The sequence below is a fragment of the Lipophrys pholis genome (genome assembly GCF_963383615.2).
Source record: "Lipophrys pholis genome assembly, chromosome: 2".
Taxonomy (NCBI): domain Eukaryota; kingdom Metazoa; phylum Chordata; class Actinopteri; order Blenniiformes; family Blenniidae; genus Lipophrys; species Lipophrys pholis.
Window position 1 is genome coordinate 30,743,598 of NC_137636.1, and position 72,089 is coordinate 30,815,686.

Below are 72,089 nucleotides of genomic sequence, written 5' to 3' on the forward strand. Positions count from 1 at the left end.
TTGGCCCTTATGACTGCCAGAGACAGGAGCAAATCATTAAAAGTTTGAGCACTAAGTTGGTTTCAATCGTATTTATCAGGGAGATTCCACTTTGTTCATAATGACTCTTCAGCTCAGATTAAAGTTAACCATGGAGTTCCACAGGGCTTCGTTTCAGGACCCATTCTTTGCTCACTCAAGTGGAATTATTGGGTTTTTCCCTGTGAAAATTGCCTTGAGATGACTGTGTTTGTATTTACTGATCTATAAGTAAAATTTCAATATATTTTAACTGTCATAGCTGTTACTCTTATGGTTATTCATTGTTTTCATTATAATTTGAGTTGGTTATGTTTGTTTCACACCAAATTGTAAAAAAAAAATGCGTCTAGAAAGTTTGAGAACCCGTTTTCTTCTTTTTAAAAAACATTTTCTTGTAAGAAAAAAAAAAGAAAAAAGTTGTGCTGAGATAAGAAACGTACTCATCCCGCGACTCCGGCTTCTTTAAAAACACGGTCAATATATGCTATCATGATGTATGAGGAGTTAGAAACACAAAGAGCCACCAGCTCGCTGTGTTTGTTATGACACGTTTTCTGCACAATAGAGTCTCAGATTATATTTGGAACGATGGAGGAGAAAAAAAACTCAAGGCAAACCTCTTTTTTTTGCATGTAATTTTCTTTTCCCTTCAACACTTGGAATAAGAAAAAGAATCATACGGAATAAGCTTCAAAGTTTTGCACGCCTTTATTTTGAATAAATTCCTCACTTCCTCACTGCTCATCCACTTTCTAATCTGTCTTCACGAAACTTTGAAGGTTTCAGAAAAATAGTGAATTATCTTGAAAGTGCGCCTTCATTTTATTGAGACTCGTTTTCTTATTTTGTTACATTATTTTTTTTTATTATTCATTTTAATCATCCAACGGCTATAAAAAATGGAATCACATGCAGTAACACACTGCTTTTCTACTGATATATTTCAATATGTGTTGTTTTGTTGTTGTTTTGCAGCATGCCACTCTGTGATCACTGCATCCTGTTAACTTCCTCAGTTCATGTCAGCCTGTAAATTAAACACCTCTTCTTTAGCTGTGGTGTGCATAGTTTGTCTACAGGTGAAGGCAACGGTAATACACCTGAGCATGACGGGAGTCCGAGCCTGATTTTGACGGTATATAAAATGAAACAAGATATAAGCTTCAGTGACAAACATCTGACATCACTTTCTTAAGGTGTCACCCCAGCTGTAACAATCACACACTTAAAAATGGGGGGGGGGGGGGTTGCATTAAATGGCAATTATTAGGTTAATTAATTATTTTGTATGTATTACTCTTTTGTAACTGCATATAATTACCACGTACCGCTTTAATTGATTCTGAGCAGGAGCCAGCAGTAGATAATTTGTTTTCACGTAACCAAATAGTTCCAGTGTTGAGAGGAAATGACATCTAGTGGAAAAGCATAATTCATCTGGCTGAGACACTGATACCCAGCCTTCAGAAAGGAAATTAATTCCTTTTAATTCCTAAACTCACTGGCTGCACAGCCAAACAACATTAAAGACAAGAATAAATAACAACAGGCTGAATGGGGAGTATAGTGGGGCTTGCTTATCTGATACTGTGTGTGTGTGTGTGTGTGTGTGTGTGTGTGTGTGTGTGTGTGTGTGTGTGTGTGTGTGTGTGTGTGTGTGTGTGTGTGTGTGTGTGTGTGTGTGTGTGTGTGTGTGTGTGTGTGTGTGTGTGTACGTGCGTGTACGTGCGTGCGTGGGAGACGGCGTGTTTTTTTTTCCTCCCCTATGTGTCTGTATGTGCTGGAGTGAATGAGATTTGATTGGTGGGCGTATCAGTGTGTGTCGTATGCGACGGCATTACTTTGTTATGCATGCAAGAGCCACTATCAAACGAGAACATGATGAAAAAACGGTTTGCATATGCATCAATGTGTCCATAATTACAAAGTAGATTTCCTGGCGACTATCATGGATTGTTGACCATCTCTAAGCAAGCGCTGGAGAGCGTTCAAATGAGGATTATCTCCTCCAGCACAGCACAGCAGAGTTTAGCGCTGTATGTCATTGATTAGGCTTGCATATACTGCATGCCAACACACATCCCACTTGCATGGTGTTTTCCTCTGTCTTATAACAAGTGCTTAAAAAGGGCCCTATCCAGGAAAAAATAAATAAATGTAACGTATTTGAATATGTAAAGAGACGCTGCATGATTTATTCTATGTAAAGATTCTAAGCGTACTTTATTGACAACAATATGTTCATATATGAGTAAAATTATTTGGCAAATAAATGCGGAAAAGACATAAAACATAATGGCAACACAAGAAGTGACCTATATTATATTATATTATATTATATTATATTATATTATATTATATTATATTATATAACTGTAGACTACATTTCAGCACTTCATTTTAATGCAACTGAGGGGGAAAAACACTCTCTCGGTCCAAAGTAGACATTCAAAAGTACGTAAAGAAAGTCTGACAAATCTTGACAAACATGACATAACAGCAGAACTCGACTTGTATTCTCATGGCCGGTAGCATTGATTTTCATGTTTATTCTGGCCTCTTCTTTCGACTCTGAAGAGCTGACTGTGACAGGTGAGTGAAAAGACGTTTCTTATGCGCTCAGTGCAAGCAGGGGTGAAGCAAGAAGCAAACCTTTGTGTTTTGTTTTTTTTCTTTCTTTTTTATTCCTGTCTCTGCGTGTGGAAATTATGGCTGCTGACAGTTTCTAAATTGATATGACAGTTTGTTTGAGAAAATTCTTCAACACATCTTCGCGTCGGCACAACAAACAAAGTCGATTTCCAAAACCGTGTATTTAAAGCGCCCGGGGCAGGAGCTTAAGAACTCCTCAGTAGGTTCATAGATTATGTTTTTTGTCTTTGTCACAGGAATACACCTGTTTTTTGGTTTTTTTTGTGTGTGTGTTGCTGTTGTAGTTTAGTGAGATTACCACATTACTCTTTCACTGCACTCCCTCTGCTATTCTAATACAAACTTGACATCAGGGTGGGTTTGTGGTGATTTCAGTGTTTAAGACAACTGCTCCGGGTAGATGGTGAATGTAATTTAATCACATGTAAAATGGGTTTCTTTGAAAGGTCATGTTAACTGCAGTGTTTTTTGTTGTGCATAATTGAAGTGAATAAATTGAGTAACAACGTTTGCGTTCATTTATTCACATAAAGATTGGGGGAACGTTTACTGAGACCTTCTGAGGACCCATAAGCAACAAAACCTTGAGAGCAAAACAGAAATGTCACACATTGGATTGGGATGGGGATCAAACTCAGGTCTCCGTCGAACTCCTCGTGTACCAGAATGGCTCTGTACAACCTCTGTCTTTAGAACCACCTTGAAAGTAAATACATTGGGTCCTTTTTTAGGAATTCTTCAGAATACATATATACACCTTGGATGGGCATTGAACTTCATAAGGCACTTTTTTTTTTTTTTGGTCCATTTACTTTAATTGAGTGTACAGGCTACAAGTAAACCTGATCATACACTTATACTCACATACCTGTTTAGATCCACACCTATTCTCCTCTAACACAGTTGAATGGAAACAGCTTTTTCCAGCGGGACGTTAATTAAATGCGACTCTGGCATTATCTTCTCCTGCCTCCGACTCAGAACTTGGTAGGTTCTGCTGAGGCAATACACAGACTGCAGGTACACAAGAGGATACAGAACTGTATGATGTGGATTTGGATACACCAGTACATAGTGGTACTTCTATAGTCAACATCATATGGTTTCATGTTTGAGCATGGTCATAAGTATGTTTGGGATGGAAAACAAAAGTGTATGTCAGTGATTTCCTGCCTTTTGTTCCTGGATCTCCCCCGAGTGTCTCTTAGGCTACGTTCACACTGCAGGCAAATGTGATCCAATTCAGTACCGCTCACCAGTGACCCAAATCTGATCTGTTTCGTAACAATGTGAACGTTGCATTTCCAATTTTTGCACACGAGACCCGGGCCTTGATCATATGTGGTACAAAGAAAAAATCGTATCTAGGCAATAAATCAGAACTGAGCATCAAGACAGTGTGAATGTAACCCTAATAAGGCTGCTGAGCAGCTCCACGGACTGGGAATTAGCAGAGTACTCTATTACAGTGAAGCCATTACCTGCTGGACAAACACACTGTACCTATGAACATAGGTGCAGGAAGAAATCTTCAGTTTCGCAAGTCGGATTTATATTGTAGAAAGTGTCTTTTTTTTTTGGTTTTATTTAACATGTAATAATGAAATCCTCTCTGGTGCCACCCTGAAGAGAGTCCTGAGCAGCAGTTTGGGAAGCACCTTTGCAAGTTCCAAGTGAGGGTCAAAATAATCTTTCTTTCTGATTCTTACTTGCAATCTGATTACCTTTCCCACTCAAACCAACCTGAACTCATAAATAAACAGGAGGCAATGGGGATGTTGATTTGATCTATTTGGTCCAATCTGAGAGAACGACAGAAAGAAATCTCATTTAAATAATATAACTTCACCTTCACCGCATGTTGTAAATCAAGTCTTTCTGTTTGACTGGAATCAATGAAACATTATCAACACTAGAATTCTAAGTCAATTTCGATCTCGAGTCTTCATGATGTAAGGTCTAAAATAAGGATTGATATCACAAAATGGTCTGAAACAGAAATTACAGCGAGGATAACAAAAACAGACACACCTGTTTCCTTTGTGGCTTCTCTGCAGTGCTGCCACCTCAACCCCATCCATTAGCTGCAGTATTTTCCTCCACATTCATAATTGCCACATTGCCTGTTGTTATTGCATTTCACCATGTTGTTGTGTTTTGTTTTTTTTCAATGTGTTGTCATAAACACGACTGTTGCCATGGCACACCTTTGAAATGTTGTCTTGTTTGTGGCTGTTGATCTGTTAATTACTTACTTTCTAATTAACGTATGATTGTAAGCAAATCTGAGGAGGTGAAGGAGAGCACATCTGAGCCGTTACAACGTGGTGCCACAGAAGAAAAGTGAAAGAGCAAATGCGGCGCGTATTAAAGCAAGGCGCAGTAAAATGGCTGACAGGGTGAAGTTTAACATTAATCTTTGATTAAAATAACAACAGCAAGCAATCAGCAAATTGCTCAAGGCCAAATCATAAAAACAAAGACACCTGAGAGGAATGAAGCTACTGAGCATAAAGGGGAAGTAAAGCAGTGATAGAAAAGCTCTGAAAAGGTTGCGTTTAATAAAGACGGGGCAGATGCATGGAGTCGGACAATTACATTTTTTTCCCCAAACAAATAAATAAAAATGTTATTCAACCTACAAATAAATATTATCTGACCTTTGTTTCTTTTTCTTTTTTCCCGTCAGCGATCCTGTCGTAACAATGAATAAAAGCCCTACTTTGAACGGATGACAATACCTTTTCATCAAGCCCCACTAGTCAACCACAAAATCCCAAAACTTGATCTTTTCTCAGAGAACTGCAGCCATTATTAACGCCATCATGTCTGGACTAGAGAGAAAGTCACCACCGTTCCTTTAAGAGTTTAAAACCAGTCATATCTCTCACTGATTCTGGGTGGACGCTCACTTGTCAGTCCCATAATACACATGTTTTTTTTGTGGTTCAGGTGGTCGAGCCTGGTGCTTCTACTACACCACGATCAGCAGTTCAATCCCCGGCTCGGCTTAACCATGTGTCGAAGTGTCATTGGGCAAGACACTGAACCCCAAATTGCTCCCAGTGGAGACGGCATGCCTTGCATGGCAGCAGCCGTCATCATTAGTGTGTGTGTGTGTGTGTGTCTGTGTGTGAGAATGGTGAAATGTACAGTGCACCGGAAAGTGCTTTGAGAGAGTTGAAGCGGGTAAAACACGCTATAGACATTCACCCCATTTACCTGACAAGGAGGAGTGTAACAGAAGGAGCTTCTGACACACTTCATAGCGACTGGCAGCTGTCGATCAGCATGTCGGCGTCTAGAAGGCACAAAACCTAAACCGGGATCATTACAATATTTGACCTTCCTGTGATTCCAAGTGCATTGTCCACGGCATTGAGGCGATGAGTTATTTGAGCGAGCTAATATTTATTATAGAAACATCCAGGCTATTTGTTGACAGCAGGTCGAAGGATCAAAACTGTCTCTGAATTGACGGATAGTCAGCTCCATCAAAAACTATGTGAATTGAGTGTAACTGTATTTTATGTATTGTTCTGTCATTGTTCATTGCAACCAAAGCCACACAAATTATATAAAAAACAACAACAACATTTCATTTATAACGTAAGCTCTGGCAAACTGTCTAAAGCATAAATCAAATCCATTCCTAGAAACATACTATCAGTGCATGGATACATACAGGTACATCCTTGCATGCATATTTTGAAAGCTATGCAACAAATATTTCAGATTTCACCTGTTATCCAGTGTAGAATAAATACATTATCATCCTCTCATGAGAAAGTAATACACATCTAGTGTTTGTAACACAGCAAATCAGTCTCAAAACAAGTCATAACGATTTCACTGGTGCATGGCCTTGTGACAGGCAAACTTGAATTGACACAGAAAATCAAGAGAAACGTTGGGACACCTGCTTTGTTTGACGGTAACCTTTACAAAGCAGCTGTTTACTGGAGCTGAACACCTCTGACACACTTTCAGGGATCCCTCCACACTCCGACAGTGGGAGCTATTATTTACTGGGTTGGGAATAGTGGCCACTGGACCAAACCACTGTGAGGCACAAGGGGGAGAGACATGGGTTTCATTATTTCATTGTTTAAAAAAGCATTGCTTTGCATCTACAATTACAATTCATTTAAATGCTTCAAAGGAAGGGCTCATTTAGCTTTTTCTGTGAAAATAATCCTGAAGCCATAATCAGTATTTATGACAAATTAACTACAATGTAACACATTATGGGGAACCTACTTGATTAATGTCATAAAAAACAACAAATAGGAAGACAGTTACAAAGGTTGATGCCACACTTAGTGAACAACAAGAGATTAGTGTTTCTCTGTGATACACGTTCGCTGTTTATGTTGTTGTTAATCCGTAACATGGTCAAACATGCCGTTCTCTGTGGAACACCTGAATCCATCATTGGTTTCATAAGTCATGAATAGAGGAAAGTCATTTTAACCATATGTTAACCTAATTTCAACTGCAATGCGTAAATTGCAATTGAAATGATCCAAATCACTATTTGATCCTCTCAGGACGTGTGTGGTCATCGCACTGAGAAACTTCCTCCAACGAAGTGATGAAACTTACACCCGCCACAGTGCTGACCGTTTTTCTAAAAGCGATAATACGACACAGCTATGTGCACATTATTAGGACGCGTCTAATTGAGGCTGACAATTCCTCGGAGGTTATGTAACGCCTTATGTAACTAATACAGTAACTCCACTACTCTCTGAAAAATTAACTCATAATAGTAACAACTATTTTGATTGAACTGAATATATCAGTGCATTCATGTGGGACATGTGTCTGAATACTGTCCAACCAGGAGTTGGCAAAGTAGAAAAACATGGCCACAGTTGTAAATAAAAAGATTTTCTAATAATAAATCACAAACATTTTGGTTTAGAACAGCCAGACTTCATTAGACGAGCATAATTAGTTTGCTTGTTAGTAAAAAACTGCAGTATTTTCACTTGTCAATAAAAAAAAGTCTATAGATCAGGAGGTGTCAGAAATGTGGACAGCTCACCACACGGTTCATTCTGGGTCCATTATATAAGTGTAGAAAGCTACAATGAAAAAACACTTTAATTTTCACCTCGAAATAATCACACACAGCGGAGATCCTCGCAAATTAGCACGAGGCTCAAAACGTTACCTTGAGGGTGAATTTGTGAACAAATGCATGCTGAAGGCTGCAAACCACCGCAAGTGAAGGGTCTTCACCAAGGAGCATGTAAAAAAAATAAACAATTTTATATTGAGACTGCAATTTGTTCAACATGTCAAAATGCTAACTTTGCCCAAAATGTACTTTTACTCCTTTGCACTGACGGGAAAGAGAAACGTTGGGTTGTCAAAAAGATTATATTTCATGCATGTGTGTGGAACCTGGATCAAAATCAGTCTGACACTGCTGCTTCCAATGATATTGACTTTTCAAGCATAATTTCAACTTTATGTGGGCTTGTGGGGCCAACTTACTGTTTTGTTGTTCTTTGATCAACCAAGATGAAAATGGAATTTAACAAATTCCCAGAAGCAGAGAAGTTTAAATATGTGTACAAAAAAACCCAACTTAAAACAAAGTTATGTTCAGCTACAACCTGGTTAAGATTAGTAGTTAAACGAGAGGTTGGTTTGTAAATATGATGAATTCAAACATTAAAATGAGCCCATACATGTACAGAGCGACGTTTTCTGTGTAATTAATGAGCGTATGGCTGCTTGTCACACGGACTTAAATGCAGTGTTTTCATGGGAGTGGCTTGGTGTGTTTGGGGAGTGGCTGGCTTGTTCACACATTTCGCCTTGTTCATCATCACAGGACGGGCTGAGGCTGAGCCGAGGGCTGAGCTGGAGCGTAAGAGGAGCGGAGACGTCTCATCCACTAATTGCACCATCTGTGGAGCGCAGCGCACTTTCTGCTCCTTCTGCAAACGCCGCGTTCAAGCAGACGGACTCAGGCGTGCAAGTTACTTTACTTTCCCTACCCTGCAAACCGCTCCTACCAGACTCGTTCACTAAGTTGGAGAAATAAACTTCTGCGGAGGATACCGACGTACTGCGTCCCAGGTTATTGCGCACGGACTTTCTTTTTTTTTTTTTTTTTTTTTAACTTTGCTTTTTTTTTTTTTTTTTTTTTTTTTTTAATCAGAGTTTTTATCTTTCTTTTTAACCCCTGCGTTTGAAAGGAAGGAGGAGGAGGAGGGAAAAGGAGGTGGACCCAGGCTCAGTCGCCGGTCTCGTGGCTTCTTTGTATACAGCAGCAGCTGTGTGTAAATGCGTCTGCTGCGCTTTGAGGGACAGCTTCTTGGGCTCGGTCCAAGCTTAGTGTGGGCTTCCTCAGACATGAAGCGGCCGAATCAGGTGTGAGAAGAGGGATACTCAAAACTTTACCTGCTCTGCCCCCCGGCCCCCCCCCTCCCCTCACCTCGTTTCCTTTATTGAAGCGTAAGTGTGTTCGTTTCTCCAAACAAAGCTCGGGTCAGCTCCACCACCTCTCCTCTCCTGCGCGCCTGGATTGTAAACGGCAGAAACAAACAGAGCTCCGTGCCGAGCCGCGCGCCTCCACTCCGCACCATGGATGTAAGATTTTATCCGACAGCCGGTGGGAATTCTATTCCAGGGGATCCACCAAACCTGGATTTTGCCCACTGTTTGGGCTACTACAACTTCAACAAGGTGAGCAAAGCCCCACCGCGCGTTGCTGTGTTGTTGCGACCGCGTCGCCCTGTAATGAGTGAAACTCAAATTAAATCCAAACCGCCTCCTCTCACTTCCTCCCTGCTTGATCCATCGCTGTCCCTGTGGACTGAATTAACACTTTCCTCCGTTTTGCCGCAAACTTTGTATGGAAACAGCAGCAGACACTGGAGCAAGTGTAAGGTTACTTTTTCTTTTTTTTCCCCCTCCCTCGTTGCACTGCTAAACTCTCGCCAGAGTGACGTGATCCACAGTCATGGGCGCTGTTGCCTTTACGGTTTCATGTTCCTCAACATCAGTGGTGGATCGTGGCACCAGCACCCCGACGTTACACTGAGATTGCGAGGAAAATTAGATCCCGTGTATCGAGTGTCTCGTGAACCGCTGCTCTTCATCTCCCTCCACATGATGCAGTCGAATAACATGCGTGGGAAATAAAGTGGCTGCCCTTTGATATTTAACTTTACGCATAAGCTATTCTGAATGTTGCTTTAAATATCACTTGCTCAAAGCGACACATCTGCTTATCAAATTTACACCTGGGCAGACGAAATCAGCAGAACTCTCACCTCACAGCGTCATCTGTTCGGTGCGGACGCGGTCCTCGTCAGCACTGAACTGTGTTGTGCTCTGATCTCACACATGGCCACAGTTCTATCCTCACACCGTGGCATATTCTCCACATTGTTTACAAGTGGTGTTCGTCACTTCCCCGCGTCTGTGTCCGAGCTGCTCTCTCATCTGAGCTGTGAACAGGAGCCGTGACAAGTTTATTAACTCTCAGACGCCAGGCACAGCTCGTGGAAAAGGACAGTTGTGATAATGTGTCTGTGATGTAACACTTGAACTATTAGGCTCCGAGAACCATCAGCAGCTTGACTCCCATCCTCCCCCCCAGGAAAAGGGAACATCATTATGACTGAAGGGGGGGGTCATGTCACTGGTGCTTGTGTTTTTGATAAAGTTTAAATTTATGGTGCGTCCTGCAACCCCACCACCTCCCCTCCTCCAACACACACACACACACACACACACACACACACACACACACACACACACACACACACACACACACACACACACACACACACACACACACACACATGCATGACCCCCCCCCCCCCCCTATATTATTCAGCCCTATAGCCCTGCTCTGTTTGCAATCTGATGCTGCCTCAAAAACAGTTACCAGGTTTGTCTCACTGTTTCATCAGCTTTTTGTCATGTGGCCAAGTTGTCATATGTGCCCAATTTCATCATGTCTTCATCAGCCTCCAGAAACTTTAACTACATTGCTTTGAATTGGTGTAAGAGTCGAAGCGCGATTTTATATTCCTGCTCATAAATTCCCCAGGTCAAGTGAAATTTTCCATCTGTAACAGTAATTGGCTACAATGCAAAAGGAGGCGGAGGGAGCGAGGGAGAGGGGAGGGTGGTGAGAAGGTGCTTATCCCGTATCTCTACCAGTTATGTTGGAGAGAGCGAGAAGGAGAGGGAGGGAGAGTACAAAGCATGAATTTCATGCTAATTACATTGCCCTTCCACGGTGAACAAATAGGCTCTTTTGCATGCATCTTTTTTAAAAAAAGGCTCCAATTTATTTGAATCATCTTGGTGAAAGGTGGCACAATACGGAGCGGTTAGTCATCCAAAGATGTAGCACGCTGACAAGTCACACAGAACTGAAGCATTTTCTTCTTTAATCTATGTATAAGCTGTCATAGCACTTTTTTTTTTTTTTTTTTTTTGCAAACAGCAAAAAAAAACAAAAAACAAACTGACTCGATTCCGTTTTTGATTTTAACACAGGCAATACCCTCTCAAATCACTGGCACAGGAAATGTTCAATTTTAATGGCAACAGAGACAGAGGGGCCCAGAGGCACTTTGAAACATCAGAGATTCTTTTAAATTTACAGAAAAATCCAAACGAGTGGCACAAACTTAATTAGGTGCTGCAGTCATGACTAATGAAGCTGCCTGTTTTTTTTGGCATGGAGATGAAGCAGAAGCAGAGGTGCTGAAGAGAAACATGACACAACTTTACACACACACACACACACACACACACACACACACACACACACACACACACACACACACACACACACACACACACACACACACACACACACACACACACACACGCGTACACACAGCTGAATGATGCACATAAAAATCTATTTAGCAGCACAAATCCCTCGCTGTAATCTGGCAGGATCAAACGCAGTTTCTCGATCAAAACTCGGGGAATAAAGGTTTATCTCTGCAGATTGGAAACATTAGCTGCAAACTGTTTGGGTGGGAGATGGAGCTGTCACAGCAGGGCCCGTTTCACTTAAACTACCTTGACTCGTGGTTGAACACGGATCAGCTATGCTTAAAGGCAAACCCAACAAGGCTCCTACTTTTACTGATTGGTTGTTACTTTAGGTTGCGTTGTTTTCAATTTATCTGCTAATGACTCTTTTTTTTTTCTCCCCCCTTCCTTTCTGGTTTCTGCTGAGAACACCTGGTTTCAGTCAGGCAAATTTATGAAAGCTGCCTTTTAAAGTTTGGAAAACCTTAAAATGAATAGGCGGGATTACGTGCATCCATGTAGTGCTCATTTGTCTATTTCTTATTTTTAGAGATGCCACTGATGCGAGACAGTTAAAGTAATGTGGTTTTTCTGGGCAGGCTCCCCAGTTATCCACGAGCATCAACCAAAGACTGGGAGCAGTTTGGATTTGACTGGTTTTGGTATTTGTAAAAGTCAAATGTGATCAACTTTAATGGTTTCATGAAAATGAACCAGTGTTATACCCATATTTATGACCATCTGGTCCTGTTTTTTTCCCTCTCAAGGTTTAATAATGTTTCAGATACAGTATCCCATTTAGTGTGGGCTTTCATTACCTCCAGGCGCCAAGAAATCACCAACAGATGTTAATACAAACTCTTCACCTGCACTGCTGCTAACACATGAGGTTTATTTGCAAAACTAATTCCAGCACCAGTGAGACATAATAATTCTTTGCACTTGGGAATCTCAGTTATATTTGAGAGTTTTTCCTTTGCAGCATCATAAAGATACTGACAAATAGCTTTGGAGCATGCTTGTCGATGTGAATGTAAAAATGTTGTGTAGTGTTACAAGGAGAAGTCTTGTGCTTTGGAACTCATTTGTTAAGGAATATCTGGATTGTTACCAATGTTTGTGACTTGTGCGTTATAGTGACGTTAACAAAAAAATGAAAAATGAAGTTTTCATCAACAGTCTACCGCGGCGTAGTGACCAGCTTATTACTGACTGATCTCAGCATTAAAAGATCAAAAGTCAGGACTGGTGGTGATTTAATCAACCAGTAATATACAGATAAGAATTGAAGCATCAAGGTATCAAGAACTCCAGTGCACCATGGGAAACACAAACGGGCAGATCAAGGCTACTTCCTGATTGCTCTTCAGCTTTAGACGAGTGTTCAGCGAATGAGATATTTTCCCCAACCTCCATCAAGCCATTGCTGATGTGTTTAGAGATTGCTATTCAGGCCGTTGCACTTCACCTCTTTTATTCCCCATGTGGATTGTTTACCTTCGTGAAATGTGACCGCACCACAATCCCACCAAAGTCTTGTCCCATTCCCAGAGTCTGTATTCATATGCAGATTTCTGTTGGTAGACATTCAATACTACACATTAACTGTCTTTTCAAAAAAATAAAAAAAAATAGTCTTTATCCCTAATTATCTTCAGCAACAGATGCTGTACTGTTTTGCTTTTCTAACCAAACCGATAAAACACAGCGGGTGATTTATTTAGCATGCCATCCACTTTGTATTTTATCATCCACGCATCAATAATATGAAAAGCTAACTGTGCTGTGAAACTGCTGATGAGAAAGTAGTTGAAAATCCGACATGATGGTGTAGCTGCAATTATAAGAGCATTTTTATGGGTGTGTAAAAAGCGCTGTAGGTGAAACAGAAGCCCGGTTATGGTTCACGTGGGCCTGACTGACATATGCATAAACTGTAGAAGGAAACCAAAAACAACCAGAATGAAGTACCCGGGGAGGTGGGGGTCTCGGTGAATTACTGTACTCGCACAGCAGGGAAATTCACGGGCAATAACCTCTTATTGTGTCCAAACCATAGAGTGGCAGCACTCCTTTGTCTTTCCTGTCTCTTCTGCTTGACTGGGAGCGAAAGAGTTAACTCGCAGCTCAACCAGGGGGCCTTGTGCATCTCTCCAGTGTACACAGCTGGTGCCATTTCTTCACACACATTCTAAACATATCCAAACACAACTTTAAATTTGTGTGTGTGTATGTGGAGGAGGGGTGTGTAAGTGTGTGTGTCTATGTGTAACCTTAGAGGCTGTCTGCTTTGTCAAACTCAACAGTTGAATGATGTGACTCCAAGGTGCATGCTAAATGTTTAAATGTCGAAGAAGTGAATAGCTGATGTGTTTTGCCGAGTCTTTTAATTGTGGCTTGTCAGGAGATGTAGTTCAGCAGATTTATTAAACACCTAATTTTCCCACCGAGACCAGCGAGTGTTATTTTTAGTCCGCCCGTGCTGGAAGACACACTGTACTTGGAGTCACTGCCTCTAAGAATGACTGCTCTGTACGACGGACCGCGCTATATGGACGTTCTATACGCAGTGCAGATGTCCACGTTTCCTTAAAGCACGGGTCGTCACTTCCTACATTGTTGTTTCTTCTGTTGCTGATTGATGATCTTTTTGCTGCAAGAACACTGCAGCAATAGAAAAAAGAAAAAAAAAAAAATATATATATATATATATATATATATATATATATATATATATATACACGAGACTTTAGGTCTCTTATCAAACCATGAGCCTGATAGTTTCTGATTTCTGTGGCACCGCATTATCACAGCTGTCACTCTCTCCACTTTGTTGATCACGTTAAGATGTTGACATACAGCACGCAAACGTCAGCTAAGTCCCCCCGAATTTGTTTCAGTTCATTTCAGCCTGCTACACCAGAATAATCTCGACGAGCCGAGCCAACAGTCTGAACCTGGGGGAAACATAAGACCAGGTTGTCTGCTTTTGTTTATGAGGTGGATGTGACAAAGGCTCTGAAATCTTAGACAGACATAGACCATTACCCAGATCAGCACTCGTAAAGACCTTCTGTAATCCTGCCATCGCTGCTCATAAATCCACTTCATTACGTCTCCTTATGCATTACTCTGCGTGCCTCATTTAGACAGACCCCACACTCCAGAGTTGTTTCTCAGCTGGCAGCTGGAGGAGCCACAGAACCATATGGACAGCGCCAACAATTAATATCTTCATGAGCAATAAGTTGATTTCAGAAATTAGATTGACTTAAAAGACAACATTTCTGTGAAAACGGCTTTACTGCTCTCAATATTTTTTTGCCGACTGATGACCTACTGTATCGCTTTGGGTTTTTGATTGCTATACATTTAAATCTCAGTCTCTGAGAAACTATTTGCAATGAATCACCATCTTGAAGACCAAACAACTAACTGAATTACCGAGAAAATAAAATAAACAGCCTTGACTTTCCGACCTGGCCAGTAGACTCATACTATCTTGGTGCACTGGTTTTCCATCAGCATGTGATCTAATGACCAGTAACGAATGAGGACTCCACTGTAAAAACCAGTGTGAGAATCCATGCTGCACGTTGGATGTCATTATCGTGTACCATGTGATACACTATATTATATTTTCCCCTTCGGGATTAACCCTGGCGGTGTTTGTCTGCGCTCAACTAAAACAGCATTTTCTTTTTAAAGCTATTTGTAGCGACACGGCTGTTTAAAAAACAAAAAACAAAAACAAAACCATCTCTTTCAGCGGTACAAAGAGGACAGACGCACAAGGGAGTCACATTTGTTATCATGAACACAGCATCACTGCACCATCCATCAAACCCAGAAAGTACCTAAGGAAAAATAGTTTATGTTGACATTCAAAGTCATGAAATAGGAGTTGTTTTTTTTTTTTTTTTTTTGTCTGTTCTGTTGCTCAAAGTCTATGCTGGTTCTGTGGATGAACATCATTTCACATTTTGGTCTGTTTTATATATAATTTCTCATCAGTGCAGTCAAAGCAGAGAGCGAGGGAGAGAGTTCAGACATGCGGCATTGTGCTTTATTATTTCCCACCAAAATATCTAATTATTTGACGCTTCATTATCGTGCAAATGAGCCATGACACAGTAATAATTCCAATGCTGAATTTATGAAAACAAATATTGAATTAAACAGCTGTCCACATGCCCTTCAGCTGTGAAACACAAACACATTTTAAAGTGAAGTGGGTTTTTTTTTTTTTTTTTTTGCGAGGAGAGCTGTGAAGGCACAAAAGCTAAGCCCACTTCACAAACATCCATAAGTCATAGATCCACACAAAGACAATCTACGAGACAGTTGTTAGCCTTATCGGCAGCGCTCTGCAAAGAGAGGAAAGATGACATTGTGCAGGGGGTCAGCAGGCGGTGGTTGAGGTTCAGTTTTTTGGGATTTGACGGAGATACTACTTAACTCAAGTGCTGAAAGCACTTGGCTCACGAGAGTGCCGCTAAGCAGTATATATGTCACTGAAAATGACACGTAGTCAATCTGCTGTGTCGGTCAGTTTATCTTGCGAGGTCAGAAGTGAGTGTTAACCTCTACAAGTCATTCTGAAGCAGCCTACTCTCGTACTTTTCCCTATTTGAATTGAAGCAGAGTCGCCGCAAGAGATATATTTTCCACTGTGATCAACTGTTTTAATCTGGTTTTGGCTCACTACATCTCTGACAGCCTCAACCTTGCTGACTTATTGAAAGGAGGCGGGGGGAAACTCCCTGTGCCCCAGAAAGCTGCTTTTACTGTGAATTAAGCAGTTTTCAAAAGGACCAGTCAATCACTTCTGGTTGGCTGATTCAATAAGTGTTGTGTCCCTTTAGTGGTTAGCCTCGCTGTTAAGACACATTCATTTTTAAAGCTTTCCAGAGAGACAGCCATTCCGTGTTTCATAGATCTAATGTCCAATTCTCTTAATGGGCTCACAGGCTGTATCAAAACATTCTGCTGTTTTCCTTTCAACTCGCCTGACTTAAAGCCCTTGGCTCTTTTCAAAGAGTGCGGCCCACTGACGAATGTCCTCCATCTCACCCAGTTATGTGTAATATTTTCTCTGCAGGAGCAATCAAATACATTCCTACTATCTTTATATTAGACCGGTTTCCTCCAGCCGTTCCTCGCTATTTACTTCCAAGCGAGCTTTCACGTTGGTAAATGCAAAAATGGCATAGTGTCCAAATTGAGATGTTATTCCTGAAATGCATAAATTAGTTGTTTTTATTTTTCGCCTGACAACGATTTCTTTCAATACTCCAATTTAGCTGTGAATGTTCAAACTGAAACATTACTCACTGTGCCGGCGCATACACATTCGTGATGTTCGGCGTGAATTTCTTTCTCATTAAAACGCTGTGTGTCTGTGTGTTGCAGGTGTGCGGTGTTACACATTGTGATTAATCCCCCCCCCCCCCGCCCGCCCGCCCCTCCTCCTACATCACACATTCCCATAATGCAGTGTGTTACCAGGTTGCACTAAAAGGTCTGACAATAGCAGCAGGTGTGCAAATATCCCTCAGACCCGTTGGACAAAGAGCTTAAATAATGCGGGCAAATAAAACTTTTATTTGAATGGATAAATAGATGCTGGAGCAAACTGCCGCTGGGTTCAAGGAACTTTAAACAGAACCCGTTTATCACACAGCAAATCGTGCACTTTAAGACCGATTATATATTTATTTTTTTACAAAAATAAAACAACAACTTCGCTCACTGCTTGTCTCCTGTCTGCATGTCTTGTGTTCGCCAGGTCCTCCCTCTAAAACATATAGTGTGTGGCAGTCGGATAATGTCGATCCAAACAGTAACAACCACAGCCATAATCCAGCAGCCTATAAACCTACTTCACCCTCTAAACGAGCTTTAATAGTCTCCCAGAATTGGAAAACTGCCATCTCCCCCTGCAGCAGTTTGATTGGATCTTTTATATACATGCACTAGGCTGATAAGATTTCTCTGACACAAGTGCTGTGTGTTATTTTGCCATAATTGTTCAGTTTGAATGAGATCAAGATTTCAATACAAAGCACTGATGGTGGATTGTTCGGCTGGTGAAGTCCCAGAGGGGAAATGAAACAGCTGTTCTTGTCTATGTGTTTGCCCTTTAATACTGCAGGTTTGTAGGAAAAAGTCTTTGTTTCCATCTTGTAGAACAAGAGGATGTAAATTTGATAACAATTCCTTATATTCTTGCTCTTGGGAGCTTTTCTTCATCATTCTGTCATTGTCGATCACTACCCCATCTCTTGTATTGTATCATTTCCCACCATTAAGATCTTCTCTGATCTAAGATCATAATGTCCCCCCTCAGCTTTAATCGAGACATTTTCTGTTCTTATTGCTGAAACCTAGTTAAAGCAAGGTCAGTCTTGCTTTAGTTGTCAGGACTGGGTATGGTGAAGAAGACAAATGAAGGATGTTCTGCATTAAAAGGGGGGGAAAAAAAAGGCTCAACTCCGTCTGACTCACGGTTGTTACATCATGCTTTTTGGCCGTAATTGCCCATCAGTGATCTTCATTTGAATGAGCACAGCCTGATGCATCACGGCTTTGAGATTCCATGAAAAACACGCAGTATTTATGAAGCCATATCGTATTTATTTGGTTACATGATCAAAGGGGAACAATGGACACGGCCTGAGTAAAAGCTTCAGCCACACGATTAAGGTTCATTCCCCGAATCATCGCCTGGAACCATGAATGTGGTGTGTGCAACATTTTTGAGAAGGCTTCTGATGTTTTCAGGAGTTGAAGTTGAGGCTCATTCGCAGCTTGACGTTGTTTATGATTGTGTGTGTGTGTGTGTGTGTGTGTGTGTGTGCTGGCTTGCATAGTCTCATATGTGGTCATATTGTGGGACAGCAAAAGTAGGAACAAGGTCTTTGCGGCCTCTGCATTGGCACCCCCTAAAACGGATTCTTACAAATGACATTCCTTCCCAGGAAAATGATCTACTTTCACATCTTTAGAGGTTGTGACTCACGCTGTAACTCTTCAAATACCCTCACACCTTTTTTAGAAAAGGGATCCCTCTCCTTATTTCAGCCTAAATAAGCTGCAGCACCTTTTTCTTTTCCTCGTCCTGCTGACAAACAAGACGAGAAACTGAATGATCACACTGTTTCAAACACATTACAGGCAGCTGATTAAAGTGTTGGGTTGGAGTTAGCCAAGGTTAACCGTCCATAATGAAACACTTTGAAAATAATGACACGCTGCATGGTTTTATGAAGGCTTGTGGCTGCTCAGCTCAGCAGTGGTGACCTTCAGTAGTTCCACGAGCTAATCGTAGTGATCCCACAGCACCCCTGTAGTTCCCCGACTCCATTAGCTTCTGATACGCGTCCAGGAGAGGAGAGCTCGCGCAAGGTCTTTCTCTGAAGCCCTGCTTGTGTCACAGAGGTGGCTGCCCATCTTCACTTTCAAGTCCAGTCGAGAGTTGTGTCTTCAGCTTCTCGGCTTCTGCTTACATTTGCATACGCGGTGATGTGACACAGCAGGCCATAGAAATGGTACAACCCCCCCACCTCCACACCCCCCGGCTCTAACATTCACACATTAATGACCAAAAAGAGTGGGAAAAAAATGCTGGGCTCTATAATCAAACCTGTGTTGTATGATTGCACTTTTAAATAGCAAAAGAACATTTTAATATAAGGGCTTGTTTGAACTCAACATTACACCATTTTTGAGTTACTGTTTTTTGCTCCACATGCTTGTTGAACAGGTCAATTCACTTTGACCGTACATACACTGCATGTGTAAATAGTGTTGAACGTGTCGGGCTTCTCGGCACAACATGAGAATAAAAGTCTATCATGAGCTCTTCTGTAGAGCCAACAAGGGTTACGTGGATTTTATAGAATAGCCAAGTTAATACTGTTGTCAGCATTTCCATGATATTGTTGAATTTGTTGATGGTGCTTAAAAAACACCTAACCTTATAGAGTGAATTAAATGAGACAGAAAGTGTGTTAAACTGCTTTTGCAAGATAAAACTGCTTTAGCATCATCTGGTGAAAACCTACTATATGACTGAACAAAGGTCTGGCTATGAGACATATCACATCACAGGAGCTATAACTCAATATGGCATGATTTAAATAAAAAAAAATATATCACTATATTTACATGCATGAATTCAGAGAGGTGAGCTCTCCCTTTTGTTTTTTTTACACAGCCTCCATCACACATCAAACTCAATGAAAGCCAGCAGCTTTAAACCAAGAAACAATAGTGTTAACTGTTACCCATTAGGCGGCAGTGTTGTGATATATCCACGGCCATTTCTCTCTGAGAACAAGCAAGTCAGACAGGAAGCCAATTTAGCCGATATCAGCACATCTGTGTAACTGGGTTCGAGTGGCTAAACCCAAAACTTTCAATAAATTAATAAAGTGATGAGTCGGACATTCGTGATGCCAAACATACATTTTTCTTTTAGACATTTGGTATCAAATTGGATATGGGTTTTTTTTTGGGCAATAAAGTAATGATGGTATGATGGCTAAAAGTATAACCTCCTTGTACAGTGGTGCTGCCTCCATAACTGTAGTTTTCTTCAGCTAAGTTTCCCTCTGCTCTCCTGTGAAAAGAAAACGTCCACACTTCCGGTTCAGTCTTCATAGAAGAAAAAAACATTTCCAGCGCTCTATCTTCATTGTCCTATAACAAATCCATGGAGCATACTGTGCCTGCTGCTCAGTTTGTTGATGCCGAGTCGTGTTTACCCCACTTTTTTTCAAAGCATGGTAAACACACGCAGCTATAATGATAAGATAAATCTGAAATCGTAATTCTAACCAATGGAAATTTGACCACGGTTGACCATTAAACCAATAATGGTTTCATTCCTTGTACCAACAATTTGGGTGGTTTATTATTTAGCCTTGTGCATTAAAGCATAAAACCAAACACTACAGTTCCCTCATGAGTGGAAAACTAGAGTGTATGGTCATGTTGAGACCATCAGTCTGAGAGAGAGGCATGTCCATAATTGACCAATATGTACACTTCTGCACATGAAAGTCTCTTGAGCTGCTCCACTGTTTGCTGTTAATTACTGACTTAACAGCCAGTAAATTCAGTTTGAATGCCACTGCTGTTGAAATAGCATTTTCCACGGCGTTCTGCAAATAAGTATTTTTGCTGATCTGTGCTATTTGGGTGCTATGCGAGTCGGGTGGGCAGAGCAGGGGGGAGGGGAGTTGCGTGTAAATTGCTGTATTATCCTGTTGGCCTACTTGACACTTGCACAGAGGCAAATTCCTATCAGCTTTAGTTGATTTTGTGGCAGCGATTTTCCACCAAATTTTGCTGGACACGTAGAAACACATACCCGGCTTAAGGAAAGATACTCAATTTACCCAGTCTTAACATAGTTGTTGACACAGTCGAGATGTAACAGGGACTACTTGGTATTTGGCTATTGGACAGTGTTGATATTTTCTGAAGACCGCATCCCCAACAGGAACTAATTAACAAATAAGAATAATTGCCTGCTTCTTTCATTCATCACCACAGTCTCTCATAACAGGCAAGCTTCAAGCAGGAACAACAAAGTAGTACATAAATCAAAGTAGTTTCCTTTGCCAAGCCAGAACCCCCTGGGAGGTACCTTGGTGCTTAATTAAAATCCAGAAGGATCATGTTTTAAGTGTAGGTGAGCGAGCACTGAATAACAATGACAAATCATGCCCCCGAGCATTAGGGTTGTGTTTTGGAAAAGAATAACAGCATCTTTCCCCACCCCATACAAAATAAATGAGATTTAATGTGAAAGAAGAAAGCTGTTCTCAGTTGCATTGTCACACCAGGATTGTTGTAAATATAGCCCCTCCTGGCTGCAGAACCTGCCAAAACTAGGATTGACATATTAATCTCATAATTACCCGTACAGGATTAGAATGAAACGGCTCATTATTAGACAATATTTGATGGCTTACCCTTTCAGTGCGCTGTTTATCATCCTTCTTTTTTTTTTTAAGCTTTGCAGTACCTAACATGTGCGAGTCAGCTGCATTATATAAAGGAACAGGCCATCACTTGTCAGTTCATACAAAATAACCTCACAGGTCAAAGAAGAACTGTAAAAGAAAAGCTGTAATTACTGATATTTAGTGGGAATTCTTGTGGAAATGTTACAGACATAATGCCACATGTCAAAATGAAGTGAAAGGTCAGCAAAGTTAAACAGAAACGCTTCTCTGATATCAGCAAACATTAGCCATCGCAAGCCCCTGCTAATACCGTACAAAAGCAAGGCTGTTTCAGCAAAACCCCTGAGTGGATTGCATTGCGCAATGATGCATTTAATTGCCTTCCGAGTTTAACTTTCACTCGTAAAAAGGAGAGCGTGTTATTTCTTATTTTGGTTATTGCATGCTATCTGTTTAAGTACAAAATGAAGGAGCTTTTTGGATAATGAGTTGCTTTGGCTGGCCCACTAACTCTTTCCAAGACGGAACCACACCTACGATGGATTCTGCAGACTTCACGTACTGAATTAAATAAATTGGGGAACATCAATTGGAATTGAAAAAAATATATCAAAATGTCCTACATACGGCTGTTTCTGCAAGCGTCATATTACTGATCTACTTTGGCTCTTAGGAAACTCTGAAATAGGAAAAGTATATTAAAAAATGGAATGCATATAGTTATCAGTAGGAAAAAAAAAAAAAGAAAGCCTCTTCCAAGTCCAATCCGTTCAATTACAGAGCTCTGGAGAGCTATCCCCAAGCAACCCTCCCATTGACTAATCAGTCACAGCAAATTGCAGTGGTGAATATTTCAGACTCGACAGATTTGAATAAAGACATCATGATCATTTCACTGTTGTACAGTACTCTCGAATAATTTCCGAGGGCCACAGCCGGAGCCCGCATAAACTGCCTCACTCCTGATTTAGGAGGGGGGGGAGTGGGGAGGGGGGTGGGGGTTGGGGTGGAGGGAGAGAAAAGCAAACACAAGGGCTGTCAGTCAGTCTGGTGAGTTAATTGGGTCGATCTCTTTAGCAAAGATGAATGAAGAGATTAATTCTCCCTATGTGTCCAGTGAATCTCCCCCTCTGGCTCCAGGTAAATTAGCCGATGACAAGTTGACAGTGGGATTTCTGTTCCTAACTCCTCCTTGAAGCTGCAGTCGTTGTTTTACAACAGGGCGCCCCCTGTTGAACACACTCATTCCCTCATTACAGGATGTGCTCATGTATTGATTGACTTGATTACCTTGTCACGTTTGTTGACTGAATTCACCAAACTGACGTGAAAAAAACCAAACTATTTTTATTCTTGCCATTTAAAGTGATTGTCAAGTGACTTCCATCACTGTTGCATGTGAAGAATAGGGAGTTTCAATATATCACAAATCCTGATGCTCTCTTGGGACTCGGGACCCAAAGATATATATATATATATATATATATATATTCTGGCAGGAGACGTGGAGAAGCAGGTCAAACAAGCCTAATGAAGAGTGATGGGAGAACATGTGCACAGGAAGGTACAGAGCAGGCTGTACCCTGCTCTCGTTTATTTTGGTGAAGAAACTCACAGCATGATCCTAAAATAGAGGTCAAGTCTCAAATACAGAAAATGTCAGTGACCCCCTTTTTTAACTGCCTGCCCTGGAGAAACTGGATAAAAGGTGCTTGGAGGGTTAAAGAGTAAATTAATAGAGCTCTGAAGGAGGAGATGTACGGATAAAATGTAAAGGATTATTTTAAGAGCATGCGGGTTTTTTTTTCAGAAGCTGCATCGTAGAAACATTAGCGTCGACAAATGGATGTACACACTTGTGTGCCTGATGGTGTCAATGGGAAAAGGCACTTTGGGAATAGCCACATTTGATTGGCTGTCATCAGTCAAGTGTCATCAAACAGACGAGGCTTTTTGCATAGAGGTTTCTACATTTCAAGTGTTCCTATGTGAACACTTTTCCAGCTCAGCCTGTGCTCTTCAGAAAAAAAGAAGTAATTCTTCACACTCAGCAGACCTCCAGGTTTTTATGCCCCTTTGATCTCCAACCTGTCGTTTTTCTCTCTCTTTTTTTTTCTTCTTCTTTTTGTACCGAGGAAAAGAATAATTTTCGGTCTCCAACCAAAACATGTGTAATGTGTCTTTGTTCTGAATCTCTTTAAATGTCAGCGCGATGATATGGAATCAAAGTTGAAGCTTGGTGTTTGTAATTATTCAGAGCTTGGTATCTTAATCTCACAATGCTTTTGAAGTGGGAAATGTTAAAGTGACATTTTGAGTTTAAATACTGTTAAAAACACTAGTGAGGCACTTAGCCCGATGGTGGCTGTCACAAGAAAAACAATGCGTGCGACTCAACAGCTGTCAAGTTTGCTAATGATGTCCTGGTGTGCTGTCAATCTAGCAGATGAACGGACAATAGTATGCCAAGGAGAAAATGCTTGAAACAGCTAATTGCTTCTAAGAGCTCACTCAACCATACTGTAACTACTATGTGTTCGCAGATGTCTTTTCCAGCTGCTGTTTCATTACGGGACCCAAAGACATTACAGAAGCAATGTACTGGCTTTCTTTATGAGCCCGTGTTGTTGCCCATCAAGTCTTAATGATTATAGATGCATTATTGCAACCGCAGAAGGAAGGAGAGAAAAAAAGAAAAAAAGGAAAGCATGTGCACACAAAGCAGAAAAGAAAAAAAAAAAAAAAAAAAAAAAAAAAGCATATCTCTGCATTTTCATTATTTCACCTAATTTGCCCCCGTCATTCCATTAATCCCTGCCAACTTGTTGATTGTCAGTTTGGAGACACATTTCTGGAGAGGAGCCCGAGAGTATTTGCAGCAGGACCTCTGTCAGTAGCGCCAAGCAACACAGCCACAAATTGGAATGTGGTACAGTTCTGGGAAAGCAGCCAAGATTTAAATTAGACAATAACCTCTGCTCTCTCTATATTGCCTCTCTTTTCCAGCTGCAGGCCTAGCCATTTGTTTAATACAGTCAGCCCTGTAGTATATAATAGACTGATATATGAGTCACCGCTCAGCAGTTTGTGCTTTTTCAGATTTATAGAGATTGAACAACTGGCTGGTTTGTGCTTACTGTGGTCTTTTGTTAAGAATAACCGAAAAGACACAGGTTGCTCACCCAACTTTGAGAAGAATTGTCGCCGTGCACGCCAGGATGGGTTTTGAATCTGTCCCGGGACAGTTTCAGTCTGATTAGAAAGTAAAAGTTAAAGAAGAGGAAAAACCTGGCCAGGGCGTCCAGCTGGCTGCGAGAAGCTATAAGTGTGATTCAATTGACTGTATAATTAAGCTTCGAAGTTAGAAGTTCATTAGCGTCACATATAGTTACCCTGACCTCATGACGATACAGTACACTCTATGCAGGATTGAATATCTTGAACCTGATGTTGTTGATGGCTTTTTACTGGCGCCTTCTATACCTTTCAAACAAAGCATTATTTTTTTTTATTCCACACAATCAAATATATTGCACTAGATAACAAAAACTGTGTTGTTTTGGGTCCATCCAAGAAACCTGGACTTTTTCCGCATTCCCAAAGCCATTTATAATGAATGTATTAGCCAGTAGCGCCACACGGGGAATAGAAAAATGCATTTGTGCCGTTCGAGCAATAAGAGAGGACACCACTCCCGGCAGCATTCAATAGAGCTTTATGCGACTCCCAAGTCCCAGGGCTCATAGCCTTCTGACAAACCCAGGGAAGAAGCACAACCATCACCATTAGTGCCACCAACCAAACAAACCTGCATCCAGTGGCTGAGTTGTCGGTCTGGGCTCTGACATTTCACCGTGTAATTTTGTGTTGTTAGCATCTTTAACCCCTGCAGCAGCCTCCCTCCGCTGTAAGTGAAAGAATGACAAGCAGAGCAGAGTGAGCTTTGGTTAAAATCCACACCTCTTGATACCATCTTCCGTTGGAGGCGCATCAAAGCTGCGGAGAGTAAACAGCCTCGAGACATAGCTTAGCACTAAAAGCAAGACAACACTGGCAAGCCAAGCCTCTCTCATGTTTCTTCCTCAAGAGCTTCTGTGTCCATGCAACAGCGGCCATTGTGAGAAAGCTACACCGTGTTTCGGAGGCCCTCTCCATCGCCTAAGCTCCTTTGTGGCAGTGGGCCAATGGCTTTGCACCCCGCCAGATCAAAGATGGAACCCCATTTAGCTTGCGCTTTCTTTTAGGATTTGCTCTCGACAGTACAGAGCGGACTCAACAGCAACAGGAAAGAAAAAAAAAAACCGGGTTCTTGGATGTTGACCTGCATAGTATTGAGACTGCTGAGCTCAAGCTATTGGTCCATTATGACAAACGCTGGGGACCATCTTTGTTTTGGCAGCATTTGCAAGTCTTAGGCCTCAGAGAAAGAAAAAAAAAAAAAAAACAGTAGCTATGGTAAACCACAGTGTGTTTTGGCCTCACTGTCTAACGTGGTGGTGATGGCTGTGGTCCTGTTACATAACCAGGGTGTTAATGCACGACTGTATTCAATTAAATCAACATACATTGTTAAAATTGGATGGTAATAGAAGCCTTAGATGTTTAAGAAAACATGCCGATGTTCAGAATTTAAGTCTGTCCATCCGTCAAACTAAGAGTGGTTTTATTTTTAGCCACGTGGACTTTGCCAGTAATCCCTTAGCATTAGCAATGTTTGTCTGGTGAGGCAGTGCACACATTTTGCCCAGACTTGGAAATCTAAACAACTGTTCTTTGGGTCATTTGACATTTATTCATGACATGCCAGGGAATTTATCTTCATGGCTAAACTTTCATTACAAGACAAATGTTGCGCACTCAGATTTAAAAAAAAAAAAAAAAAAAAAAAAAAAAAAAGGTTTCTTTGTGAAAAAGGATCCAAGATGCTAATCATCAGCATGTGTTTTAGTCATGGTGGTGTTCAGATGTGGAGATTAGTGCTTGTCTCACAGCACCGTTTGCATGGAGAAGCTGTTCTAAATTGGTGGGTCTGTTCATGTTCCATCTCTGTCAGTGGAAGTTTAACTGCAGTGTCACATACTCTTGGCTTTCAACCGTCCTGACTTCAAGAACAAATGCACGGCTGTCCACAAGTTTACTTTTCTGATTGACAGCCCCCCCCCCCCCCCCCCTCCTGAACTAATGCATGAAACGATGCAGTTTTCTCAACTAATCTCATTCGCAAATACTTTCAAAGAAATGCAAAGATCTTACAAATGCTTCTTCACCCTGGTCTGTTTGTGTCTGCATGTTATCACTCTTGTACACAGAGTCTGTGCTGAATATAAATGTAGCCCCGAGGAATATGCTGAACGTACAAACTATAGTTTTCCTTTTTCTTTTCACCGCTAACATAATGACTGGGAAGCTTAAAAAACAAAATACATATTTGCTGAGCTGTGAAATCGCTTGCAAGTTTTTTTTGTTTTTTTTTCTTCATTTTGATAGTTAAGCTTGTCATTTTGGTCGGATATGCAAACTTGCTTTCATGCACTGTGACCGAAAACGCAATGTTCCCTCACCATGTCGAGTAATTCGAAGTACAGAGTCTCTGCTTTTTGGCTTTGCTCATGTCATCCCCGGCATCCGTAGCATCTCACGCTCGTTACTTTGGAGGTTTCACTGACAACATCCTCCAAACGTGAAAGGTCCTAAAAGATGTTTAATGTGGACCCATCAAGCATTTAAACAGAGGGCCGCTCGCTGCTTGACTTGATTTCCTGCCATTCCAGGAAATGTGGTCTTTTTGTGGAAGGTTTGGTATACCTGCAGTTGTTTAAAGCTTTTTCTCCAGGCCCGTGTTTACAAAAGCAACGTAAGCTGTGATGACACCAGCCGAGGCTGCAGTGGCCTGTTTGGTGTGAGCCGAGAGATAATCACAGCACAGTGTCATCAGCTCGATTCAGATCCCACATAAGATTTCTTATTTTTTTTCTCACGCTTGGAGCCTCTGTACCGCTGTGGTTTGCAACGACCACTGAGAGGCAAAGGAAGAGTGAGATGCTTACAGTGAACTTCCCCTCACTGCTACCTTATGCAGTTGAGGACTAGTGGTCCTAATAGTGGAAGACAGTGCTGGGCTGGGGGAGTAATGATTTTAGCTTTAAACTGAATTACCAATCGATTCGGCCTGCAGATCAGAACACAGCTTGTGAGCCGGGACTGTGTGGACATGCTGCGTTGTGGAGTCGCTTTACAAATTGACTGCTGCACACATAGGAGGAAATATATCTATATATGTCAGCTCAGCGCTGCATGTGTGGCGGCCTGCTGGGCGTGAATAGGCCTTGTGATCACCAGAGAGGCAGCTGCGGAGTGTTTATGCTGAATTGGGGTTGTAAATGAGCACATATTTGATGGAGAGGACCTTGGGAATCAGGAGAAAGTTTCCCAGAGGCTGCACAGCAGAGCCCAAGCAGGATGGCAAGAAAGGGAAGAGGTGCTGCTCTTTTTATTCTCCGTTTCGCTCAATGAGAGGGCTCAAACTTGGCAGCGGGCCAACGGTTAAAGGAAATTGCATAAAATAATACAGAGCAAAGTACAGTGAGTTTCCCCTGGATTGGAGGTTGAGTTTTTACTGCGGTGTTTTCGCTGTCTTTTATGGCGGCCACTGGAGAACATATTAGCACAAGTGTCATGTTCCAGAGAACACATGCTAGGCTGTGATTACCGAGCTCAAGCTGAACTGTAAAATCACTTGTCAGCAGTTGATTTGTTTCTGGAAAAAGCTCTGTGCCTCTGATTGAATTAGTTGGGTGGTTTTCTTTGGGGAGCAGGACCGCGTCCAATTCAGTTACCTGTTGACAGACGACACCAATATTGTGACTTTTTTTTTTTTTTTTTGAACGTATCGTAGCACCAAGGAACCGTCCAGCTTGAAGCCAGGGTGAACATGCATATTGAACAGAAAGCGCGCCTTGATTTTTCTTCCTTTTCACGGTCAAACTTGATGTCATCTTGAATTCTCCCGGTTCTCCTTTTATCATTTAATCACCACTGACAAAGCAGTATTTGATGTTGAGATTAAAAAAAAACGTATGGACTGTTACGCTCTGTCCATTTGTATGCATGCCGGGACGGCAGCTGTGCTATCAAAGGCTCTTCAGGCGTGCATTCTGTGGATCTTGGTCGTCCAGTTCATGTTTACTGATAGGATCTGTGTGGTTACTCCATCATATTGAGGGTGAGATGGGGTCGTGTTGGTGCAATATTGTGTTCACCCTGAGGTTGAAATAATTTTGTTTGAGGTAATAGCTGTAAAACGCCTTATTTCCCACTAGATATTCTTTCATACAAATATTCCTGCACTGGGATTAAAAAGAATACAAAAAAAAAAAAAATCAAGCATCAAAATTACAATTGCTTTGGTCAGAAAAATACAAAAAAAGCATGTCTTCTTTGTTTTTTAGATTGCGATTGAACCTGTTGTGTTTTATTTAAAAGGGAAAAAAAAAAAAATCACAAAAGCATTCAAGATGATTCAAATGAATATCTTTGAAGTATTATCGGGAGTAAAAAGAAAAGCTGTTCTCTACATTTACGGGGAAAAATACAACAACCTTGAAATTCGTATCCGTCTCGTTCGTTGCAAGGTTGCTTGGTTTTTTGTTCTGTCTGTCTGCGATCATGCAGACAGTGGAGTCTTTTCAACGCCAGGATCAGGGTCCATGTAAGCTCTTAATTCTCCACTGTTAAACAGTTATTGAAGAAATGTGCTGGTGGTGCAGGAGGAGGAATGAAAAACAGAGTGCCCAGCGTTTGCTCCGCCATGTAGCCATGTCTGGCTCTCAGTGCAGCTCATATTACAGAGCACTTTTAACCGTGAATTCACTCCGTTAATAAAAGCCTCCAACCCCAAAGCTATTTTAAAGCACTCCTTTCTGTTAGCTTCCCTACGGTTCCCTTCAGCCAGAAGACGCACAGCACATTAAGTGCAGGACTGATTTCTTTAGAAAAGGTGGAAAAACGGGTGAGATTTGCTGGTGAGATGTTTTACAAGACGTTTAGGATCACTCGGATGTGTTTCTGGTGTGTTTAACCCCCCCCCCCCTTCCCAGATAAAAACCCCTCTCATATTCCAATTCATTTATCTCAGTCATCAAAAGCTTCTGCATGCGAGCGCGCGCAGGCATGGTCATTCGGACGCTCGCATGGCAGCTCTCTCGTCCAACTCGTCACATCATTTTAATTACAGAGCCGTCATTGTCTGCACTGACCCATTTTAGCGCGGTCCCTTACCGTCAGCTGTGTGGTTCCTCCAATCACACCTAATTTCATCTGGCATTTGACTCAATCGGCACTGCCGCAAACACGAGCACACCTCCACCGCCCGCCCAGCCTCCTCCTCGTCCTCTAAGAAATGAATTGAGAATAACAACAACAATCTTCTGTCCCTGCTCTGGTCGTCCGCCGAGGCCCTTCGGCCCCGACATGGTGCAGCTTTTAATGGTGAAGATTGATACCGGTGGCAGGGGACATTTCTTGGGATGTTACTCACAGTTCTCTGAGGAGATTCGGAAACTGCTCTTAAAGGGGCCTTGGAAACTCAATAAAACATGACTCACAGAGGCAGAAGCCCAGGGACATGTTCACGCCGCTAATTGGCACTCGGACTTAACTCAATCGCAGTTCTCCTCTAATGAAGCTAATGCGATTCAGATCAGTGTCCCTGCTTACAGTATGTAACAACACCATACCTCTGAGAGTGATGTTTGTTTTAATAGCGCATCACCTCCCAGTTTATGAACAGACACACGCGCTTGTGAAGTTGTCATCTGCATTAACAAGTGACGTGTGACATAGTAATTAGGTTTAAAATGTGCAACTCTTAAAATCCCAGCAAGGAGTTTAAAAGAAATCTCTAACAAAAGCATCTGCGCACGAAGAAGCAAACGGCTTGAAATGGTTCAAGTAAAGTACAGTCTTGAGTCTTTCTGGCATATTTTATATGATTTCTGTGAAAGTTCTGTGATTTACATGATTTAAATAACAGTGGTCATGTGGAAGATGTAAGTACACTCTTCTAGTTATTAGGATGAACTCGAGCTTGTTTCTAAGAACGTAGATCTGACATGACAGGTGGGACCTCTCGTTATTTAAACCTTTATTTTAACCTTTATTTGAACTACAACAAAAAATTTTATCAAAATGCAGGTATGCAAAATCAGAATGATAACAAATGTCAATAAGAAATTATTTCCTCCAAAGATAAAGCGTCCTTTGCTTATAAACATTGTATTGATGTATGAAGTTGCAGAATGTAGTTATGATAAAGTTGTGCTCTCTCCCAACTCTCAAGCTTTATGTGGTTTTACTCTAAGTTGGCTATTTTGTTTGAATTCCAGCCTTACTGATAAATTTCACACTATAATGTATTGTGCTTTTTGGTGTTTGGCTCATGGGGGATAAAAAGCCCTAATGGGCTTGTGAAATGCTCTTTATATAGTCTGCCACACTTACAACTATCACATTTATGTCATTGCACTTAATCAAGGGTTTTACACTTCAGTTGTTTCTTTTTTGATCATGATCTCTACTCACCAAGCAAAATAAAAAAACTCATGCAGGGACATAGCACGGCTTTGATTCCCCTTGCCAGCCATGGCGGATCAAGTGTCGGATGATCTGAATATGTGAGGAACAATGTTCTTGGTGAAGTAGATTTTTTTCCTGCATTAAAATTCGAATTAGGACTTCACATGTATCTTCCATTTGTAGGATTTCCTCAAACAATCTTGGGCAGTGTGTGCTGTGAATATCTACTTTTTTTCTTTTCTTTTCTTTTTTTAAATGTTATTCCAATTCAAAGAGACGCAGGGCCGGAAGAAAGAGAAGACAGCCCCTGCGAGAAGCGGTATCTCCCCACACAATCGGAACAATGTTCCTGGTGCTTGAATAGAGAGGGATATCTCTGAGACTTCAATTTATTATCTAAAAGAAGAAGGAGGGACGGAGTAACACTTCCAAGATAAGCCTCAGTGTAAGGTTAATTACCAGCCGAGTGGCTGACGTAACCCAGCCGTGTCATGTCTCCGCGTTACACACAGCCAGGTGGATGTGGCATTTGACAGGTGTGTGTGTGTATGTATGTGTGCGTGCGTGTGTCTTTTGTGTGAGCATTTGTGCAAACATGTAAACCCCAGCGCTCCAGTCAGATATAGTTTAGTGGGACAGCTCCAGGTAAGATGGCACCGGAGGCCCAGACAGCTCAAACCACCTGCTTCAGCAACTGCTAGCAGGAGCTTGTGGCTCCCCTTCTCACTGGTGCGTAACACTGTTAACATTGCCGCTGACTCCCCACTCTCTCTCCGGGGCATAGACTAATTAATGGATACCATTCGCAGTTGATTAGCAGCAGTTCTTTCGGTAATTACATTCGCATACTAACCACTCAGAAGAAAAGGAGAATGGGAGTAAAAAAAGAAAAATCACAACCCACAAAGGGCTAGAAAATATATTAATGCACTTCTCAGTTTGCTCTGATCTTAATTTGTTTTCACTATTGTTTGCCTTCTGCTCTGATAAGAAGTCCTTTCTTTCTCTCTCTCTCTCTCTCTGCCATCTATTGGAGTTTTTCCCTCACTCGTGGGCATTTTAAGAGAGTGACTTTGTAATAAACACACAAAAGAGATTACTGCCGAGCTTTGTTGGAAATAGGTAAAGAAGTGTTCTCAGCGGAACCTCATGAAGACGCGAACGCTCCACGGTCCTTTCTGCTCTGAGCTGTGTAGGCTGGGGTTTTTTCGCTGCCTTCACTCACACACAGAGGTGCATTGTGCTCCTGGGCCCAGCTGCTAGCCCATAATTCTTCATTCTATGTCCCATTGTTCCTACCTGTCAGTGTGGTTGTGTCTCCAAAGAAAGGAAGTGGCTGCCATTTTGCCAGCAGGCTATGTGTGGGTTGGGAGGGGCGGGCTTGCGTGTTGTGAAAACATGTTATTTCTTACCAAAGTACAGGGTTTTAATAGCCAATCAACTCCCTTAAACATTAATGTGTCTTTGCGGCGTGGCACTGACAGGTGCGCCATTGTTGACTTTGTTGGAAGCGGTTATTAATCCGATGTTAACGCGTGAACAGTGCTATTACACACTTTCTTTCTTTTTTACATTTGTAATCAAATATGATGAACCCAAAATAATTTTAAGCCACATAAGCATGGATAAGGCCGAACCGGACTAAACAATAAATTGTTGATCTCGGCTCCTGCTGACCCAGAATGCCCTCCACCCATATTGAAAACACCCCTCCACCACCTTATTTCCACTCAGTATCACTCCTCTCCCACAGGTTATTTGAAGTTAATAACCTGCCACTGCGTCTTGATACTTGGCTTTGTGATGCAAACATTTCCTTAATTGCCATCCCACAAGAGCTGAATAGCCCGAGCAGATTCTCATTACCCCGGTTTGAATTGGCCGGGGCCTCTCACGTGCCTCTCGTGGTGTCACAATAATGGCAGAGTGGCAGAATGCGCTGGTGCGTTGTGGAGGAAAGGGGTTAACCCGTGTGTGCAAACATTCACGGCCGAGAGCCGCGGTCGCTTTGAGTGACAGGTGTCTGTTATGAAAGGGGGGGGGCAGCTCGAGTAACGACTGGACGTGATGTGGACACCGGTGGACTCATTGTGTCTCTTTTTTGTGTGTCTCTTTGCAGTTCCAGAATAACAACAACTACATGAACATGGCCGAGGCCAACGGTGCCCTGCTGGCTGCTGGCGACGTGAGTACACTTTACTTTATTCAAATTTCAACATGGGAAGTCCACTTAATGCAGAAATACAGATGCAACCAAGCACCATAAAGTGATTGCTTCTCTTTTTCTTGATTGAAAACACCTTTACTTGCGTGGGAGGGAAAAGCAATATTACTGGAATCTTGATTGTTTTAATTATATGATTTTAACTGCCTTGTTTTGGAAATTTGAAGTACTTTCAAATTGATTAGTTCAATTAGTCATTTTCCTCCACATATACAAACTTTCCCAGATGATCAAAAAACAAGAATTAAAATGAAGTTAATTATTCTTTTGATCAAGTGCTAAGAGACAGTTGAACAGTAATGATAGCTGCTCATCAAAGTAAAGAGAAATGATTAAAGAGGAAAGTTACTGCTTTGAATATTGACATGAAAATGAGTTATTCCCACAACACTCTCAGAATGTAATAGAAACATGAGACAAGTGTTTACAGGCTGAATGTGGCTGCACGATCTGACAAACGAAATCAGATGTAAATTGGAAGTAAACTTCTCTTTTAATCTTGATAGTTGCAGTGATAAAGTGGAATAATATAAGCAGCGTAAAACTATTTGCAAGAGGACTTTCATCCCTTTTACTATAACTATAACCCAATAAACGGTAACACTGTCAAAAAGTGTGTTTTAACCAGGATAAATATAATAAATCAATGAATTGTGAAATAACTCAAACACAACTTGGTCATGTGATCGAGTTGTAAGATGTGGGTTGTTACCCTTGTTTTCCCTAATGTTTTGTTACTGTGTCAGAAGATTTCTGTTTGTTGCGATAATTAACACTAATAATGTTAAAAACCAGCCCGACAATTCATTTGAGATCAGAGGTTAGTAACCTAAATGTGTAGCAATATGCAGCTCAATAATTATTCTAAACTGCTGGATGAATAAAAACCTGTGTCTTTGAATGGGTCACTACATCAGAAACATAAACCCTATATTATATTAAGTGTTCACATTCTCCTGAAACAAAAGCATTTTTATTACTTGAAAATGTCCCCTTTGTCCTAAAACCCAAACAAGTTGAGCTCGGCTCGTAATATATTAACTTCTTAGAGTTGACACTAATGTCATCTGACTGTGTCGGTGAGATGAAGCGATATGTCAGGAAGCCGAGGTTATAAACACCTGCCTTTTTTTTTTTCTCTCTCTTTGCAAAGATGTGATGAAGGAGTATAAAGAGATTCCTCGGTGGTGTCACTCTCTGAGCTGCTCGATCTGCTCGCACTTACAAAACAGTGACATGTCACCAACAATCTTAGGCTGTGAAGCTGCTGGGATAACTGTGTTACTGCACTGTCGCATTAAAATAAAGGAGGGGAGAAGTCGTTGCGCCGGAGGTATAGAACTGCCTCTGTGAGCCGTGCTAGTCCTAACTGTGTGCTAAATTTACCCATTTCTTTTTTTCCCCCCTCCACCCACTCCCGCTGCCCTGTCATTAGAGACAAGTGCGCCCAAAATACCCGTCATCCTCTGCGGTTCAAACAGTCCAATCTCATCCAGAGATTGATCTGGCTTCACAACCCGCAGCAAAAGCGCCATTACCCGGCTCCAAAAACGCTGAGATAGATGTCATTGTCAACCTTATTGTTTTGGTTTGTGTCAGCCGGGGCAGCGGTGATGCAACTGTGACATTCAAGCCCAGAAGTGTCTGGAGCTCGTGACCTCAGAAGTGGCCCGGCGTCACAAAGCCACTGAGTATTATGGAACAAGTGTAATTCCCCCCCCCCCCCCCCCCCCCCCCCCCCCCCCCCCCTCACATTTGCACTGAAAGGGCGCATCCTCCTGTATCCACGGGCTGGCGAGGAGGCCCACTACAAGCGGGAGACCACGCCGACACAGGCTGCTTGGAGAGCGTTCAGCCCCCAGCTGAGAGGGCCCACTGTGGCAGCGAGCGAAGGGAGAGAGGGGGGAGGACTCCTTCATAAAAACAGCCCAGCTCATTTGCATTTTATCAAAAGGAACAACTGTTTCCAGTGTTAGGGCACAGATGGTATTGTGCTTAGAAAGAAAGAAAGAGAGAGAGAAGAAGACTTGAGCCTTTTTTTTTTTTTTTTTTCATTCTTTTTAAACCGTGGAGTGTCCAAACCATTGTTTTCTGTAACCTGAGTTTAAGTGGAATTAAAGGGTTTTTACACTTTGAGCAGCAGGGTTTCACACTCTCTAGTTTATGATGCTGTGTGAGGCAATTTTAGAGGTTTATTTTCTTATAGATGCTAGAAAAGCATTGCTCACGTCATCTGTGTAGCATCAAAATCTGAACTCTACTCGGTAAACAAAGTCTCATTGTGTCAACATTTTCAAGGATTTTCAAACAAAGATCTAAGCCGTTATAGAAAAGTCAACTGGATCTCTTCAAATTTTTCTCAAAGTGCATTAATTTAGTGAGGAGACACACTAATCGGGATCAGAAATTTTAGTTTCGAACGTTATAGATTATCTGCTGAGTGAAACATTTGACTATTGTGATAACTTCTGACTTCACTTGTACCAGTATGCGTCCATCAAACACTCAGTTACTGTGTGGACAACATTAAAATTACAATGCAACAAAGTTTTATTATCTAATTTCACCCTGTAGTTGTTGATATTTGCTGCGTTTTAATGTTGCTCACATCCACCGTCTGAGAGCAAAGAGCCAATAGAGCTCCAGACTCTTGGTTACTTATAAAAGCTTGGCTGTATTTGTCAATGGGGGATGGGGGGGGGGAGTGTCTATCCTCCCTCTGGTCAACACACCAGAGCGAGAAAATCGACCTCCCTCTCTCAGGCCCTGCTTACATGACAAGTGAGAATGTAATGTTTTTGCATTTTCATTGGAGAAAAGTTTCACGTTGACACAAAAACAATTGACAGAAATGCTGAAAATGATGTAGTTAGCATGTTGGGCCACTAGTGAGTGCTGTTTGTTTTGTGGGCAACACTAAGATTGCCCACGGAAACTCCACACACGGTGAGCACACGTACAGTATATTCGTATGGACAGACGATGAAGTTGGATTGCTATTCTCAACTCTCAACTCAAAAACTATCAATTCCCATGAGAATATGGACCGAGAGTCATGACACTCTGGAGGCCGCCGTTGTTGTTATTGTCCAACTACTGAGCATGTACAGTGTAATGTTTTTGTCATGTACAGAATGTAACGTACAGAACAATTTACTACGGACATGTTGCGCATGTGCAGTCGCAGCATTTTCAAAAAAGTTGTGTTTTTTCCCCGTTTCCATGGAGACGGAGTGTTTTCAGCAAGTTCCACCTTGAGAGCCGTTTTCAAAAAGGGACTTTTTTTTGTGACCATTGTCAGATAAACGCAACAAAAGTAAATCAAAGTTGCTCACTCAGTTGCATTGAAAGTGGAAAATCTCCCTTTTCTACTGCTAAATAGCTCATTTTTGTTCAATGCTACATCTTCTAAGGCATTTTGCATTAAAATATTTTATTGGTAAGGCCTTTTGGAATCCAGCAAAATCTACACAAGGTCCTTACATATAGGCCCGCAACTGTCACACTTGTTAAGGTGTTGGTTTTTTCACTTTAGTTTATTCGTTTTTAATTACACACGGATAAAAAAAATTTACTTTGAAAAAGTTTTGAAGGATTCATTTTAAGCTTCCATCATAATTCCTGAAAAAAAAGAGAGAAGGGAAACAAGGCAGCGAAAAGACAACCTCTCTTTTATCGTAAATCGCACCTTTTGTGGTCACTGGCACATTAGTCTGGTGTGACAAGCTTCAGATCAGATTTATTACTCGCTGATTTTATTCTACTTCAAATATGTGTCCTGTGATGTGGTCCCAGTCAGACAAGAAGTTTCTTTTTTAAGGGCTCTCTGATGAGCACTAAACTTTGACAGCAAAGTTTGAATGCATACCACCACATTTAGTGTGCTGTTGTCTTAAACCTCAAGCCACGAGAATATTTTATAGACACACTCTCTATTTTCTTTTTTCTTGAAGATACATCTCAGCAGTGGGAGTGACCTGACATAGAATGTGAAAGCAAGGGTTATTTCTTTCCTCAGGAGTTACCATATATACAGATGGTTTGGTTTACCGCAAGAGCCTTAAAGCTAAATAGAAGGCCTCTTCCATCTCGCTGCTATTTGTTTACACAATGCATACTGTGTGCTCAAATTGCTTGCAGTATGTATTCATCAAAAAAGCAGAACGCTTCTATTTACCACGGCGGGCCTTTTGCTGTTTGGACGGCTGTTGTATCATTTACCTTCTGCACTTAGGGGATGAGATAAGATGACCTTGGTGTTGCCGGGTAAAGCATACATCCTAGCAGGGAAAGCTTGACTGCTTCCCTCAGGAAAAAAGATACCGTACACTGAGATTGTGTTCCACTCAGATGGATCATTTTACTCTCTCAATCAAATTAGAGTCATGTAATGAACTATAAATATGTAGAAATGGACTACAAATGATCCAAATTTGAAATAATGCTGATTAGCGGAGCCTTGGTTGATGTTGTCATTTGAGTAGCTGCACTCTGCCTGTCTAGATATTTGAAACTGGATCCTCAATCCAGCCTCTATTGATTCTGAGGCCTATTATATGCAGTAATTGCATGCTGCTGCCTTTAACAAGTCTTGGTTATTGCATCTGTGAATTGCATTACTACGTTTATTGAAGGACTGGGACTATTGCCTGAAAAGCTTTTTCTCGTCTCGATATTGAAAGAGCACTAAGGCATCACAGGGATAAAACACTGGAAGGGAGAATTCACTGATTCATATCCCAGTCATCTCCCTTTATGTTTCTTTTGTTGTAAACACTGTGGAAAGGTTACATTTATTATATATAGAGCTAAAGTAAGGTTCATATATTCTTAATAAAGCCCCATTATTTGTTACACACTCGATCTTGTGAGGACTGCTTGCAGCAGAGTCTTGTGATTATTTTTTTTTCTCATGCCAGTAGAACTGAAACATTTGGGTTATTAACCATAAAAACTGTGGATATTCCAACTCTGATGTGGCTAAAACCTCAAACAGCTAGCGCCACCAAGTGTTTGACATGTTTGGTGTTTAGTGTCCCGTCTCCACAACCGGAGGAAGGATGTAGGTTAACCGTGATTCATATATTCATTGTATTCAGTGACCAACCACCGGGATATTCCACAGATCATTTAACAAATTGGTTTTCACTAATCCTGTGAAACATCTCCACATCTGTTGAGTGGATCTGCACAACGTTTCGAGGGATAAACATGTGATTGGTGATGAAGATCGACTGACTTTCTACTTTACCACACGAAGTTTACATTTTGGATGTGAAGTGGTCAATTAAAAAGAAAAGGTCTTCATAGCGTATGCTTTAGAGCTAGAGTAATTACTCATTGTATTACTTTTCAGACTTTTGCCAGTTATGATTCACATCTGTTGGTTTATATTCATCAATGCAGTCTCAATGGAGCAATAACAAACGACCTGAATGAACGAATCAATTCTGTTGACATTAAGCCTGTGAAACTTGTGATGACAAATTACTTATGGTTTATGCATACTTATATTTGATAAAAAAAACTTTTTTTTTTTTTTTTAACCAGCTGCCGAGTAAGCTCACACTGGCTACATCGGGCCTTTCTGTTTCAGGCCCCAGTTTGCCCACATACCTTTGAACCCAGTGAAGACGGACACGCACAACTGTCCACCCCTTCAGCATGTACATGCCTGTGTATCCCAAGCCGGCATCTGGCTTGGCTCTTGGCTCCTCTGAGCCTTTCAAAACAATTTAAATGGATAATCGGGCTGGTGATGCGAAGAAAGTGGATTGTGCATCTCTTAATCTCCGATCAGCGCCCTCTAAGCTGCTCCTGGTGCAGAATTAGACTGGCTTTATGTGAAATGACACCAGACCGTGTGCAACACTGTAACACTCTGTGGGTCCCAGTAAATTTCTGGCACCTCCTCCCCAGGGAGTGGGCCTTTTCTACACACACACTCACCTGACATCCCCCATGCCCTCCCCTCCGCCCCTTATGAGACTTCAACTCCATGTCTCTGCAGTGCCCCGGGTGTAGATGTTAATTTGAATCATTATTAATAATGAAGGGTGATGCACACAAGCACCATCTCTGATACTGATCCCCCCCCCCCGCCCCCCCATGTCAGTTTTTCCTCCACGTTTAGCAGATTCTAAACTACAGCATGCCTCTCCTCCATGTACATGGACTGTGTTTCATTTAAAGGTCAAAGTCATGCTTGCACTATTCTCCTTCCAAAGTGGAGCTGACCTCAGCCAGCCCTCCTCTTTGACATTGTCTCAAATCTCTAGGTTAGCTCTATAATTCAGGCCACAGTGCACCAGAAATATGGGCTCCAGTGGCCTATATAAGACGCCCTGATTTACCTTGCACAATAAAACACCACAGGAAACATACTTACATCAGCAAATAATGTCCGTAGTTGAGCAAGAGCACAAAAAAATGTAAGTTATGCTTCCTTCCTCAAAAGCATCCCTGCTGGGGCCGATGCGGATGAATGCGGTCAAAAGCATTTCAAGCTGTATCTGACTCCAGAGGGCAAAACCAGGCCTTTCTGCCAGAGAAATTATAATCCTGTGCCATTGTCTTCAGATTGCTGTGTGATATGTTCAAGATGAGGCTGGGACATGAGATCTGAAGGCCGGCGTGGACATTGATCCTTCTCCGTGGGGGTGGGGGGGGGGTTGAAGAAGATGAATGAGGACTTGCGATGATGAACAATCTCTGATCTGCTACTGGAACTTTCTGTCCATGACTCATGACAGATTTTGTTTTATTAGTCTTCCAAAACACACACTGTGTGTGTTTTGATTCACATGCTGCTGAATAGGCATTACTGTGAGCTTACTTTCCGGGCTTTCTTTGTGAGTGAACTGAAGCATAATATGACAGCAGAGGACTGATAGTAAATGGTTCCCAGTGAAGGTGTTTGTGATTTATTTTGCACTCTGTGAGCCGGAGGCCTGTGGATGTGATGAATATGACCTTAGCTCCGTCTGAAAAGAGAACTGATTCTCTTGCTGTGAAACAAGCACTGAAAAGTGAAACAGTGGTAGGGGAGCTGGAAGAGAGGAAGAGAAAAGGGGAGAATAAAAACTCTATTAGCTTCCCCTGCCACTGGAATTCATCAGTGCTTGTCAAGACAGCTGCCCTGAGTAGGCAATGAATTAGTTTCAAGTGTCTGTGTGCTAAAGCAAGCAAGGGGAACATTAATACTCCCTAATCAAGGTCTGTGTTGGCATATTCCCTCTATTGTCTCCCTTCTGTTATTCCATCCTCCAGAGCAGAGGAAGACGGGGTTGTTAGCAGTTTCTCTTCTGATGGATCTTCAGACTGGGAACCTCAACTTTGGAGGTGTTTGAGGTCATGCGACTTGGAATGTTGTGGAGATTTATTCTATTAACACACCATCTAATGTGTTGCTTTACATGTAAGCAAACGCTGTGTCTGTTTTGGTAGGATTGGCAATGTGAGAGAAAGCAGAGCTCCTTTCGATATCCAAGACTTGCATCTCGGGAGAGAATTAACAACAGGCTCGAGTGGGTGCAGGAGATTCATCTTTGCCTGTTAGGAATGGAATAAATGCCCATTTATTCACATTTTTGGGGGCAATTATTTCCATGCCAGGATTGTCTGAGACATGTCAAATAGCTGATGAGAACACCAGAGGCGGCTTAACTTGTAAACACAGATGTAAAAAATGACTCAGAGACAAGAAGCCAGTATGAGATCAACCTGTAGCAGCTTCCCAAAACAGCTGCCTTCTTTTCTTTCGCGCGTCTCCACATTTCAAGCAACACTTGAGAATTCAACGTGATTTTAGCACTATGCTCCTATGTGTTCAAGCAGTTAAACCCATGTCACTTTCATGAATAGAGAGCAACTCTGTAAAGAGGCTTTTTGGTAACTTGGCAGCAACGGACAAGCCCAGCACCCCCAGACAACACGCTGTGTTTGTGCGGCCCGGCAGAGTGGTCATTGTCAGGGTATGAATATTGTGGCTTTCCAGAGAGTAGCTTATTGCAGTGTGCAGATGAAAACAAGACCCAAGTAGGTGAGCAGGCCCATCTCCAAGAAGGCACATAAGCAAATTAAGTGTGACCAAAAGCTTTAATTTGAAAGGCAGAAGGATTAGGCTGTTTGATGAGCAGATTTAAGGGCGCAGGCAAGGGGAACAAAAAGAAACACTTCTGGCCAAGCGTAATAATCTTTGAAAATGTTCTTTAAACCCATCTCCCTGTGACGTGTATTTTTACTGCACTTCAACCCAACATCTTCCATCCCTGAGATTAAGGGCTTTTATCATGTATCCTCTCTCTCCCATGATTGCTGCTTGATATTTTTGCTTTTGACGTCTTCTTCCATTCGCCTTTTTTCCCCCTTCTTTTTTCTCAAAGTGGACTTTAATAGGTTTAGGAAATGTTACATCTTGGTGCACTTACAGACGAGTGTATTAGCCCTCTACCAAGACACTCCCTCTCTTAAACAAAGTTGTCTGATTTAATCCCTGAAGATTTCCTTCCGGTGTGTTGGATAAAGCCCACCTCTGCGAATGCTTCCTGGCTAGAATTCCCCCCCCCCCCCCCCCCCAATTTCATAATTTTTCATTCCTTGATATTTCTTTGCAGACTTTTCACACGCCAAGCCTGGGAGACGAGGAGTTTGAGATTCCTCCGATCACACCCCCACCTGAGACGGAGCCCGGCCTGGGCCTGTCGGAAGTGGACTCGTCGTTCCCGGGGATGCCAGAACCCCCAGCTCCACACAGAGGACCCCTGATCCCTCAGTTCCCCCCGCAGAGCTTGGATCTGCCCTCCATTACCATCTCACGCAATATGATGGACCAAGACGGGGTATCTGTCAACAACGGCCAACCTGTGGTAAGCACTTTTTTGCAAATGCATCCCTCCTCAGTCAGGGAGTGCATTGATTTCCTGCTGGTCAACTCACAAATTCACAGTACTAGACCACAAACCAAATGAACATAAATTAAGCCTTTTCATAGTCTCTTGTTGCTACTGACAGGAGTCAGCATGCATATTATTTGGGATAAATATCATGAGATCCAGATGAGTTGGAAAACTACCAGAAACCTCATACACTAGTCATTACAGTATTCCCCGGGACATTCGCAGTATGCTCATTTATCATCATGTCACACACTTGTAACATGCACAGTGAAATATACACAGTAATACTGGTAACCTGCCGAACATTTAAAGTTGTGGGAAAAAAACAAAAAAAAGCAGAAGCATTCACTCATTGCACAGTTTTGACAATCCCACAGTGATAAAATTAGTTTTTTTTAAGTTTGTCTCGAGTTCACAAGATTTTAAATAATTTGGGTGGTTGTGTGTGGTACAAGGATTTTTTTTACTAAGTTTACATTGATGAGTTTTACTTAAAAGTTTTCATGCTGTTGGTGCTTAAATGTCTCAAGTAGGCAATTGTGTGAATAGAGGATGATTAAAATCAGTTCAAGGAGCTTTATTGTCATTTCAACACATGTAAGCATGAGGTGAAGGGAAATTGGTAACTCTGGTCCCGGTGTCAGCCAATTACAGACGGTAAAAAGTATAAAAATAACTAAGTATAAGATAAAAATGCTAAGTAGCAACTAATTATGAAAACACTATAATAAATATATGATAATTAAAATGAAATGCACAACAAAAAATTGTTAAAGTGACATCACTTGTGGTAAGTTAATAAAAGCAAACAAAAAGGAGGCTGTCAGATTGGTAAAAAAAACCCGTAGTAAATAGAACTAATGGCTCAGAAGATACTGCACATTGTGACATTCTGCAGATGTGATCAGAACTGGTATTGTAACCACAATACAAAAGAAATACAGATAGTGCAAAAGTATTTCTGCTCCTACAAATTACAACAAGTGGTTATTTTTCCCTGCAAAATAATTAGACTGCAATTGCTAAGAAAATTTGAAAGCATCACTATCCATCATACGGATCCCTCGAGGTTAGTTCTCTGGCATAGAGCCACCCAGTTCCTTCAGTGAACAAGATGTTGGATTTGTTTTGTTTTTTTAACAATCTGGCATCAGCGATGTAGCTCTTTTATTTAGATGAGATGAGTATGTCTGGGAACAACTTTGAATAGATCAACGGTAAGTTTTTTAAAAAAATCAAATTCTGATTCCTTCCATATGTGCTCTGCACGGTTTCTCTGTCTTGACTGTGGGGTCCTGATGGGAATAATGACATTTAAAATGGTATGAAAAAGCTCATTTACCTCTTACCCTCAGGGAGGTTCGCAATAGAAATAACTTTTCCAATGGGTCATTGTTCTTAACCATTAATACTAGATAACTCATTCAATGTCTTTGGGTGTGAGGCGACCTCAGGCGTATATGGTTATCAAATGAACCGTCACGATTTGGGGAATTCATCAAGTGTCACCATGTTCCATTTTTAGGTTTTGCTCCCGATGTAGTTTCTTGTTGGCGTACATTGAGAATGAAAGATATTATTAAGCTACGCATGCTACTGGAGGCCAGTTGGTTTTGGCCCTTAAATGAGTCCTCTTCCTGAACCATAATGTCACCTTCACAGTTTTGGTGTACCTCCTGTTGTCAGTGCATCTGGCACAGCAGCTGGCCTTGTTTACCACACAGGAGGTATATGATCACATTGAGTAAATGTCATGATATTATGTTACTTACTGTGAAGACTTGGGGATGGAAAAAAAAGAAAGAAAAAGGAGTAGGGACCCGGAGCGCGGCTGATCCCCTCTTTCTGTAAGGTGAACAGATGTGAATAGATCACAGGTGTTAGAGTACAAAGCGCATTCATTCCCAGAAGGACAGTGAAAATGGAACCCAAAAGTGCCACACTTTCTTATGCTCATATTTAATTCATGTTACCTCCAGTAGCCTTTTTTTTTTTTTTTTTTTTTTTGTCCTGTAAATGCTGATCTGAGCTTCAGCACAGTGTCACAGTAGGTCTTCAAAAACCTCACTTTGTATAGGCTTCCTTGGACTTTCGGATCATCTCCACCACCCACCGCAGTGAGCCGCTGACAAACATATTTCTCTCTCTCACTCTGTCCTCCTCTCAAAACATGCCCAGTCAAACATGGAACAGTAGAGTGAAATAATCACTTCCTTTATGTTGATACTCTTATGTGGGAGATTGCTGTCTCGGGATGGAAAGGCATTTTCAAATGCCACAATCATAGAAGCACTGAAGAGGAAAAATGGAAATGTCAGTGGCTGACTAGTTGTCTTACAGACCTATTACAAAAAAAAAATGGAAGATTCATTTAGGGGAGGAGAAATGAAAGGACAAAGACATGAGTGAAAAGATGATGATTCTGATGCTGCATTTGCTTTGTGAGCCACAAATCACATCGCATTGAGGAGAGGTGCTATTATCATTATAACCGTGTGAATGAATGAAATGTGTTTGAGACCCCCCCCCCCCGCCTCTTCTAACACATTTGTTGAATCACACCGATCTAACAGATATTTATTTACATTCCATATGGGAAAGGAGCTGTAAAAGATTTTTACAGCTCTTTTTCCTGCCTCCCTGCTTCTGGCATGTAAAATAATTGCAGCTTTTAAAATATCTCCACTGCATACAGTAAGTGAGCCCCCAGAAGGCTTTTTGCCTAAAGAATTTTCATTTCATGGTCAGTTAAGCTTTCTGCATCTGGAAGAAACGGAAACCTTGACACAATTACATTCCTGACTGTTCTCACGACTTGCTGGAGGATTAGATTTGATTCTCAAACATTATTCCTCTTTAACACCATTTGCATGGCTCATGTCTCTGATTGTGCAGGGAGACTATTAAAAACTGAGGGGAGAATGTGGGTTTCTGCTCCTCGCCTCGTGGCATTGTCGTCGGCACACTACTCACCCGTTATCAGTCATCGCACATTGTACGGCGGGTGGGGGTAATGTGTGTGTGTGTGTGTGGGGGGGGGGGGGGGGGGGGGGTTGTCTCATGGTGGCCCTTCATTTTTCCCGTAAATGGGATTGATCCCCAAAAGTCTTGCGACAATACCGATACAAATTCTATTCATCTCTGGGTTTTTTTTTATCTTTGCTTTGAGAAAGGGAACTTTTAAATGAGATAAGTAACAGCGCCGTTTGTGGTGCGTTTCTATATACAGAGACAATGATTTACGAAGGCCCTAAGAGGGGTGTTTTGTCATTTTGTCAGCACACTGATAAAGGAATGACAACCTTATATACATGATTACATTCTGTGTTATTTGTTATGGCTGCAGGGGCAAACAAATAAACCGTGCACTATTGCAATTACATTTTTCATCAAGCCACCGTGCTCATATTTCCCAAACACTCCTCTTGGTTTTTGTTTTTTCTTCTTCCCTCCTCTGTGCTAGCTTGCTGCTGGAGAATACTTTGTGTGTGTGTGTGTGTGTGTGTGTGTGTGTGTGTGTGTGTGTGTGTGTGTGTGTGTGTGTGTGTGTGTGTGTGTGTGTGTGTGTGTGTGTGTGTGTGTGTGTGTGTGTGTGTGTGTGTGTGTGTGTGTGTGTGTGTGTGTGTGTGTGTGTGTGTAAAAGCCGGTCTCTTATCAGAACTTAATGAGAAACCCAACCAGCGAATATACCTGGGCTATTTTCAAAAGCTTCTTCCATGTCATTGCATTGCCAAGTGTGCTGCTAATTCCTCCTCCCCTTAATGTTCAGCGTATGTCTCGCAAATTGGCCACAGATGCCGGGGCTTCTACAAAGAGAAATACATTTTCTCAGCTGCAATGTGCCTGGCAAGCCCCGAATCTGAAGTCATTATTTATTTAATCTGCTCTCCTAACAAGCTTCTGACTCTCATTTTTGTCTCCCAGCATGTGTCCTCCTGATTTGTGATTGAGTCTCAATAGTGCCAAATAGTACTGGAGTTAGGGCTGCCAGTATTGCTTTATTCACAATTTCTTCTCGATTTTTCTCCCTGCTGCACAGCGAGGGTCTCTGGGTTCTATTTCAAAAAACACCTGGTGCCTTCAGCACATTTTCACTTTCTTCCTGACGCGTGTAAGCATGTACCGAAATGGGTTCTGTGTCCTCTGCTGATTGGATTCCCAACCTACAGGAGTCAACTGGTTGTATTAAATGTTAAAATCAATATTTAGGATATAGAAGCCATGCTTCCTTATCACTTTTATATCGCTTTGCGGCGGAGCATTAGAGCCGTATATTTTTCATCACCAAACTAGCTGCTTCACATGTCGTTAGCTTTACGGCGGCGAAGACATGCTAATATCCAACGGTGCAGGATGAAAGGGAGCGCTTGAAAAAGCTATTTGTAGTTTGTTGTTCACATGATTTGATATGCCGTGATACTGTGTAGATTGCCAGTGAGTATAATACCTTCAGTTCTGACTGGTCAAAAACCACTATATCCTGAATCAAATGGAAAATGTGAGCACTGTTGCAGAAAGCATGTTTTTTTCTACACTTCCCTCTTATCTCCCTTCCAAGCCAAGAAGCACTGACATGAGTTGTACATCAATTTAAGAGAGTGGATTTTTTTTTTTTCCCCTCTCCCCCTCGCTCTGTTTCTCTCTTTCTCTTTTTTTTTTTTTTTTTTCTTTTCTCCCTCAACAGACAGCCATTGTGACATATTGGGTCAGTCAGAAATGAAAGATATTCATGCAGGCATGCAATACTTGTAATGAAGTCTCAGCTTGACCTTCTGCATGATTGATTCTGTAATTTACTGTTCTCAGGCAGCTCTTGAGCTGAAATGATGTCATGTTGGACAAGTTTTAAATACCCATAATGCATCGGGAGGAACGGCAGAGAGGGGGTACGGGTCAGCGGCTGTACCAGACCGAGGGGAGGGAACCTATTGGCCTCGGAGTCTGAGGAAGGGGGAGGGGAGGAGGGAGGATCGTTTGGGGGGGGTTGAGGGAGAGAGATTTGTTTTTAAGTGGGGGTTAGAGGTTGGTCAGATAGATGGAGTGAGTTTGCACACCACTGAGAGAGAAAGAGAGCGAAGTGTGTTTGACTGAGACCGGGCAGCAGAAAGAAAAACTATTTATCTTTCTGCTATTATAGCCTTTACCGGCATTCAGAATTCCATTTTTCTCATTTGGCTTAAGCACAGACTTTCAGCAGGTTGCTGAAAATGGCAGGGAAAAAAATAAAATAAAATGATGTAGCCGTTTAGAAGCCAAGTAAAGGAATATGTGCAGAGCGCTGATAAACTATCTTTAATAGGACTGACCTTTCATGCTGGCGAAAGTTACTGGGGGATTCATCCTTATAATTACCATATAGATGATTTTACCCCTCTCCTGCCATGGAACATTTCCAAGAGCTCTGGCATTGATTGAATGGAAATTGAACTTGTTAACATTCTTTTCAGCCTGTTACAGCTTGGGTGCCACTGTTCATAAATTCTTACCCCAAATTCTGATTTCCAATATCTTTAAGAACAGACTGAAGCTTTTTTTTTTTTTTTTCCTCTCAACATCAGTGTTGAGATTTTTATCACTTTGCACATGTTGCATGTTTTGAGTCTTGCTGCTGTGTTTATTGGCCTGTGTTTATTGTGGAAAGGGTTTCACACGTTGTCAGTAGTTAGTTTTTTTTTTTTTCCTCATCTGCTAGTTTTCAGAAAGCTTTATGTGGCTCTGCACAGGGTGTTTGCTGTGTTAAGAGTGGTTCAAGCCAACGAGATAATACACAAAACAAGCTATTTCTTCCTCTTCTTGCAATGTATTGTCCTTCGCTTTTGCTACGGGAAATGTTACAAACATCATTTACGTTCAAAAATGCTTTTATTGATTAAGTAGTGCCAGTTGGTTTTTCCAGTGTTTGACATGAAAACACAAACACCTCAACACAGCATGAATAAGGAGGGCACATCTGGCCGCTGTGTGCTGGAGATAAAGACTTATTTGCAGATTTACGATGACTATCAAAATATGTGCTTAGATGTCTGCTGTGACTGCCGACAATGCCACAATCAAAATGCAAATGAGAAGGCAGAGAGACATAAATAAACATCCCTCAGATTCATATTCACAATCAAGACTACTGTTATTGTCGATGATTTCTTGGACTAGTTTGTCAGTACCTTATGTGTTATGTTTTCAGTCGGATCAGACGCGTTAACGCAGCGAGTTTTCGCTGACGTTACTGCCACTGCTCTTTTGTACGTAGCGCAAGGTGCTAATAGCTAAATAGCTGGCGTTCTGCTTGCTGCTGCAATATGTAGTAAGTAAGACATCGGTCAGGTTTTTGAATGTGCGTAAAATTAATTAAGTGCGTAACTGCAGCCATTTGTGGAATTTTTGGAGGGGGTAAAATGTATACCCTACGAAAGCTGTTTTAAAGAAATCACCATATTCCAAACAAATGGCGGAATGGGCAATTGCTCCAAGTCAAAACTGCACCATAAGGATTGGGCGAAAGTGTTATTATACAGATGGCCAGGACTAATGAGCTCACTGTGCACATCTTTTGATGTTCGCAGCGAGCAAAGAGCAAACGGCGAGCGACTGTGTTCTCAGTAATGAAGATGACAATAGCAATGACTACACGGCGAGCTGCAAATATGTAAATCGCAGTCATTTGGTCACAGGCTTGTTTATTGCGGCTTTTTGTTTGCCACATTTCCATATTTGAAGAATCATAACAATATGGCTCCAATTTCTTTTCCCCTTTTAACTTTCGCCTTATTTTTTTCCTTCTGCCGAAAGCTGCTGGAACATGTAAATATAAATCTGCTGTCACTTCATAGATTGTATTTATGATAAGCAGCAGACATGGCATATGAGAAAGAAATGGATTGTAGATCCAATATGTTTCTGTCTGAAATGGTGTTACAATATTGTTTTTGAAGACGGGCATTCATAAGGTTCTTTCAATAAAACCAGGTGCGTGGGTTTATGATGTGTTGATGTTGGGGAGAGATTGAGTTTGTGCTGCTGCTGAATACCAGATGGATGTACCCAGGGAGAACAAATCACCTTTTTCTGTTGTGTTCACGTACCCCCCTCCCCTGCACCATGTCAGCTCCACTGGCTCTCTGATCAGTCTCCTCTCTGGAGAGCCGGCAGGCCCCGTAATTTCATCCTCACCTCAATCGATGCAAACATGTTGCCGACATCCTTCTTTAAGACTCTTTCAAGAAGCGAATATTCTACCAGGCAAAAGTGAAAAAGACTTTAAAAGCGTTATACCTTACATGGTAGGAGCCAGTGGATCTGTCCAAAGCCCATAAGCCTCGTTCCTTCAACTGGTTGATTTATGGAGTTGATTGCACAGAAGTACTTTTTTTTTTTCCCTTTTTGACAGGAAAACATGATTTATGAAAGGTGCCTCTTTCACAGAGTTATGACCTTAAATAAAGCATGCAGGCTTGTGGCTACTTCAAACTAAACTGACATGTAGGTGCTTGCATACAAACGCAGACTTTTATATTGTGGCATTTGAAGTTATGTACTCCAGTCCGCTGTTCCCCTGCAGGGACCGGGAAGCGTAAGGCACCGTCACACATTTCCATACAATGGAGTTTTAAAATGATTCAACCAAGCTGTGCAGCCATTTATTACTTTCCTATAAAACTAGTCCTTTCAGAGTCCAGATAATTTATCATGGCTTGTAATAGAGACATTTGAAGACCCGGCACATCATGACATGTGATCTGGTGCGTAACAATCAAACAGAATCCTGTGACCCGATTTCCACTCTGCCAAGTGATACAGGTACAGGAGCTCAGCCAGCGGCACGACGCCTGTGCAATGAGACTTTCAGAGGCTGGTTGAAACCAGAGGAAAGTCCACGAGTGGAATCAATAATGTGGACGGTGAATGAAATTCCATTCTTACAACAGGTATTTCCTTTTCTTTATAGAATGTTGGACCTGGCCACCTACGTCAGTACCCACCCAACCCAGCAATGGTGATGAAGTCTATCATTAGCATGAACAGCCCCAACGGCATGATGCCACGAAACCAGCTGACCACCATCAACCAGTCCCAGCTCAATGCTCAGCTGAGCCTAAACATGACAGGACCCAACATCACCCACACTTCCCCGTCGCCACCTGCCAGCAAGTCCGCCACGCCGTCGCCCTCCAGCTCCATTAATGAAGACGACCAGGACGACGGTAACAGGGTGAGTACAGAGTCTGGGATAATGTAGACCACCAGCGTAAAAGATAATGGGAGAGAAACTGGTAAAAGATATTTAGGTATTTGTAACAATCTTTATCACAATTCCAATTTTAGGTGATTGGCGAGAAGCGACCAGCTCCCATTGACCCAGCAAAGAAACCCAAGACTCCGAAAAAGAAGAAGAAGAAAGATCCAAACGAGCCCCAGAAGCCAGTGTCAGCGTATGCCCTGTTCTTCAGAGACACTCAGGCTGCTATCAAGGGTCAGAATCCCAATGCCACCTTTGGAGAAGTGTCAAAAATTGTGGCTTCCATGTGGGACGGCCTTGGGGAGGAACAGAAGCAGGTACATCGAACATCTGACTAATCGTGACTATCAGACATTGTGGTTAAAAGCTCTTCTTAGAGCTGGATTCAGACAATAAAACAAATAGTATACACAGTATGCTACTTGGTTGTTTTTTTTCACTCTATATTGGTTTAAGTGTTTCCTACGAAGCTTTACTTGTGCACCCACATATAATCTTTGTGTCTTTGTCATCGCAGGTTTATAAAAGCAAAACAGAAGCAGCCAAGAAAGAATATTTGAAAGCTCTAGCCGCATACCGTGCGAGCCTGGTTTCCAAGGTGAGAATCCACTTCTTCCGTTCATTGGGAAATACTCTAAATATAACGCTGGAGTGATTATATTATGCACTGTGAAACGGTACAGTTTGTGATGTCAGAAGTAACAGTATTGACACTTCAGAGTCTATACAGTGCACCTAGAGTTGGAAGATGTAGCATTGCCCAAGGATGAAAAGCATGAATTTTTTAAGTTTTTTTGTATTTTGATTCTATTCAGGCTGCAGCAGAGTCAGCGGAGGCACAGACCATCCGCTCAGTCCAGCAGACCCTGGCCTCCACCACTCTGTCCCCCGGCATGGTAATGCCCTCACCCCTTAACCAACACCCCTCAATGCCATCAGCCGCCCAGGCCCTTCAACAGGCGCTGCCCCGGGCTATTGCCCCAAAGCCCCTGCAGATGAGACTAGGGGGCAGCCAGATCGTAACCTCGGTCACAGTTTCCCACCCGAACATGTCCTCTGGGATGCCGCCGCAGCTGCTTGGCCAGATGGGCGCTGGAGGGCCCATGGTGGCGGGCGCCCAGTCCACGGCGGTGTCTCAGATGAGTCCGCCCATGCAACCGGTGCAGCAGCATGCAATGCAGCAGCTTCAGCAGCAGCAACAACAGCAGCAGCAGATGCAGCAGCACCTCCAGCACCATCAAATGCAGCAGCAGCAGATGCATCACCAGCAGATCCAGCAGCAGATGCAGCATCAGCATTTCCAGCACCACCTCCAGCAACAGCTGCAGCAACACCACATGCAGCAGCAGCAGCAGCAACAGCAACAGCAGCAACAACAACAGCAGCAGCAGCAACAGCAGCAGCAAATGCAGCTGCAGCACATGCAGTTGCAACATCAGCTGCACCAGCAGCAGATTCAACATCTCCAGCAACAGCAGCAGCAGCAGCAGCAACAACAGCAGCAGCAGCACCAGGCGCAGTGTTCTCCTCCACAGCACTCCCCCGGTACGCCCCACTCAGTGGGAGGCACTGCATCACTTGGCAGCCCTCAGCCAGCTCCCCAGCAGCAACCACACCCCTCCCAAATCCAGGCCCACGCCCAGGTCCTGTCCCAGGTCAGCATTTACTGAGCCAAATGGAAATCCTATCTCAAAGAACAGGAAAAGAATAAAAGCATCATTCCACGTTGCTTTTCTAAGTTGCACTTAAGAAGTGTGTACGATTTAGAATGTTATACAAAGAACGTGTCCATTGTTATAGACAGATATACACATGTGTGTACAGGGGATAAACGTGTTCGCTGGGGTTTTTTTTTTTCCTCTTTGAAATAGGCTGAGCTGTGGCAGAAGCCTGTTTAAGAGTGAGCCCCCGGTGATTGTTTATTTGTTTGTGAGGTCTATCGGTTGTCAATTTTTACTGACTGGACACACAATACGTTGAAAGACAGGTGTCTTTCGCTGTTTTATTTAACAATAAAGCTTTATTTATGAGGCCAGAGTTGTCAGTTGTTTAGTACAGCGGAAGGACATTTCCAGTGCATATTTAAGGAAAAAAAATAAGGATTTTTTGTTTTTATCAGCTCCTTCCTGGGCTGAGTGACTCACAGGATCCTGTGCTGGAAACCAGTAAACCCACACATGGCTCTTTGTTCCCACACTGGCCAGTATAGAGCAGACTTTCTTTAACTTCAAGCCGTCTCTGTGACCGTTGGAACATCACAAGCTGGAGGCCCCCCCCCGGTGACACTGGACCACGTTTCAATCCATGACACATATTGCAGACAATGTCTCCTGAACAATGAGCGGCAAGTGAACATAAAAACAAACAGACACACAAAAAAAAAAAAGGTTTTGGGCTGAAGATCTGTGAAAGAACGGACCGAGACAGAGACTGCCATAAATCATTCATGTTACCACATCATCAAACTGTAGCTGTAATCTGCTGTACATGTTTTGTAGAGTGGGAAGAGACAAGACCTCCTTTATCCGGTAATTTACCCTCCAGATGAGTTGTCCAAAAGCGTGTAACTGGCGACCCACCTCTTAACCCACCGCCCCCTCCAAAAAAAGAAAAGGAAAAAAAAAAAGAAATGCTTCTTTAATCTATTTGTTTTTACTTCAGATGTTTAACAATTAAATTATGGTTTTATTTTGTGTAACAAAGGGGATATTTTATGGTAAATACAAATTTCCGGATCAAAGCAGATGGTTTGGGGATTGATGTATTTTTACTCTGCTCCTTGATACTGTCACTGTTTAAAGAAAAGAATCGAGCAGAGCCGGTTTGTTGCACTGCCAAAGCCAACTGAAAAAGGCATCGGAGGTATTTTTGCCAGCTGTACAGAAGTCCCTGAGGAAAACAAGAAACACAGAAAATGATGTACATTTTTCATATCACCTGTTGTAAAGTTTTAATATGTGAGGCTTTAATTAAAACATTGTTAAACGACCTGTGGATTGCTAAATCACATAGTGCATTTCTGCTCTTTTATACTTTTTTATGAGTTCCAATAGCGGCGATTCGTTTTGTTTGTATTTTTGCTTACAAACCGACTGCGTTTGAAAACTGTCCATAGAATAAAAATGCATATGGAGTTCCTTTTGAAAAGCTTGTTTTCCAGCTCACAATAGGAGAAGTAATTTAATGTGGGGAGTGTTTCCGCTCAGCCGTGAAGACGAATCCAGAGACATTCCATCACTAATATGATAGTAGCCATAATTTTGTATGAAGTATTATATATTTCTTTGTGTCTCTGTTGAAAAATTAAACTATCAATCACAAATATTTATTTGAAGGAATCGGTTTCTTTCTTAAAGTTATATCAGCCGTCATTTCTATGAGGTATTTCTTCGCGTCTCCTTGTTAAAAGAAAAGAAATCACTTGCTTCTTTAAAAGATCTAAAAGAATAGATTTGTATGTTTTTTATGGAGTTATTCTATAATGGGGAGAAGGGATACATTGCAGGATTATTTGGGCATTCATGTTGACGTTATTATAGTTTGTGCTGTTTCTCGGTGATTTGAATGGACGTCCATTGTAACTGTGTTAAAAAGAAAAGGAGGAAAAAAAAAAAAAAAGCGTGTTGATACTGGACAAGGTCAGCATGTAACTGGTACTTGTCTCAATAACAGTCCCCTTCTCACACACCAGTGCACTGGATTCTGCCTCTTTCTTACTCCCTTCAAAATCACTTCATTTCCAAGACATCCCCAGGGGTTTGCTGAGCTCCCTTGAATAATATGGTGAGCGGGGGAGGGAAGGCAGGCAAACAATAATTATCATATCTTCACAATGGGCTGTGAATCCACTGGCCCAGAGAAGCCCCCCCCCCCCCCCTCTCTCTCCCTCTCTCTCGCGCTCTTTCTCCAATGGGCTCCCTATCACGGGTTAATGTTAGTTACAAATTAGGAGGGAGAAATTTGCTTCTGTACGTTTGTGATAGTGCCCTGATAGAATTTTCAGAATTCTGGTTTGTTTTCAATTAGCTGGTTTTTAGGAAAGCATTTGTAATTTGGAGCCGAGAGGCCTGCTTCCACCACCATCACCACCACGGCCGATGCTGCTGCCGCCGAACTCGCCGCCACTGTTTCTCGCTGCCTTTCCGCAGCGATTGGCTCCCCGGCTCTGCGCGGAAAAGATGCCCATTTCTCTGCCGTGATTAATTGCAGCATCTGTCCTGTCAGAAGCCTCGAGTGAAGAGGTCTGCATGAGGAAAGGGAGAAAAAAAAAAACTGCAAATAAGCACTGGCAACAGTCTTAAAGTGCTTATGATGAAATGAAAATTAAAAACAGCAAGTGCCGTGCATGACCTGAATCTCAATACAGGGGCTGGTGGTGGTGGTGGAAGAGGAGGAAGAGGAGGAGGAGGAGGAGGAGGAGGAGGGGAAGAAGAGGAGAATGTGAGAGCGGGTGTCCATGGATACCGAACCCATGCTTTAAAAACACACAGTAATGAGGCTCTGGGAAATGGCTGTTATTATTCTGAACAGATTCACAGCAGAGCCCATTAATAATGCATGGAGCTCCTTGTTATTCCATAACCCCTCAGTACTGCGGTCACTGTGTGTACAAATATCTCACAGCCAGGGTTGGAGTTATGGGACTGTGCAATAAAAAGGTTACAGATATTTTCAAAACACTGTTATACACATACACACACATAATTTACAAGAATAACATACTGCTGCTCCTCTATATTGGAGCTTGGTTTAATTTGAATAGGTGAAGAAATAAATTTCACCTGCAGTGGACTGTTGTTTCTCTTCTTTCTCATACTGCCATGTGATTATAGGAGCATGAATCAATCCATATGTTCCTCTTTGCTCCCATCCTAACGCTGATGAAACGTGTGAAGGGCACATTGACATTAGTATGTCATTTGAGTAATGCAATCATGAGGTGACCTAATTGTCTCCCTCTTCTTCTTCGTCTAGTTCCCCCCGCTGAGGTCAGTTACTCGGCACAGCGCCGATGATGACTAAGGAGTCAGATGCGGAAGCTGAGGGATTTGGTATTTTTAATGACTTATTTTGGCCCTCTTTTGTTGTTTTCCCGTTGGATGCACACATACAATGCGAACTCGACAAAAGCCCCGCTGACACTGACCATCTGACCGTCAGACCCACGCTGCGGACACACACTACAGTCTGCCACTCTCATCTGACAACCCTAAATTTGGTCTCCTTGGAAAAAAAAAAAAACAACCTAGCCTGTTTTATATGGATTTTTTTCTTCTATTTTAACACTGATAGGATGTGGTCGAGGAGGAGCTGGGACACAACTGACCCTACAAGTCCAAACATTAACAAGAGTGTGGACTGATGAAGTTGATGACACTTGCACCAGAAATTATGAAAACAAAAAGGATTAAGTGAATCGTACAACTGATTTATATTTAATTCATATGTATACTGTAAGGAAATGATTGAATCTTATAGTTAAGACAACATTATCAAACTAAAGCTGTAATACTAAACCATTAGTTGATCTGGTAAGATGATGATATACGTGTCAATAAAAAGTCAATTTCAGAGTGAACCCTAACAACTGAACATGAGCCATGAGCTACTTATTTACAGATCACAAACTATATACATTTAATAGTAATAATCAATGCTGGTAAGACAGCTATAAACAAATACCTAAACGAAATAAGGAGTCATTGAATTAGTTTGTAGTGTGAGACACAAACGTGTGGTGTGCACCTGTGGGTCCTCTGTGAGGGAGGCAAGCATGTGCAGCGTTGGTGGATCTCATTGTGTTTCCCGGCACGAAAAGCAATAATAATAAACTTCTCCATGTTGAACGTCTCACTTCTCAGTGTCATACTCCTTTTGCCTAAATGATCCTAATGCTACTTGGCGATGATTGTTGGTAACACCAACACTGGGATGTTCAACCTGTCAGTCAGTCGACCCCCTGCCAATCACAGGCGCCCCTGAAGTGCGGCCAGCTGTGGTTTGCAGGGATTGGTCGATAGAGGCGGGGGGAGGGATCTGAGCTCAGAATCTGACCAGCGTTTGGTTGCATCAAACTAATAAAGCCTTGCTGATCAAGTGTTTGGTGATCATGGTTGTAAGTACAGTACCATGCAATTAAAGATAGCCTGAGATAAGATTATAATTTAAAATCAAGTGCCTCGATCTCACTCAGTTTGAATGTACTTGGCTCCCGCGATCACTCCACCGATAGAAAATGATGAAACAATCAAAGCAACACTGCTGCACTGTCATTTACAGCATCCTGTGGAGGTAATATGCTGCATCACATCCACATTCATTGTTTACATCAAGCTCTTTAGTTGTACACAAATGCTTCTACAACGGTTTTACAAGAAGACCAACAGTTGGCAAAAAAAATGTGTGATTACATTCAAGGAATTCTTGACCTCGTGTTGATGAGCTTCACTGAGGGAACTATTGACCCCTGAGATGAATGGTGAACTTTGTTTTGGGGTGGGGGGGCACTTGGCTGCTCTGTTAAGCTGACTGGACTGTTGACATCCCTGACCAATGGTAACGTTTGTTTAGAGAACTTTTGACCCGCCAGACTAACGGAGCGCCGCAGACGATGCCTCCGAGCAAAGTTAATAGCACATTCAGAGAGACGACCATAAATATTGAGCGAGGCCCGCACAACCTTTCCAATGGTCTTTGGGGTGTTAATTCTCTGATTATGTCAGCTATTTTACCACATTGTTTGAAAAGTAAAAAGCATATCAAACCACTCATTACGGATAATAATCTGGGGAAAATCTTAAACGATTGCATTTGTAACCCCCCACCTCCCCCCCACCCCTTTAGTCTTCCATGTCTGCATGCTTGCACAAGCAGCATGCTTGTGTACACACATTTTTCCATCCGTGGATTTCTGCACAATGATGTTGCCTTGGAGACGGAGTGATTCAGCCATTAGGCTTACCCCTCCACACACCCCCACCTACATCCCCTCTGTTCCCTTGCTTTTGTTGAATTCTGTTAAGGTAAGGCTGATCTGCCAGTCTTTTGACCTCCGTCAGCCAATGCACTATTGCACCGCACCAGCATGCTTTGCTAATAATATAGCAATTGGGGTGTAATAACAGTGCTGATCTATAGTCTGCCTTCAGCTAAGTACACATAATTGATTGGGGGGGGGGGGGGGGCGCTGACATAAATAAGAATCTGCTCATCATTCTGAGTTAAAACGTAAATATTTGTTTTCTCATTTATTCTTCCATCTTTCAGCTCGACATGGTGTACAAAAAGACGAATCAAACAAGACAAAACAGTCTCCTGGTTTTTTCAGTCACTGTGGTTTAGAGTGAAGGGCACAAAAGGTGGTTGGATGAAAAGATGTGCATATGTGACAGTGTGTGTGAGAGAGAGAGGGGGATATGGGAGTCGTAAAAGGATCAGAGAAAAGAAAAACATGTATAACTTTTGGATCCCCACATTGTGTCATAGATCAATATAGAGCAGAGTGCACAGAGGAAGGGCAGACAGGGAGGACAAGTGTACAGCGATGAAGATGAGAAACGTGAATATCAAAATTCAAAAGGGAAGAGACGGAACAGGTAAGACAAACAGACTTGACAAAGGCTAGACGAGACAAAACTATCTTTTTTTCTCTCCGGCGTTCTTAAAAAGAATTTCCGTCCACATGTCACTATGAACACGGCTCAACACAATGTAGTACATATGCCAGGCCTTTAGCTGGCGCCGTGACTCACCAAATACACAAAAAATGCAGAAGAAGACACACAGAAAAGGAGAAGAAGAACCAGAGGATGTTCCTGCTCCACTTTGTACTCGAGAGGCGGGGTTGTGAACGACGCAGATATGTGACGTCATTCGGTAACAGTAGCCTCCGCCCTCTCGGGACTAACACTGAAGTTGTGACTACTGAAAAAAAAATGAGTTAACTGAACAACCAGTGTGTCCAAAGTGGATTATGTAAACAAGAACAGAGGATAGACACGGCCGATGAGATATTTGAATATTGCAGCTTGTCGACCGTGACGATCGTCACTACCAATCAGCAGACGGCTGATTCCTCCTTATTGGACCCGCTCTGTAGTGCTCGGTACCCCAACGGAAGGGTGACAACAATCGTAACCATTCTTTCGGTACCATCCGAAACTTTTGCGGTGGGTAAGTATAAAAACCTGTTCCGTCCCGTCATTCTGTTCAGTGGGACTGAGGATAATATTCATGACTTAGACCATTACTTCCCAGTCAAGGTTCAGGGGGTTTTCACGCTATGAAGTTGTCAAAATTAGATTCACACGTATGAAACAACTTACAATCTGCCAAACTGCTGCCTTGTTTTTAGTTATTATGGAAATGTTGGTCATAGTCAGCATGTGGCTTCAATGAAATGTTTTGCAGAGTCAGCGATTGGAAAAGGGATCCACAGCCATTCTTGGAGGCAATCTGAGGAGTCTCCAGGGAAATAAAGTTGGGAAAGACCAACCGAGACTCGATGCTCATAACAATACTTCATAACCACGATCTTTATTGTGTAGGTATTGTGATCGCTGTATGTTTGCATTGCTGATATAACGTGTGTGTATGTGACATAGATCGGATACATATATGCCTCAATAAATCAAACAAAATTTAAGGGGGAAACAAAAATTCCATGTCATAACCCCAACAGACCCCTCAATACCAAGCTCAGGGCATTGATGAGTGAGCTTTTATTCTTTTTTTAGCGATAGAGATATTTTTGCATTGGATCATGTCCACACCCTTAGGGCGAAACATGGCGGGGTTTTTCCTGTCCAGATCCAATATTTGTCTTTTCAGTCAGGTTTCCAGATGAGAGTTTTCATGACGATGTGCAACGGCATTAAAATATACTGAGGTGTATGTTGCTTGAGAGCGAGAGCAGATAAGCAACCCACGATTATCCAGCTGTCCGCGTCATAAAGGTCACAGAATAAACATCCACAGCACAAAGAAAAACTGTTTGTTGGAAGCAGTTGTCACCATAACAATAACACCAGAGACGATATGAGTGAGGGGCTGGTCTGTTTCACATTATTATGGTGGTCATTTCAGTATGGTGTTGTGCGCTGTCAGTATTTTGCAGACCAAATACATCTGGAACATTTAGTCTCTGTTGGGCTATACAGTTGCTTGAGAGAAAAAAAAGAGTAGAAATAAATTTAAAAAAAAGAGTACTCAGCAAGCTGTCAGTGATTTGAGAGAGCTTTCTTTATTGTGACAGATCATCATGCCCCAGAGGTTGACAGATGTCCCTGCATTGCGTGGAAAGGATAGCAGTTTCTTTTTATTTGGACTTTGTTTGCTTTAAGAATGTCACCAAAAAAAGAAGAAAAAAAAAGCCCCAGCTCTGCCTGTTCTCCCCCTGTTGCCACTTTCCGATTTATTTCATCAGTGTTTTATAGGCTTTGTGTTCAGCAGAGGATCCCAACTCTGAAATTGCCTTTTATTGCAACTTACTTAGCCTGTTAATATAGACTATTACAGAGCCAACATGTTTCTATGGCAACAAAACTGATAAAGTGTACCAGGAGACTAGAGTGATAGATTACATGTGCACGCCGTGTCACATCCAATTAACTCAAACTGACTGTACACCACATTATGCCACGACTTTGCAGGAAAATCAATAAATATGGACGGTACCCAACAAGGTTCCCCCCCTCTGTTTCTCTTTCTTTCATCCCTCATGATGGCAGCGAAGCCAAGACAGATCATGCCACTAGGATGTCCCTGCTGCTACAAGAGGCAGGTGCTGTGTAGACACCATTCAAAACTTGGCCTATTCAGTCCAACTCCTCTAACGCTCCATTCATGCATAGCAAAACACCATCTGCTCCTGTTTTGCCCGGAGCAATCACAGCTGACCAAAAAAAAAAAAAAAAGAAGAAGAAGAAAAAAATCCATGATAACAGCTGTTGCCAAACAAAAGCCAAACAAAAGGGGGGTAGGAAAAGGTTAGAGACAAGTTCGACACCAAAAATTACTCATTGGAGAGGGCGAAGGAAAACATTTACTCTTGGTAATAGTCGGAGAGACAGGAGGCTATCCGGCAGGCACACAGAGGAAGAGCGTTAGAGAGAGGTGGGGAAGAAAGGGTTAAGACTGAGGCGTTGGAGGCTGAGGGCCTGGCAGACTTGCAACAGTACAGGATCAGGTGATAATAGATTCAAGCTGAGGATGATTCTTTTACACAGTGAATTCTCAGGGTGCAGGAGCAGAGGCAAATGAGCCATAGACTCTGCTCGCAGAGTATGAAGCTATCTGAGGCAGAAGTACACACAGGACATTCAGCTCCTGCACACTGCTGCTGCTCTTCATACCACTTATAACTGCTGGCACTGACAGTAACTACTAGTTGATGCCATTAGTGAAAGGCTTCATCATAATAATTACAAGTAACTAGAATAATTAAAGGAAATTGTATTAAAATCCCTCATGTACCTCTGTATTGTTTTCTCGATAAACATTGAACTAAAATATAAGTGCAACATTTTTGCTTTAGCTCCCATTTTCCGTAAGCTAATCTCAAAGATCTAAGATGTTTTTCTATGTGCCTAAAAGGCCCATTCCTCTCAAATGCTGTTCACAAATTTGTCTAAATCTGTGTTAGTGAGCACTTCTCCGTTGCTGAGATAATCCTTCCACCTCAGAATTATTGCACAGCTGTTTGGCTGCCCATAGTAAAAAGACACTCTAAAATGTGCAGTTTTATCACATAGGCAAAATGCCACAGATGTCGCAACTCGTGCAGTAGTCATGCTGACTGCAGGAATGTCCACCAGAGCTTTTGCCTGTGAATTTGAATGTTTATTTCTCTACTGTAAGCCGTCTCCAAAGGCCTTTCAGAGAATTTGGCAAACCATCCAACAGGCCTAACAAACGTAGATCACGTGGAACCACACCAGCCCAGCACGTCCACATCCAGCATGTTCACCTCTAAGATGGTCTGAGACCAGCCGGCCGGACAGCTGCTGCAACAATTGGTTTGCATAACCAAAGAATTTCTGCACAAACTGTCATAAACCGTCTCAGGGAAGCTCATCAGGATGCTCGTCCTCCTCATTAGCGTCTCGCTGTGACTGCAGTGCGTCCTCGCAACTGACTCAAGTGGGGAGATGTTCACATTAGATTGCGTCTGGCACTTTGGAGAGGTGTTCATTGTACAGGATAACAGACAGCGTGTATGGCGTTGTGTGGGGGAGCGGTTTGGTGATGTCCACTTTGTGAATGGAGTGGCCCAAGGTGGCGGTGGGGTTATGGTATGGGCAAGGGTGTTATGGACGATGAGCACAGGTACATTTTATTGAGGTGACAAGATCCTGAAGCTCGTTGTTGAGCCTTTCACCCACGACCATCACCTCATGCCGCAGCATGATAATGCACGGCCCCATGTTGAAGGATCTGGACACAATTCCTGGAAACTGAAAACATCCCAGTTCCCGCATGGCCGGCATACTCACCGGACATGCCTGTTGGGATGCTCTGGATCGGCGCTACGATGGCGTGTTCCAGTTCCTACCAATATCCAGCAACTTGGCACATTGAAGAGGGGTGGACTGACATTCCAAAGGTCACAATCAACAACATGATCAACTCTATATGAAGGAGATTTGTTGCACTGCGCGAGGCCAATTGTGGTCACACCAGATTCTGACTGGCTTTCTAACCCCCCCATTGTGTCCAGCCGAAGACACACCTGTGAAATAATCCTGCTGAATCTATTCAGCACGTCGATCTGCCACCTGTGAGGTGGAGCGATTATCCGGTAAAGGAGAAGAGCTCACTAACAGATTTTGACAAATTTGTGAACAATATTTGAGAGAAAGAGGCTTTTTGTGCACATAGAAAAAGTCTTAGTTCTTAGAGCTCATGAAAAATGGGAGCAAGAACGTGTGCAATGTGTCAACGTGTACAAAGGGTCTAGCTTATATTTCATGTTTAACAAAACTTCATATTTTGGTTCAATGTACAATATGCAGCCCCACAGCTTTACAGCATTAAAAAAGTTTTAATTTTTTTGTCTTTGTAGTACAGAAAAGTCTTCTGTGAAGTCAATAAGTGCAGTCCTTTTCAGACACTGTGTTACAGGTGCATTATTTATGAAGTAGGTCTTATTGTAATACACATTAAGATAACATTGCATCTTAACTGGATGTTGTCGCCATGGTGGATGTTGCTCATTCAGTACCGAAAAGCAGGACATAAAATCTTACATAAAACATTTACAAACGCTACTATTTGAAAGCGAAATATTGGAGATGAATGTTTCATTGGAGGAGAAATGCAGTTATATTTATTTTTAATACAGAAACGATATGTGTGGCATAAAAAGTACCTTGTGCATTATGTAATAGGGTGTCAGGACTCATTTACGGCTGCATGAATCAGGTTTCATTGTAAAAAAAAAAAAAAAAAACTGAATGTGTGTATTTATACCACTAAGAAGCATGTAGCTAATTGCATTGCATCAACTTCGCTGCATCAAGCCACAAATATGAATACACTAACAATAACTTTTTATGTTGTGTTCAATCGAGAAAATTCATTTGTTTTTCGAAAATACGCTTTAAATTTTGTAGTAGGTACCGTACAACTTTTTAAACCAGATTTGATTAAAACCAAGCAAAGATAAGATTGTGGCTCCACCAAATCTTGCAGCGTCAGTCTTTACTACTGCATGAAGCACTCAAATAATAATCACATGATTAAAGAAAAATATATTAGTTATTCATGTTTAAGCAGAATAAGGTTGGGTGAAAACTACTCTTTGTATTGTGTAATAGGTGTGTCCTTACCCAATCTTTACTAGTACTACTGAACCAGTTCTACTCATTTCATTTCGGCATGCAATTGCATCCAAACTTAATGCTTTTGAGTCTTTGTATTAAAAGTAGATGTTCAGTGCATCTTGCGAGCTCATTTCGGAAAGATTATACAGAAAAATAATAATTCAGAAACATGAATCCTAATGTGATAATCATATAATGTTGAACAGATGTATATAATATAATATAACATCTAAGAATTACAAGTATTTTGTTTAATAGTATGCTTTCCGTGTACTATCACTAATCTATTACTGTATAAATCAGGTTTGACAGCTTTTAACTTAATTCTTTAGCCATTGTCTTTGGAGTAGATTATCAGTACATGTAGCTAATTCAGTGAGGACAGATTATACAGAAAATCCCAAATAATATTTCTCAAACATGAACGTCTTAATGGTTATAATATTTAATTGGGGGGGGGGGGGGGGTAATTAATAGAGGATAAAGGGACATTAAATAATGCTTCAGTGAGTGTTGTAGCTTCTGTCCATTTATGAATTCACTCCTGCATTGTGGTGTGATTGGCACTGGTTCCTCCACCCTTTGAGGCCCGGCTTGATCTAATGTATGGCCGGCTGACCTGGGGGAGGGGCCGCGAGCGGAGGTGAAAGACCGAACAGCTTGCATGCCTCCAGACCTCAGCTGCCCGTGCAGAGGGGGAGCTGTAAAACCACCGTTTGAGCCACATGGAAATGTCACGGCGGTCGTATACAAAATCTGACAAGAGCTGCGAATGCACCTGATACACAATGCGGCCGTTAAACAGAGAGGAGGTCTGGGGAGACAGCAAAAGTTAAAGTGGAGGGAGAAGAAGAAGAGGACGAGAAAGAGGAGGAGGAGGTAGACATCAGCAAATGATGATGAGCTTATCCCGTTAGTCCCCATGGGGATAATTAAGTTTTATCTTATCTTACCTTATGCTGACTACGAACAGACCTGAATCTAATTGCATTTGCACAATATTCATAACATTGAAATAATTACTAAAGCTTACAGTACCATATGTTTGGAGATGTTTTCTGAAGCCTCAACACAAGCAAATACGTACAGAAAGGCTCCGGACGTGTGTGGAAAAGCAGCAGAATCTCCGATGTAATTTATAACCTGCCAGATGCTGAGAAACCTGAGAAAGGAGGAGAACAATAAATTCTGGAGGTGATTTGCAAATGTCCTTTTTTTTCCTTTTTCTTTTTTTTTTAACCAATTTGACTATGAAACATGCAAATGTCTGGTCTGAGCTCTGATGCCGGGAGAGATGCCATAGGTGGAGCTTGTATCTATAAACAGGAGCTCCTGTGGCAGTTGATCAGTGGATTTGCCTAACAAATACTTCCCCGACACGTTTCCAGTCAGCCGCGCACGAAGGCCTCTTTGTTTGGAATGCCATCTCAAGCAACCTTGAGTGAAAACACAGAATGAAAATTTAAAAGAAAAGAAAAAAATAAGTGATGCCGGGGGAAAGAGTGGACAGCTGCTCTTTAAGGAAGGTCACGTCCTGAGTTATGAACCCTCCCATGTAGCTCAGCATGGCTGCCGTGGATGCCTGGACAGTGTACGGCAGACCAGCGAGGCAGAGACAGGACAGAAGACAGGCTCCAGCCTCACGCCATTAGAGCTTATTTGTCTGCCAAACTGATTCCTGTCCCTCTAGTTTTATCAGTTTAATGCACAGGCAGCGTTCATTATTTCTTTGCCGGGAGGGTCAGCCTCTCTTCAGCAGAACAAGTGTGGGTTGTGTTTCTAGGGGGGGGATTGGCAGGAGAGAGAGAGAGAAGTGGGGGGGGGGGGGGGGGGGTTTGGTGCTTGACCCGCAAAGCCATTCAGCTCTCAGAGTGATCCATTGTTTGGGTCTTCTCTTTGTTCGGTGCCTGCAGAGAGAGAAGGGGCCGGCTAAAGGGGAGGGAAGGAGCAGCGATGGGGTCTCACCGGGTGCCAGGGGTCTCCACTCACCCTCAACACACCATCACCTACAGCTCTTTCAGTCCTCAACGGCCACGCAGCCCAGTGTTTATACCCAGTACCGGTGTTGTGGAACACTTGCTCAAGATGCTTCAGGCTCGCACTACAGGTGATCATTGTTACAGCTCAAATGTTCAAACACGGACTCTGATGGAATAGAAACGTATGAATCAAACGACATGCGTTTATTGTTTATGAAGACTTTGAGATAACTTCAGCCAAGAACTTATTGAGATGCTCTCGACTCAAGAAGCGGACACACACTTAAAAAGTCACTTTCTTTGCATCACATAGTAGACGGTGGCAAAGTTCAGTGACGTAGGCAGTTTCCTAAATGCAATTCACAACCATTTGATTAAGAAGATATGCAAGAGTCTGATCAGACATCAGTCAGAACTTTTGGAATTCTATTGAGAACTGCGTCATGGTAACTGTAGTGGACCGAGTCCATAGAAATCCTTTGAGTGTGGCTCTAGTTAATGCTAACATTAATATCTGGTTGCAAACAAAACAGCAGGTAGAATGAGAACAAACAAGAGTCAAAGCTACTGCAGTCAAATTCTGTGCTGAAAGTCATCAAAACAGCTTTATTTTACATTTTGTTACTAGTGCAAAAATCTGGCGAGAGTAGGAAAAGAGTAGGAAGACATTATAGTTAAAAAAAGGAAAGGATAGGTATGAAGATGGGAAGTGAGGAAAGAAATTATGAAGGGAGCGTAAAGGCAGATAATATATAAAAGAGGATAGGGAAAGAATATAAAGACACACTATGGAGAGAGATAGTAAATAGGGAGAGAAGAAGATGAGGATGAGGGCATAATAGAGTGAAAGAGTAGGGACTGAAAGAAAAACCATATTGTAGAGAATAGTTTATTAATCCTCGGTTTCAATTTGTGTCCCTTTCCTTAGTCTTTGGTCTCTCAAGTCAATCAGCAAATGGACAAATCCAAAGATAGAAGCAAGTTACATAAAAGCCTCAATAGTAATAGCAAGGGAGAAATTTAGATGAATAATGTGGACATAAAGGACATTAATGCATCACAGTACTGAAATGGGCTCTTTGCATTTTTCAAAGAATTTTATTCACACTATTAGTCAAAGATTATGTTTCTACATTCAGCAAAATAGATGATTATGAGTAGCCTTGGCTGTGAGGGCTGCGTTTAGTCTTCCAAATAAATTTATCATAATTTATCTTTGATTAAAAGCAACAGGTTACAAACAGCACCATGCTAGTCTCAGCTTTGGAAATGCTCTGCTTCCAGCTTTATCTCGGCTGTGTCAGTGTCGGGCGTGGGTGTGGAGCCAATTATGCCTGCTAAAGGAACGCTGTTTCCTCACATGAAGCCTTTCAGGTTTTAGCTTTCAAGACAATGTGTGTCTTGGGTTTATTTACTATAGACATATTGTAATAAATGTTCAGACCAACGACCATACAACAAATGCAGAAATGCGAAAGGTGAATAATTGATACGACAAATTGTGACAAGATACTGAAAACCAACAAAGTTAACTCAGTTCATGCAATCATTTCCTACAGTACACCCCCACAAGTTATTCAAATCATGACCTAACTTGAGGAAGCAAGCTGGGATGTTGACTCTACGAGTTTCAAAAGGCTCCAAACCTACATAAATCTATATGGTAATGTATGTTTCATGTCCTGTTTGAACAACAATATTTTCAAGTAACATAACAACGATGCTAAGAGTAAAAGAAAATGCATCTTTCTGAACTCTGTCTCTTTGTAGACGGAGGAACATGCAACTTTTCTGAATCGCCGCTTCTCTGCATGTGTGCCGCGGCCTTTAGTAAATACTTTTTCAGCTCATCCACAAGTAGATAGACAACAACAACGATGGCCTCCACAGTGTGTCATGACTCCGAGTCCATACGTCTGTGTACTCACCATGGTGGTTATAGTGGATTGTTCTCTGCCAGCATGTGTGTTTTTTCATTAGAATAAAAAACCGAAAACAGCACCCACTAGTGGTTCACCAAGAAAAGTACGTGGTTTTCAGCGTTTCGGCCATTTCCGTACAAACTGACATCATTTTCGAAGCGTCAATGTAAAACTTCTCTGAAACAAAGTTTTCACTTGAAGCGTTCTCATATAATAAGTAATATATCGCTCACCATAACTGATGGATCTGCTTGATAATCTGTCGCGGAAGCTAAGCTAACAAGTTAGCCTACATAAACGAGTATGTTAATATATGTTTGAGTCATCTTTTTTATTTATTTGTCAGAACTCACTTCATGAACCAGTCATGTTGTCTGTATGTTTTTCATAGACAGAAATAAATGTAAAGTTCAAACAAGAGAGGGAATCCAGTAAGGAGTAATCCTAATCATTACTCTTGTTTGGTCGAACACTTCTTACCATCAGTGCTAATAAAACTGAGTTTTTAACCGATCTGCTGTTTTCTGTGGAAGTGCCTTTGTTTGAAGGGCACACTCAGTAATGCCGCTCTTAGCGGGAACAGTGGAAGTGGGAATAGTGAAAATAAAAGCACACAAGAAAATGAAAAAAAAAAATAAAATAATGTTCTCATCAAAATGTTTTATGTATTCGCAACCCTTCCATGAAACACAAGGTCAGTGTTTGTATTACTGCGGGTTAACATTGAATTGTAGGTTTTAGGTGACATTGCCATTTTATCTTTTCACACTCTTTCCTGGCTGTGCTGAATTAGTTTCAGCCATCGTTGGTCTATAGACATTGCCAGATATTACCAAAACATCTTAAACAAGAGTCAGACCTTGTTTGGTTGGGATTGGGTGAATCAATGACGAAATCCAAACCAGATGTGAAAAGTAGAAGAGAGAAACAGGCAACATAGCAAGACCCACAAACACTACAGACTCAGTCTCATGGTTCTCTCATGTAGCTGCAAACTGTGATCATAGCCAGCTGGTAACTTTGCAGCATTCACACGGCGATAACAAACTAGCAACATGGAACATATCAGTCATGTTGATGCATTGTTGTCGTGTATTTTCTTTGCGATTATGCACCGTGTTTCTGTAACTAACTCATTGGCTTTGGTCTAACTCTGCTTACGGACACAGCTCGTCGACACTTTTGTGAAGAAGCCTTTTACTCAGGCAGAGGAGGGTTAAATGAAAGTGGGAGATGCGACACGGTTGATAAGTGATGATGGCTTCTCCCATTTTCTTCAGGCTCCCAGTTCCCTGAACAAGGTCAGCACAGTTCAAACGGCTTACAAGAGATGAACGGTGCAAATCTGACCGTTAAAGTTATATTCAAGGTGTGAAAAGTGTGGATTTTGGCTCAGTTTTTCACTTCATATGATGCAGTGCAGCAGTGCACAATTTCTAGTTTGGGTCCTGTATTGGCACATTTTTTTGTGATGGAGTTTGCATATTCCGCCTGTGTGGGGGTTTTCTTCACATAGTCCAAAAAACATGCTTTTGAGGCTAAAAGATGCCACTGAATTGCCTGTAGGTGGGACTGTTGATGCCTGGTCTATCTCTGTTTGCCCTGTGAAGCTGTCAGTCACCGCATTATAATTTTTAATTTTGCTTTCAGTTTCTCTTAGTTTCAAAGTTGTGGTCCAGTAAATAATCAACCTCATTCATTTTGATTCTTAACTGCATATTAGCTGGCGCCACTCTGGCGCCGGCCAATCTGCTCGGAACTTTCAAATGACGCTGTACAGTTGGGCTTCAAGCTGGAAGCCCCACTTGCCATCGCACTTGTGTGATCTTAATGAATGTACCCAACACCATGAGCATGCTTACATATATTTTGTTGCATGTAATATCCGACGCATTTTGAGAAAGGGGCTCGCGCCACTCATGCAACCAAAAGTAGGCGTGGCTCAGGAAAACACAGCCTGAAGCGGCAAGACCGAGACCAATAACCAGGAACTACAATCCCGACACATAAATCATATGCGTATTTAAGCGTAGCTATATTCAAAGACAATAAAATATTTCAGATAATCTTAGATAATCAATAACATGCTTTGCAGGCAGTTCTCTCTGGTGACACCAGGTGGGGCCGTGGGGTCGCCCCTGTGTGAACCTCACCAGGTTGATGGGCTCCTGCGACACTGACTTGGATAAAGTAGAAGATTGATGCTGCTGTGGTCAGATCTTCATGTGAACGCGACCTGAAGCTGAGCTGGAGTTTGATCATGGCGACTTCTGAGCTCAGATTCACTCACTTTTCCTGGCTGCACTCAGAGGTGACTTGGGGACTGGCTGGTGGTCGGTCTATTTATCATACAAGTCCTAATGTGCTAATTCCGTGTTCATAATCTGAGACAGCGTCATCGATCAACATTGGTTTGACAGCAGCACCCCCCCCCCCCCACCCCCACCCCCCACCCCCCAACCCCCACCTCCCTCTCAGAGGCTGTTCACATGCATAAGGGGGTCATTTCATCACAATGTCCTAAATTCAGAGTTGCTCTCTGGAACAATACAAATGAGCTTGTGCTGCCATTGTTGATTAATGGAAAATCACATCCCCTCATTCTTTTTTTTTTGTTATTAAAGGGACGTTTGTGTTTTGGATGAATGGGCTGGTGGAAAAGATGCACCATGTTTGCAGTTCTTTTATGTCTGTTTTACCCACGGAGAGGAGTGCAGAGGGATGCAGAATGATTGTTTCTGGTGCCCGCTAACTGCAAGGCTACGTTACTAGATGTCTCCATATTTGTGAGCTTTTATTTATCTATTATGGCAGAAGCCTTTTAACTTTATTTGAAAGTAAAACACCACTTTAATCCTGAAGAGAATCATCTTTTTTTTTCTTTCTATTGAGCAGCTGCAGGCAGCAGATGGGAAAAGCCTCTGTAGCCACTAAATGAAGATGTTTTTGTTTATTATTACCCCTCATATTTCCATATTCACAAGCGGCACATTTTCTCTGCTTAATACAGCATGAATACTGAACACACGGTCAAATGAGAATGTGCAGAAAGTTCTTGCTTTGACCTTTTCTTTGACTATAGAACACAGTAACTCACCAGAGGAACTATATTAGAAAATAAATGAAAGGTCCTGGAGGAAAGGTCAGGACACATGTTTCTGTGATGTGGAATAAGGTCTGTTTATAGCAAGGTATGGCTGGCTGCACCTCAATACGAGGAATCCTCAAGAAACCAGCTCTCGTTGAGGCTCAGTGAAATCCCCACTATGCAGCGCTCTGTGATCATGTCTCAGGAATTTGTTAAATATCATGTGGTCGACATGGTAACACTCCTGACTTACATAGTCAAACTACTTCAAGCGCTGCCCCTTCAGTTTATTTTATTTCTCATCAGATATGAACAATGTCAGAGGACTCTCAATAATCACATTTGGCAGAAAGGTTGTAATCCTTCTTGCTTGAGGATAGTTCGCATTTCACCGAGGATCAGTTATGTGATAGTTGAAGGGACGGTGGGGTGAAAATGTACCCCTGTAGAAACAAAGAAGTGTACAGCAGCTAAGACCAGATGTTTACCGAATGTTTTAAAAGCTTCCACTTTACAGGCTGACGTAGACTGGCGAGGAAATTCCCTGCAGCTCAGACACAGGTGGGCCCCATCTTTTCTTTGTGGGCTGTGTGTGTATATGTATGTATTTACATGTTTGTTCATAGACGGCCATGTGTGGTAGTATATACTGTATCTTATAAGTGTAGAATACCAAAATAGCAAGGTTTGATCAGAATATCTTCCTGTTGAATGACTATTGTGAAAAAAAAAAACAGGCTTGATAGGAATCAGTAACATAATAAACTGTAAGTTAAGATCCAGAAGAATCGGTAGGATCAAATAAGCTTTGCCTCTGACTGCTACATAATTAGTGTGTGTGCGCTTGTGTGTGTGCTTGTGGTATGAGTGTTTTTGAAGAACTATAGCTGCCGGGATGTTGGTACATTATATATGAACTGTGGTATAATAGTCTACATCAATATATGTAAATATGATCATAAAATGCATGATTTACATGTTTGAAAGAAATTATCTTCTTTGTTTGGATGTTTCTTTCTTACTTTCTGAAGGCTGGTAGACACAGACACCCTCACCACCACCAAACAAAAGCAGGATCCTTCAAAATAAAAGATATTGGGTCATTTTTAAGGACAATGCTTCAGATTAAGATAGTAGTGTTTTTTTGATTTTGTGTTAGAAAAGCTTTTGCTTTTACTTAGTAACAATTTGTTGTTTGTTTTTGTAATGACAGACAACAGTTTCTTATAAACATTAACAGATGCAAGTACCCAGTCATTTGTATGGACAAAGTTGGATTGCTATCACAGATGACTGTGCAAAACGACCAAGTCTCAGGAGGAGAAGTACTGGGAGTCATGACACTCTGGAGGCTGCCATTGTTCTTATTGTCCTTCTACTCGCACATGTGCAGAAGAACTATTTACTACGGCGGTGGTGCGAGAAACGTTGCGTTTTCAGTGTCTCCGAGCGCCGTTGTCATGTAAACTTATCCCCAAAACGCAACAAAGGTTTTCAGTTTTCACTTGAAAATGTTGTGTAAATGGAGCCAGGGTCTGAATGAGAATTTAAAAAGTTTCTCTTGGTTAAATCCAAATGTAACCTTGGAGTAGATCATGCCTTGGGGAACGATTGGTGTTACTAAATGTATAGTGTGTGATTTGTTAGTTTGTTTTCGTCCACTCCCATGATTTTCATATATTTCAATGGAAGATATTGTCGAGATCATAAACCTTTTGTGGCCACATTGATCAAAGGTAGCCATCTCAGTTTTACTTTACCATCTACAATAAATGGCAATAATCATATATGTGAAAGTGTCATGTATTAATAGCATAATAATTCTTCAGAGGTTATATATTTGCTAAAAGTTTACTATTCCCACAGGCTCAATAGCCGGTTGAAGTATCGCTGAAAA

At 41.9% G+C, this 72,089-nt stretch overlaps 1 protein-coding gene across 1 annotated transcript; it reads left to right on the top strand.

Annotated features, from left to right (window-relative positions):
• The first annotated feature begins 8,514 nt into the window (after positions 1-8,514).
• tox3 (TOX high mobility group box family member 3) lies at positions 8,515-52,983 on the top strand. Its single transcript, XM_080458768.1, has 7 exons — positions 8,515-9,378; positions 33,148-33,213; positions 41,868-42,119; positions 50,092-50,355; positions 50,469-50,699; positions 50,900-50,980; positions 51,198-52,983. The coding sequence occupies exons 1-7, from the start codon at positions 9,277-9,279 to the stop codon at positions 52,050-52,052; spliced, it is 1,851 nt and encodes a 616-aa protein (XP_080314894.1). The 5' UTR covers positions 8,515-9,276; the 3' UTR covers positions 52,053-52,983.
• The last annotated feature ends 19,106 nt before the right edge of the window (positions 52,984-72,089 follow it).

What these genes read in the sequence shown, in the direction of transcription:
- tox3 (XM_080458768.1), top strand. Translation starts at nt 9,277, where the DNA reads ATGGATGTAAGATTTTATCCGACAGCCGGTGGGAATTCTATTCCAGGG. An exon ending in TCAACAACGGCCAACCTGTG is followed by an intron (nt 42,120 to 50,091) that starts GTAAGCACTTTT and finishes TTTTCTTTATAG; the next exon opens with AATGTTGGACCTGGCCACCT. An exon ending in GTGCGAGCCTGGTTTCCAAG is followed by an intron (nt 50,981 to 51,197) that starts GTGAGAATCCAC and finishes GATTCTATTCAG; the next exon opens with GCTGCAGCAGAGTCAGCGGA.